The sequence below is a fragment of the Urocampus carinirostris genome, chromosome 11 (assembly GCF_059441175.1).
Source record: "Urocampus carinirostris isolate Australia breed hairy pipefish chromosome 11, RoL_Ucar_1.0, whole genome shotgun sequence".
NCBI classification, from domain to species: Eukaryota; Metazoa; Chordata; class Actinopteri; order Syngnathiformes; family Syngnathidae; genus Urocampus; species Urocampus carinirostris.
Window position 1 is genome coordinate 34,154,882 of NC_142359.1, and position 51,736 is coordinate 34,206,617.

Consider the following 51,736-nt stretch of genomic DNA (forward strand, 5'->3'; position numbering starts at 1 on the left):
ATATCTGTATCCATCTATACTGTTTTTGACAGTTGCAAAATGACAAATGACCGTTTCCCGTAGTATGATTGTGGCAGTAAAAACGGCAAAGTTGCTGATCTATTAAGGGCATGCAAAGGCAAACGTTTCCGCTCTCCTACAAAGAAGGACTTGGCTATTGCTCCTGAAACAAAAAGCTATTTCCGCTCGCTGACAGGCAAGGCAGGCAATCAAGCTTCCCGACCAGGGAGGCATACAGGAAGTCATAAAGACACAAAGACTTCCTGGAAGGTTGCCCTTACGGAGTGTGCGAGTGACAAAGTGTGCGGTGGAGCCCACCGAGTTAGTAAGCAGTAGCGGAGACCAGGTACAGTTGTAACACATTTTGCTTTTTACCTCCCCATGTTATGATCTTTTGGGCTAGTTCTTTCAAACTTTTATACATGGCACCTTAATTTGTCTTTTACAATTAGACATCAATGGTAGAGTGCTAAGTATTTCCAAAAGTCTGACAGTCTTTCAGAAAGATACAGTGTTACAACCATTTCCTGTGTTGAAACACTGCAAGTGGACAGTTGTAACAGTGTGATCATAATCCCCAAAAAGCTTTAGTCAAATCTTAGAAGTGATCTTTATTTATTAGAAATACAGGACAAGAAGAGCATGTAATAGAACAAAATACTTGTGTCATATCTATCCTTTTGTATGGGCAGCCTTGTTAGAGTCTGACAAGAAGTTGTGGTAAATGTATAAGCTAGCGCCTGGGGTGAAGCCTTCACCGGCAAATTGCTTACAATCAAAACACTGTACCCACTTTTGTTCACCATTGCATTTGTCCTTACAGACTAAACAGAAGCTGTCCCTGTACCTATCAGCCATCATTAATCTAACATTTTCTGTCACGGTTGCCCTTAGCCCTCACTTGGGTCCTCTGGTTTGGTGCCAGCTGCTGCTCGTTGCCTGCCCTCCTATTTAAACTCAGTGCTCTCATTCACTCCTTGTCAGTCCGTCAACGAACATCTGAACTTGCAAGACTTGTATTTTGATTCTGTCCGGTATCCTGCTTGTGTATCCAGTATCCGGTATTGATACCGTCTTTTCCGTCCTGTCCAGTATTTTGCTCCAGTATCCGGTATTGATCCTGTCTGTACGGTATCTTGCTTGTGTATCCGGTATCGATTCCGTCTGTCCTGCCCTGTCCGGTATCTTGCTCTAGTCTCTAGTATCTGGTATCGATCCCGTCCTGTCTGGTATCCTGCTCGTGTATCCAGTATCGATTCCGTCTGTCCTGCCCTGTCCGGTATCTTTCTCTAGTATCCAGGATCAATCCCGTCTGTCCCGTCCTGTACGGTATCTTGCTCCAGTCTCCGGTATCGATTCCTTGTGTCCTGCATCTTGCTCCAGTATCAATCCTGCCCGGTATCTTGCTGTTGTATCCCGTATCGATCTTGTCTGTTCAGTATCTGCTCATGTATCTGGTATCGATTTTGTCTGCCTCTGGCTTCCTGTTTTCCCACGCCTGTCATCTCTGTCTCACATCTTCCGCCCAGCGATCGCCGAATCACTGCCGTTTGTGTGCACGCGCATGACTGCCCCATTCCCGTAAAATAAAGCTTGTGTGAAAACGGTACACATCTGGGTCCTCCGTCTGTTTGGGTTCTGACATTTTCTTCATGTGATTGTTGGCCAGCATGAAAACCCCCCACATAGGATTGAAGGCAAAATCGTGGACATTACAACAAGGTACCATAAATGTGTCAATCTTTAGCCTATTTGACATGAAACAAAAAAACATTGAGCAAGAAAAAGTTTGAAATTTTACCAGAAAATTTGTCTTTTGATCATAAAATTGAGTCAATGTTACTCCGAGTCTTCAAACGTCTTGTTAGGTCAAAATTGAAAGGGGAGTATCCTATGTAAAACTGACTTACAATTGGTGAAACTTTCACTGTTAAAACTATCCCTGTGTTACATCTGTACCCGGTCTCCGTTACTCTTAACGCATTTAAGACAGTTTTAGGTCCCTCAACAAACTGAATTGGGGTAGGCCAGCTCTTGAAATGTGAACTCCCAAATGGAGTCAAGCAACGTTTGCAGGTGTCCAACAAAATGTAGTGTTTCTCTAAAAAAAAGGAGCATCCTGTACTAGGAGGCCATTGAAATGGAATTTGGTCTCCTTGTGTTTGGAGTGCCTCTTGCAAAACATAAACGTGGAATTATGCAAGATAAAGTTAACGTAATATGGGATATCTTAACCCAAATGTTGGCTTTCCACTACCCGTCGATTCTAGCAATATTAGCACTAATGCAAATCTTGTCTGGAATGTTCTGATGAATAAACAAAGGCAGTCACCTGTTTCACGGGAGGCCCCGTTCAGTGTCCCCGGGTCATTTGAAGTCCATCAGTTGGGTTCAGCTTGCAGCTTCGGGAGGGATGACAGTGCATTACCATAAAAACCAACGACAGCCATGCCTGTTCGCCGGCAATTTGCATACTCTTGCCACCAAAGTGTAATGTGGGTAATGCAATAACGGACAGTCTACCAATTACTGTAGTCTTGATTCCAGGAAAACGACTCATTAATACTTCTTTTTAAGAAATCCAAACATTTACATATCATCATTGTTTCAAGGGAGCACAACTAATGTACTTGAGTGCAGTGTTGGGAGTAACGTGTTACAACGGAACTCGTACCTGGAAAGCAAGAACTTTTCTCGCTATCTGGTACTGTAAAGTGTTAAAAAAAAAAAAAAAAAAAAAAAACTCAACTGTTGAAACAACCTAGTGCGTTACTCTGCTCCTATTAAAATCCAGATATTTCATAACCGTTTTCTGTTCTTTGACGGATTCTCCTTTACTCACAACGTGACATTCAACCCAGAAATACGACAGCAACATGATTTTGATTGCGGGTGATATATAGCTACAAGATACAACTGCATACAGTTATGGGGACGCCGTTTCAAGCAGAGAGTATGGGAATGTGTAACTTCTCCCTACTGATATTCTCCCTTTATATATATGTATATATATTATATATATATATATTCACATCTAAGCATTTACAATGATAAAATACTGAAATCACAGGGTCAGTTGTTACTCGCAAGTTTGGTTGTGAGTCACTAGTAGCAGCACTTGGCGAGAGGGCATGGCTTATACAGGAACAACAAAATCAATAGGGCAAAGAGCACAGAATCTATGTAAAAGACAGCTAAATTTGGGTCTTTTTATTTGTAAAATATTTATTGTAATACACCACGCCTCGAGAAAAAAAAATTCTTACACTTAACCCAGAAATGGAGATCTTTGAGTGGTTTGAAGACAAAATAGATCTGGAGTGTCTCGGCTGTGTTAGCTTGAAAGCTCTCAAGATTGCACAGGCCAAGAAAGATGAATGGTTTACCACTCTAACAGGTTGGTGTGCACATCTTCTTCAATTTCTTTAATTATGTGGCTATCTTGAGCAGTTTTAGGGGGTGTGGTTTCAATGTAAGTATATGCGGTAATTTGTAGGTAGTTATTTACTTTCAGAGTAACACACTACTGCGGCGTGTCAGTAATCTGGAGGTTACACGATTACCTTTTAAATGAAGTAACTATTCACCGGAACTAATACCTTTTTTTCACTAACCGCCCAACACTGCTTGAATGTTACATTAATGTGCCATTGTTCGTATACTTGTTTTCTTGATTTAATCAGTATTTTCTGAAGTCACAAAAGAAAACCATGAGACAATATGTTGTTTGAAGCCTTTAGTCTCGTTTTTGTTTGTGTTTCTCAAGCAACAAACCAACAGCAGAAGTTACACTTTCTTCCCACTTAAAATTGCGAGACTTTTGTAAAAGACGGATTAAGTGAACATTCAGTGAGCAGGATTGTCAAGGGCAGATGGACCAAATGCAAATACTGTAGTTGCCGGCCGCTTCGAAATCATGTTAAAAGAGGGTTATGCATTCTCCCAAAACAAAATCATATCAGTCGTATTTGTTAGGGTGGTTTGGCTTCAGATCGCAGTTGTTGAAGTACTTCTGGTGTTGCACATCTTAGTATTGCTATCACTGTCAACTACACATTTTATTTTTCAATGAGCTTAACAGAATTAATTGAAAATACATTTTAACCAACATACTTTTTACAGTTTGAGGGGCTTATATAGGGTTGGGAACATATGTCTCGCAAGCCAAAAATGGCCTTTCTTATCTGGTTCAGAGATCAAAATTGAACTGAGGCTCATTTCTCTATGGGGTTCCTAAGTTGGGTGTAAGACCCTGGTTTTGGTACATGCAAAACCAAAGAAACACTGAGATTAGAGTATATATAGGGCACATTCTCAACTACTTTACAGTCAAGGTGCCACACCAACATACCCCGTTTTGGTAGCAGGTCGCAAAATCTTTTTAAACGGAACCTCATTAAACTACGGTATGTATGTTCGCTGTTGAGATACTTGATAAAAACCCATAAAACAAACTAAACACCTCAAAAAACCCAGCAAACCACACATAACTTGATTTGGTGAGCGGCAGAGGTGGGCGGATCTCTGCAACCAGCACTCCTTTTGCTCTCGCTCAGCGCTGTCTGTGCTGTAGGTAAATACAATATCCTTCTCGTTTGCAGTATTTGCTTCGTACAAAATAACTTTGCTTGTACCTTGTTCTAAAACCATTGTTTAGGACGAAAATGGCAGTCAAAACGAGCCTCAATCGTCTTCATTAACTTCGGGACGGAGATACATTTTAAGTGGTATATGTATATTGATATGGAACACAGGTTCTGGCAATATTATTAATAGATTTGATCAAATGAAATTAATGAAATTGTGCTGAAGAATTTGCTTTTACCTGGAGAGCATGTATGGCGGTTTTATTGATTTTGACTTAAAATAAATGGGTGGATCTCTCACTCTCAAACAAAATAAATCTATATATTCTTGCTTTTATGGCTCTTTGGGTGAAAACGATTCCCAACTCCTAGGCTACCAGAATCCATTATTTTTTTTTGGTTGTAATCTGGGTGACACTGCTTACCCATGGCTTGGTGACAGCAAAATATCTTGTTTGCCAGCCGCTGTGACCTCATGGAACTACTTTGGTAGCTGCTACTACAGGGACCATCGCAAACTGCACATGCAAATCTGCTCCCAATCAAGTTCAGTTAAAAAAAAAATTGCAGACAAGCATATAAAAGCGATTTGCGACCATGAGGACGATGTCTGTGGTGTCTTTCTTCATGCATTTCTCAACTGTGTAATTGAGGTTACAACATCAAGTTGTCACAACAACAACTGGAACCCAAAAGTGTCACAAGAACTGTGAATCCAGATAGTAACCAGTCCTTCCATATTGCTGGCAAAAGCCACGCATGCAAGAGTGTATGGTCCAGTTTTGGCACAAGTGTCTCCTCATCAGCTCCCTGATAGATCCCTTTGTGTACAAGTTACAGTAATAACATCCAAACAGGTGCCGTAGAACAAGGGCGAACCGTGATGCATATTGTCAGCTGAAAAAAAAAATAGGCACTTTTCACAGAGATAACAGGTTAACATTAGCGCAGCTTCTCTCAAAACCCTTTTGCAGAGCCCCAAGTTAATAATACACGTTTATTCGCCTGAGAAGAAAAACATTGAGTTGCCGTGCAGTTCAAAATATAACATTTACCTCTCATACACGATAAAAAAATACTCTACCTCCCCAAAACAACTCGTTTACCTAAAAAGATCAAACAATTCAAAAGCCTAAGACACGTTTTAAAACAAATTGCACATTTAAGAGTGGGACGCATAGTTTGAGGTGTCTTCAGAGTTTAAAATTAAATATTTTCTCTATTAAATATGTGTTAACAAATGCCCAACTGAATTCGAAGAGCCTATCTGCTTTTATCTTACGTTTATCAGGCCTGTTCGGGACAGAATACACACCCAGAAAGATGCAAAAGGTGTTTTTTCGAACACGTCTAAGTTTCCATGTACTCGCATGCAAATCATGAGTTACTCTGCCGCCTTCTCCCGGCGTAAAGTCATGATTGCAGCCTTAAATGTACAATACCCCACCTTTAAACACCGTCACATTCACACCTTTGCACAAAAAGTAAAACTTAAAGGGACAGTGTGTAATATTTGTTGCCTCCCGTTGGCACAAAAAACTTTTCAGTTAAAAAAAACAGATTTTAATACTAGTTAGAATATTATAGAAATGTTAATTTCTATAAAAAAATATAGGTGGAGACATTTGTATTTCTCTTACATAGAGGAATTCATACCTTAAGTCCGCCCCATGTTTGCCTGGCGTCTTTCTGTGGCACTGCTTTTTGTTTGCATGAGACAACAGTGCCATCAAGTGGTCACATACTACACACTAGGACTTAAAAAGAAAAAAAAAACAAATCCCTTTCACGCTCCACCATGCAAATAACACAAGCACACCCCCATTAAAACAAACACTCAACCTAGAATTCAAACCAATTACTCCCCTCAATTTTGCTCCATGCATGTTCACAACAAATTATATCCCATTCGTCCACAAAGCATAGATGGAAGTCTAAGGGCCACAATCCTCTTTAACAAACATGGGTAGGGAAAATGAAAATGCTGCAAAGGCGAGCAACGAGGTTGCGACGCTGATCGCCAGGAACTCTTACGGAGGGTGGATATATTAAAGAGAGCCAAGCTGAATAGTTAGCCCTCACCCATTTTCCGCTTACCAAATCTGGTTTGCTTTCTGAAAAGGTTGAACACCCTTGTCTTAAGGGAATCGTTCACTTGCCCTCATCAAAGATGTGGACGGGGGGGAGAAACATAAACAAGACCAAGTGGGTAGGTCAAAGTGGAAGTATTGGGATTGGGCCCAAAACTCTGACTCACGCATCTCTGAAAAAAACTTGAAACACTCAAATCTTTTTTTTCTTTTAAATACTTGAAAGTACCACTTACACTGGGCAAAAACAAGTCACACACACACACACACACACACACACACACACACATCAAAAACGCTCACCAAGAACCACTCAAAGACATCAAACAATTTCACACTTGAGTTGGGAAAGTTTTAGAAAACGCAGAAATTACATGCCTGGCTTTTGGATTTACAAGGAGCTTTTAAAATAGTATTTGGGAAAATTTTGTTGTGTATAAGGGGTTTTTAAAGATCTTTTTTTGTGCATGGGAGGCGTAAGTAAGGGTTCTTTGAGAGGTAAACGGAATATTTGGCTTCAAAGCAACTAGTTTTGGGCTCCTGGTCAACTGTTGGGTGAGCGGTTGCTTTTCTTCTGTTGTTGCTTGTTGGCAAACGGCTCCATTTGTTCAGAGAAAAATAGATGCTGATAAATAGCCCTGAATAGTTTGTACGAGTTGCTAGCCACTGCAATTAAAAAAAGCCATAAACGTTCACTCACAGAGGAGCATAAATTCTAAAATCCGACATAGGCACTTTTTTTTGCTTAATTTCCACATCTGCAAAGATTTACTTGTCCCGTACACATCATTCTAATCCTTAAGATGTGAGTTGCTTTTTTGTGGAAGAACTTGAAGTCCTCCTGGGTTTGGCTCCCACTCGCGTGTTTTCTGAGAACGACATCCGTTGCTCAGCGCAACCGACCAAATAGAAAAAAAGAGAGAGAAGAAGGTGGGGGAAAAAAATAACGCAGCTTCTCTCCGGAGAAGTGTCTGAGACTCGAGCGCTACCAGGTAGTTCCTCCAAGGACGACGCAGCTGGCGTCAGCACTCTGCAGACACAGAACAGAAAAGTTGATAAGGTTCAGTCACTTGGTGAAGTTTGACTGTCAACCACTTGGCAGTTTCACATATATTTTTTAGCATGTGAAAGAAGGGCAAAAAAAACCCCCCAAAGATTTGAGCACAGCCTTGTAAGTTTCTGCTTTTATCCGATAAAATCCTGCCATTTTTACAGGTTCCGAAAGAGTCATTAAAAGCTTTATTTTGAATGTCATTCGAGGAGCAATTGTAGTTTTGATAACCAGTTAATATAGATTAGAGGTCGAGCGATTATAGGCACCGATCTTCGTGAATTTGACAGATATCAGTACCCGCATTTTAATGTATTTGACCAGCCGATTCTTTAGGGTCAGATGAAATGATCTGCATTTATATAGCGCTTTTCAAGTCAATGACTTCCCAAAGTGCTTTACATTGTGCTTCACATTTCCCAATAGCGACCGTGATCTGTGCAGCCATGTAAGGCGCTAACCTGCTTATTGGGGGTTCAGTGTCTTACCCAAGGATACTTCAACAAGCCGGGATTCGAACTGGAATCCCTTAATCCTAAAACGATCGCTCTACCTCCTGAGCTACTGCCGCCCGATACAGCCGAGCCTCTCTTTCCATCTATCCCTCTCCCAAGAGCCAAAAAGAGATCCGCAGGTTCAAGAGCGTTCTCCATTTTTGCCCCGGTGCTGTGGAATTGTCTTCCCCGTGATTCCATCTGCAACCTCAGTAGAAATGTTTAAATCTAAACTTAAAACACACTTCTATTCTGTAGCACATGAATAACCTATATTTTATGTTGACAATATCTGTGTATTATTTGCCCTCATGTAGGTTTTAGATCAGGGGATGGTGTCATAATCGTCTGTGGTTTGCAATAATCTGTGGTCTAAGCAGTCCTTTGAGACTCTTTGTGATTAAGGGTTATACATATAAACATGACTTGACCTGCCTTCTATCCCACACGCTACCCTCCCCACGCTTTCTGATTGATAAGCGGCTGGGGGCAGAGCCACTAAGGCAGGAAGAAAAACATTATAGCGGAATAAACAGTGGCAGTTCTGCTAACTCCTGAGTCCCAACATGGCAGTGAGTCAAGACCGCTGATAATATTGAGATTTTAAAAAGTCTGTTAAAAGTGTGTGTGTGTGATCAAGAAATGGCATACAAAGTGTAATTAAATTGTTTTAGGGAAGCACATTCAGGTTGAAACTGATATATTAGCTCTTATCATAACATTAGTTCGTCAATCAAGTGTGTGTTTGTGATTGAGAGAGAGCATAAAAAGCCGTCCTAAGTAAAAGGCTGACTGATTTGCTGTTACCATAACATTATTTCTTCATCTGGCTCTAACACAGGAGTCTCAGACTTTTCAATTCGCCAGCTCCGTTGACATTTGGATGCACTTTTTGCTTATAAGTTAATTTATGTCATGTTGGTTGTATAGACATCTTTATTAATGAATTGTTTAAAAAAAAAAAAAAAAAAAACAGCTATCTAAGTTTTTATGTACCCTTATAGGAGTTGCTGGTAAGCCCAATTTTAATTCCTAGTTTTTGCTTCATTTGAAAGATTACTCATGTAAGTTTTGATAAAATCTCATTTATCTACAGTAAAAGGTTTCAGAGAGCTATTCAAGTTATATTTGTATTCATAACAAATATTCTGTTTCTTTTTTTCATTATTAAAAATGTCTTACGTAATTTTTTAAGCTTTCACAGCAAGTGCATATCGGCTTGATATATCGGTTATCAGCCTCCTCTTGCTAGTGATAATCGGTATTGGTATCTGCCCTAAAAATCCCATATCTGTCAATCATTAATACAGATTGACCGAAAAGCAGTAAGTATGTTGCATTTTTATGCTTTCCATGGCTCTCTATACATGTAATATTCGCCTTACGACCAGGATTGGTTTCAACCAACTAGTTGCAAATCCATCTGCATCTAGATTGCTGTGCCGCCTGGCTGCATAAATTGTCAAACGCCTTGCCAGGCTTCTACACACTGCAGTGCCAGACAGTGAATTTAAAAAATGAACCTCTCTTTGCCGTGGTCATAAATATATGTGCACGTAACTCGAGCATGTTATTAGTCGGATGTTACATGTATTTGCTGAGTTTACTTTAAAAATGTGAAACAATCTAAATCATACATTTTGTGTGAAAGATTATTGTGTTTAACATTTTTTCCCCCAACTACTTTCCCGTAATCGAAACTGTCATTATGAAAATATTTGCACACAAACGTTTCGAAGTGTTTTTCTTTGACAACCACCAGTTTCAAACCACAATACTGAGATAGTGATAAATAAATATCTTGGTGTATATGCTGTGCTCCTTGTCTATCAGGACAAACAAAAAAAAACACTTGGCAGGAGAACACAGTGACCCGGAACTACATGAAGAGTGCTGGTAAACATGGCAAGCAAACACACTGAGAGGGGTAAAATGAAATGTAAAGGAAAGAGCGAAGGCACCTGACGCTTGTTTGTTTTAACAATCAGGTCATCACTGTAGCAAATGAGTGTGACCCAACTGAAATTCATGCTGATGTGAAAAAAACCCCGATCTGCATAAGCAGTTGTACTTTAGATTATATAATGCTTTTTGTTGGCATTAAAAAAACAGACTAGAGAGGAGGGACATTTACCATATTTTCCGGAATGTAAGTCGCACCGGAGTATACGTCGTATAATTTAGTAAGGAAATGACATATATAAGTAGCACCTGGAGTCGAAGGCGCAATTTTGGGGGATATTTGAGAAAATCCAACAGAGAAAAACATACGTCATTTTGGAAGGCAATTAAAAAAAAAAAAAAAAAAAAAAAAAAAAAAAGAATTGTGCTGCCAATGGATGCACTCAACTCCGTACCATAGAGTCCAGGAAAGCTGGAATAACCTTTCATTAGCTTCTAATAATTTCATCATTTAATCTTGTTGATAGCTTGAGTAGCTCGAGTCCCTAACGGTGCCTTCAATTATTTCAATGTTTTTTTTATAAATAAGGCTGCGCCTCGTTGTCATTCCCTTGATTTACAAAGAAATCTTGTAAAACGGTCTTCTCTCAGGGTTGCTAGAACTGTTTTACGGTTTTGACTTACCACGTAGCAAGTGACCATACACTATATGATCACTTAAGTAGCTATCAAAACTACATGAAACATTTCTTTTAACTGTGTTTTTTATTTTTTTTAGCCCAGACTGGCGAGTGATTATATATGGTGATGTGTGTAGCCCATATATGATTAATTTTTTACCCGGATTTGCAAAAAAAAAAAAAAAAAAAGTTTTTTTTTCCAATGAGTTTTAAATAAAATATAATTTTTTTTAAAGCAGTTGTTTTTAACTTGTATAATTGTTGCTTTTTTTAAAAAATAAATCGTTGTTTTTTTAATATCAAAAAGCCTTTTCCCAGTTTCATATTTTTTAATTAATTTTCCCATAACAGCACGTGCTGACGTTGACATTGCCTTAACACGGACATTGACCCAACCAATATGGCAGCCACGCTATAGCGCCAACTTCTATCTTGTGTGTGTATATTATCTGTGGGCATCCCGCTCAAAGGTTTTGTATCCATGGTCGTGTGATGCAAAATTTCCCTAAAACAACACACTACAACAATTGGAAAATGTATTTCAGCGTAACAAGCTTTATTGTAGAGCACATGACAGTTTTCAATACATGTGATATTCGGAAGATTACCCTTTTAAATTGCTGGTTAATGGCAATTAAAGTCAAGTCAAATCATGTTTATTTGTATAGCCCTTAATCACAAAGAGTCTCTAAGGGCTGCACAGACCACAGATTATTGCAAACCACAGACTATTTTGACACCATCCCCTGATCTAAAACCGACATGAGGGCAAATAATACTCAGATATTGTAAACATAAAATATAGGTTATTCATATGCTATAGAATAGAAGTGTGTTTTAAGCTTAGATTTAAACATTTCCACTTAGGTTGCAGCAATTCCTTTACTGAACATTTCCATCGATTGGTAAGACTTTAACTTTGCCATAGCAAAGTTACTCTGACATCAACAGCGAGTTAGAGACCGACTGTAACTCAAAGCTCCAACATAGTGCTGCGTTTTCGAAAACGGGGAAATCTGGATTTTCCGACCATCAAATTGCATTTATCGATCAGGAATCAATAAAGTCAGAAAAAACTATAATAAATTTACGAAACGAAGTTCCATACTTTTGTTAGAGCTAATAACTGTACAATAAGTAAACTTACACAGATAAGACAGGGAAAACGTAAGATGTTCGAGAGTTAAATTTAAATATTGCAGACAAAATGTAAGAGCTTTTTGTGCCTTCATCGGCGGTAATGACACTTAAGAGTTTTTCAAGTTTCTATGACCTTGGAAAAACCCTGTTGCAGTTTTGTAGCAGTTTAGAGCCAAGGATGTAATCTCACATTGTCAATGACAAAAGTAGTGGAAAATACCCAATGATGAGAATAAAGTGCATTTTGCGAAATCCCAAACGACTTTTCATATGGAAGAATTGGCCAAGTATTGTCGGAACAATTCCTTTCATCCATTGAGGACGCCACTTGCACTTTGTCGCTGGCTCAGGAAGCAATCATCTTGTGGCGGCGTGCCCAAACTATTTCTTTTCAGCCCGCCCTCTCGCTAGCACACCTCGCACAAACGCTCGTAAACGCCACACACGTGCTCCTTGTACGAGAGCCACGCTAATCAGCTTGGCGCTGAGCGGGAACGGAGCGAGAATCTTTTCAGACGCCCCCCGATCGCCGGTGGTCGTTTTGGCCAAGATTGGTGGAGGCCTGGGAAAAAAAGGCGTGAGTGTGGAAATAGGGAGAAGAGTCCCGCCTCCACAGCCCTCACCCCCTTTCTCTCCCTTCAATGCACTCAGTCACCTCAGCTGCTGCTGCACACAAAGCTTTTGCGGTGCCGGTGCGCACAGTCTGCGCTGTGTGGCCGAGATGGCGCTCGGGCCGCAGCTAGCACTGGGTTTGCAAACACAAATCTCAAATTGCACACTCGTCTACTTGTTGCGACTGCTAACGAAATGTAAAAACGATTGCACAGAAAGATTAGCAAGAGTAAAACAACGAGCTGCAAGTCCTCACTCCGTAAAAGGCCAAATGGTAGTGCAATTTTCAGCCTTTGTCTCAACTCAACTGATGCTGCATGAGTCACAACATTTCAATGCATTCATTAAGCCATTTTGCAACATCGTTTGGAGCTGTGTTTCTCAATTATTTTCTGCCTCGGGAGAAGAAATGTTCACGAGTCCCCACAATATCGATTTTTTTTCCTTTAGGTGAGCACATTGGTGGGGCAAAACATCAATTGCTCGATTCTGGTGGTAACGCGTACCTCAGTCCATGCCAAATCTACGCATTTCGGCACATTTTCGCTGAAAAAAAACCCACTCAAGCGTCTTATCAGCTGGATTGGGTTATGATGTCATTAATCGACAGCTTAATTTATTTGGCTTTGTGCTGTCTGCTTCCAACATTTTTAACATAGCAAACACACCTGTCTTTGCTCGTGAGGTGTTTCGTACACGTCGAAAAACTTTCTCGTCTTAGTTTTCCAGGAGACTTTTGTTTGATTCTTTATCCCATCTCTCTTCACCGAGCTCCGCATCTGTGTTAAATATCATTTTCATGGGGTCACTTGAGGCTCTGTTACACTCCCTGTCCTATACTCCATACCCAATGCATAAACTCTGTGCTTAATGCACTGCGTGGAGGCTAAATATAAACATTGCCACTGAGAACGCCACCGCGCCATAGTGGAGTAGAGGTTCACTTTGTTCTGGGAAAGTAAAAAAAGAAAAAGAAAAAGTTCTCCGAAGTAAAATTTGCCTGCCCCGTTATTTGAGAATCACTGATTTGGAGCCACAGAAGGCAAATCAAATCTGGCACTAGGAAAATGCGCTCTCAATTAACAAACTAGAATCAGTTTTTTGAACGGCTTATCCTTACTAGGGTGGCGGGTCAAACTAACAGTAAATAGGAAAAATCATACAAATGCAAAGAATTAAAAAACATTCTAACTACAAATATTGTCTATTTAGCATTTTTTACAAAATGCAATAATTAACGAGAGGTCGCTTTTAAGTGGGGTCGTTTGAGGTGTCCTTAAACTTGCAAGTCATATATTTTCTCTATTAAGTACGTATCAACAATACAAAACTAGTGCAGACTTTGAGCAAAGCTGTTCGGCCCGCAGAACAGATTAGGTAGGAGGAAAGGGGTGGATGGAGAGTGACTATGGTCAGTGGTTTGTTAATGTAGCATCATAATGGTGAAAGAAAAGGCCTGTTTCAAGTAAAGTCCAAACGCCAACCCAAACCTCAAAAGAAATGCACGTTCTTGCACTGAAACAGAGGCTGCAAAGCTAACACAAGCCAAAACATGTGTCAGGTGATAAAAAAAGTTCACAATTCCGTACAGCACCTTTAAAGCTTCCAAAAAGCTAGCCATACGCTGCAAAAAAGTGGCTATCATGAGCGAACAGGTAAAAAAAGGGTTGCTTTGCTTTTTTTCGGAAATCATTGTTTATCTTCTTTGCATAAACATAATTACAAAGCTCTAGCGCAGCTGTCGGGAACCTATGGCTTGCGAGGCCATGTATGGCTCTTTTCATGCGTATATCTGGCTCAGAGGTGAAATAGAACATGCACTATTATTTACCGTGTTGATACATGCAGAACCGATCGTGGCATGTGTGAAGCTGAGTGACACTGATTAGCCTTAGGTCTCGGTTTAGTATATATATAGAGCACAGTTTTGACAAAAGTTTTCAGTCAAGGTGTCAGACCAACAGACCCCCGTTTTGGCTGTAAATCACTCAATAATCCTTTTATATGGAAGTTCATTAAACAATCTACGTTCATTGTTTGGATACTTTATGATAAAAAGGCACAGAACACACTGTAAACACCCAAAAGCACTAAAAAAAACCCGGAGAGCAATTTAGTTAGGTGAAGGTTAGACTATACACAAAGCGGACACATCGATTTTCCTTGCCAAGCGCCGTCTGCACTGATGGTAAATACATTAGTACCCTCATTTGCAATATTTTGTAACATTTTTACTAAACAACTTTGCTTTCACCTTGTTTTGAAACCATTATTTAGGGCAAAAATTACCTCAACAATAAGTAACTGCAGGAGGGAAACAAATTATAAGTGGTATATTTATATTGTTATGGGACACATGCTCTGTCATTTTTATTATTTCATAGATTTGATCAAATCATCAAATGTCACACAGGGAAATAATATGCGTTGAATTTTGTCCTTTATATATATATATATATATATATATATATATATATATATATGGTGTGGTTCTCTCTCTTAAAAAAAGACAACAAAACAAAATAGTTTTGCTTTTATGGCTCCTTGGGTCAAAAAGGTTCCTGACCCCTGCTCTGGCGTGAATAATAATTCAAGATTGAATTTAACTCTTGTAACCATGAGGCCTTTTTGTCTGAGTCAGCACTATTGTTTTGTTTCCTGGGTAAGTGTGTTACTACACTCCTCCTTTCCAATGTTGTTGCAATGGAAAATGCCCGAAGACACGTGTTTGCCTATGACGGTCACATGCTGACATCACAGATTGGTGCAAATGACAAATGGCATCCATTCTTAAGGAGGGCTGGGCCTGATTGACAAGGGATCAAAGTTGAAGCCAAGCGCCACAATTCCAACAATACAAAAGAGGAATGTGCAACTACATCCCCCCCCAACACCCCCCCCCCCCCCCCCCCCCCAAAAAAAAGAGGTCGCAACTTTTTCATAGAAACGTTTTCCACTTAAGTTGCTCTTTTTCATTACATGTATAAAAACAAGAGGTCTGTGGAGACGACCACAAGCATGTTCAGGCTGGTTGTGCCTACTGTTTTTATAGAGGCTTGGTCCAATTGATGTAACAGAAGGGGTACGTTATTCAAGCTATTTATCCATGTATGTTTTTGTACGCAGATACAATCCTCCAGCATGGTTTAATTTAGGGGTCTCCAACCTTTTTCAAGCCAAGAGCTACTTTTTGTTAATAATTAGCACAAAGGGCACCCAGGTTGATATGTATTTCTAAAATAACATATCGTATAATTACTATGTTGTTACCAGGTTAATTATTGGATATAGGATTAAATAGACTTTTTTAGTGAATTTTACAAAAATAAAAAAATCACAATGACCCAGCACTGACGAGCTATTTTCAGAACAGGTCTGTAGGCACCTCAGCTGCCAGCGGGTACCACGTTGAAGACCCCTGGCTTAATTCATATATGTAAAACTCATGGCCCGCTACATTATTTTATGTGTCCTGTGAGAGCTTAACCTTTTCGAACGTCTAAAATAGGCATGTCCAAAGTCCAGGCTGGGTGCCAGTTACGGCATGTGATCAAATTTTTACTGGCCCATGGCTTCTGCCTCAAAATTAATAATATGTTGCCCGCCAGTAATGTTGACCACAGTATAAAATAAATTTGTACGAAAAAAACACCTAAAACAATAATTCAACATTTCACCAGATGATCGCAGTACCCCTTTGGCCACTTTCCCTTAGGGCTTTCTGTGAAAATATTAGCCGATCCCATTTCCAACATGGCAACTGTAAATAAAAAAAGTAAAGTTAACTGAGAGGGCTGCCGCTTCCAGGACAATTGGAAAAAAACTGTCTGTCCAAATTGCCAAGAGACTGTGGCTATTTCCAAATAATATAATATCAAGAGGCACTGCCAGACAAAACATGCCGACGACAAAAAGCTAATTGGAAATGAACGCTGTGAAAAGGTAAAGCAACTGGAAGCTACGTATATAATTTAACCGCTCTTAAGGGCCCCCCAAGCAGCCACTTAGCTTGCTGATGCCGTTTTTGGTAAAAATGAGTGTGACACCCTTAGCTTAAATGTACACGATGACATGACCGATGACGTTTTCCCTTGTGGTAAACACATAAAAAATAAAAGACCCTGACCACCTCATTATTTTGGGGGCGATGAGACACTCTTGAACGTGCTTAAAGCACCCGTTCAGCCTTCACAGCCTCCTATAACCCAAACAGAGACAGGCTTGCCCTTTTCACACCCAAGCAAAGCCGGAAGCAAACATTAGCCTACCGTTCTGGAGTATGATCTGCTTTGCCGATTGTAAAAAGTCATCAGGGTAGACTCGGCCATGCTAAATTAGCTTCAAAGACAGGGTTAGGCAGAATTTGGGAGTGGGGGCTGCATTTTGTTGAAAATCTTGGCCATTCCTGGAGACAGATCCGATTTTCTTTCATTTATGAATACCTGAAAATGTACATGTGGATATCTACATGTATATTCCTTTTGAAATTGATTAATCTCATCAAATTGGTTTTGAAACTATCACAATTAAAGAAAAAATATTTATTGGGTCCCGGCTCAAGCATTTCGTTTCATATTTAGTAGTATTGTTGAAGTTTTTTTTCTTTAGTAATTCTGTAGTATTTCCAGAATTGTTGTTGTATTTCTATGGTATAACTGCAGTATTTTCGTACTATTGCTATTATTTTATTTTTGGACAACTTTTACAGTATCTTCGTAGCATTTATGGGGTATTTTTTAAATATTTTGTTAATAGCATTTTGTAGTATTACTGCAGTTGTATTTTTTAAGTATTTCCTTTGAAATACTTCTGTAGACAAATTTTTGTAGTATCTCTCTAATAGGGGTTTTGTTTTACAGTATTGCAATAGTAGTATTTTTGGAATATTTCTGGGATATTTCTGTAGTAGTATTATTGAACTATGTCCAAAGTAGTATTTTTGTACAATTTTTGAAGTATTTCCATCATTTTCTAGTATTTTTGTCATATTTCTTTGGCATTTTTGTCATATTTCTTTGGCATTTTCTTAATATTAGTGTATTTTTGTAGAATTTCTTGTTATAGTATTATTGTAGTGTTTCTATCGTATTTATTGTATTTTATGATAGAAGCAAAATGAGATCTCTGTAAATTTGATATATATTTTTCGTATGTTTCTCTGTGTTTGTCCCCCTCTCCAAAATCTTTACATTTTTTCCATATTTTTCTTCATATTTCATCTGTTTTCATCTTTTCTATCATCTTCCTTTTTTCTTTAATTTTGTTAATTCCAGGCATTTTCTTTTTTTCTGGCATTTTATTCTTTTTTTGTTGCTTTTTCCTTCTCTTGAATTTTTGTGATCTGTGCAGACCTTTGAGACTCTTTGTGATTAGGGGCTATACAAATAAACATGACTTGACTTGTCATTATGCAGTATGTTTGTTATAGACATGCTAAGAGGCATTTTGGAAAAAGTTGCCCCAAAAAACCCTACATGTTTTTTATTAGTAGCACCTTATTTACTATTGGCCTGATATTTTGACTAGTATAGTTGGAGAGCCGGATTCGAAAGCTTGACAGGCAGCATATGGCCCACGGGCCGTAATTTACCCACGTCTGTTCCAAGACTCCTCTATCGAGCAGCTTTAAACCACTACGCGCCCATCCCATCGAAAGCCTGGTGGCGGGGAGGGTGAACACGGTTGATCACGTGTTTGCGCTTTACATAAGGCGCTGTCGCCATGACCTGGATTCCACATCCAGGGGGACCCACCTGCCATCGTAAAATACACGCGGCTCCGAATGTCTCGGTAACCGAGCCAGCCCACAGTTATGCAATATTCTTTCCTTCGTGGGCCACAAGTCCAACGGGTGCTTGTGAACCCCTTACACTTTCGACCTGCGGCCAGAAGCCAGGGATGTGATTTGACCAAAGTGAAATTATCTGAAAATTAGCGGGGGGGGGGGGGGGTGTGATTGCTAGCTGGGGGGGGGGGGGGGGGGAAACCAGGTACAATAAGTATAGGCCCTACAGTAAAGTGTTGGTGTAATGTACACATGAAAATCTATTATTGTAATTGTTAAATATTTATGGCCATTTTTATTACGTTATAATATTTTCGAAAAAAATGGGAAAACTGTCAAATAAATTTGAAAAGTTTACCACCTACCTCAAAATTCACGACTCTATCAGCAACTGGTACAGGTTGTTGGGGTGGATCACGTCTCTTTATTACCGCTTCCGATTGTGATGTCAATAAGGGATGGAGGCCGTAAAGTTTTGGAGTTTTCGTTTGGGCACCGAAACTTCCAGCGATGGAATAATTTGTCGTTCTTGACTGGAGTTCTTTCACGTGTTTTTTGCTCTTTGCGTGACTTTCAAGAGCTTTGAAACCTCTCCCACCATAGTCGATGGTATCATGACACCAAATGCAAAGTGCTTTCCCGGCACGATCGATCTTCCGAATAAAGTCATTGAACAAATTCGTCACAGTCTTCTTTCCAACATTCGTAGATAATTCCTTCTCCAACCAGTCCCATCGAAACTTGTTTTTTACAATCTTATCAATTTCTTTAGCTCGCGGAGCATCTTTGCGTTCGATCACGGACATCTTTCTTTAAACACCCGGCAAAAACGTGTGAGAAATGAACAATGGCACACTCCTATAACAAGCGCGTTTATTGGTCAACACGAGACTTCAACCAATCGCAAGTACGTTTCATTTCAGTTACGGAAACACTCAAATGGCATGCTGTCGAGACGAAATCGTTTTTTTTTACCAATTAAAACACCGGAAATTTTAAAATTTTATTTTTGGAGATAAAAAAAGCGGAATTCCGCGAATTAGCGGAAAAATCACATCCCTGAGAAGCTTACTATGCCCAATATTTTAAATGATCTATGATCAAAATCCCTCTTGTGTAAGCATTGACCCATATGAGTTTTTAAAGGCCAATACCAATTATTAGCATTAGGTCTCAGGGGGCTGATAACATATTTGGATCCAATATTGATTTGGTAAAAACGATTCAAAATTGTGGTAAGAAATTTGTAATAATGCAAAAAGAAACAAAGAATATTTGTTGTAAATTTAAAAAACTTGAATAGCTCTCTGAAACCTTTTACGGTGAATACATTTGAATTTCAACACAACTAACATGGCTAATCTTTCACAACTAACAGTGCAGGAAATTAAATTCGGCTTAGCAGCAACTTGAGTAAAGGTACACAAAACTTGAAAAAGTTCCGTGTTAAAAAAGAAAAGAAAAAAAGTCAATTCAACCAACATGACTTGAATTAACTTAAAACAAAATGCGCATTTAGTTTTCAACAGAGCTGGCGAATTGAAAAGTGTGGGTACTCCTGTTTTTGAGTCAGATTGACGAACTAATGTTATGGTAACAGCTAATCACTCAGCCTTCCACCTTAGCCTGCCTTTTTTGCTCTCTCTCAATCACAAACTCACACAGACAAACTCACTGACGAACTAATGTTACATTAAGGGCTAATATATTAGTCTCCGCACAAACTTGCTCTCCTTAAACAAGTTGACTAAACTTTTTATACCATCTCTTAATTTCTATACTATTAGCAGTCTTAACAGGCATGTCAGGACGAGTTAGCAGAGCTGCCGCTCAAACATTCTTTTTCCTGCTTCAGTGACTCTGCCCCCGGTCGCTTATCCAATCAGAAGTTGTGAGGTGGGTAGCGGCCGAGGAGAGAAAGCAACATGAGAGTGAGAGCGAGGCTCTGCTGCACCTGAGCCTGAATAAACAAGTTTGAACTATATTTAATCGGCCCGTAGAATACATAAAAATGCTGGTATGGATATCCGTCAAACTCCAAAATATTGGTGTCGATAATCGACCCGCTTGATAATACGTGGGCCTCTACTCTCGTGCTTGACTTTCTAAAAAAGAAGGCCAACGTGGCAGCTATGGTGGTGTTCACGCGCTACTTGTTTAAAAAATTCTGGATGGGCATCAAGCCCACAGTCAACTAGGTCTGCAACTGTTAGTCGATGTTGTAGACTAAATACGATAAGAAAGGAAGACGAGGAATTCTATTGTTGACTAGTGTCACCAGACACATTTTTTCAACATTGGAGGCATCTTACATGATAGTAATCTCAACTGAGAGTCGCTCATGTGCAGTATTGTCTCTCTCTCGAGCGGTATCATACATACATCACGGCATCAACATCAAGTTCACGTACCAAAACTTTTCAAGTAATGCAAGACTGCCTGACACACGTATTTGAAATTAAATTCATGCAGCCCAAAGAACAAGTCAGGTTTAAATCGTTAAAAATGTCAAAATGACAGTTGTAAAAAATGTTCAATTTCAAACTGTAAGCACATTTGTTTCAGACTTTGCAGTTGACCACTGAATGTACTTTACAAAATGCACATATTTGTCTTGTTCATTATTCTACTGCTTCTATTGCGCCTGTTTTATGGTTTACAGGGATAAAAAGATTTTAATCTGATTTTAATTCATTATTTATTTGCCAGTCGCCCAAAAATGGACAGAGGTTTATTCATGGATTTATGTCTTTCCTGACCAAGCACTGCACCTAATAAGTTATTTTTATTTATTTTTTTGTACAAATCCGCAGTGTGTTCAATAAAAGTGGTATTTTTCATTGTACCCAGTGTTCTGGTGTTTTATTAACAGATTCCACCTAATTAAACTAAGTTTAAGAAAAAATGAATAATCATCCGATTAGTTGACTAGATCGTTGACTAGTCGACTATTAAAATGGTTGTTAGTTGCAGCCCCTCTGTTACTGGTAAAAATATTCAAGCAATTTGTTTCCCGGAGTTGCAATCAGCTGCTAGGAACTAACTGGATACGCAGTTTTCAAGCAGAACCCAAATTAATTCGATTGATCATCAACAAGCAGTGTTAAGCTGTCCTTGACCAGCTGTGAGGAAGAGGCTAAATGCTATCGTCAGAAGATTTACGCACACAACAAAGGCATGATCATTTTTTACTTATTTGCCTGGTGTACATTTTTAGACAGCTTTCTTTCCAGATAAGATTCTTGTCGTAGAAGCAGTCCAAACATTTCAAACATAAGACGACCAAGATTATCCTTAAATTCCAAACATATACACTTGAAGATTGTTCCTTGTTCATTGACGTCATCTGGTCTGTCAGACCAGATGGGTGATTGAAAAGAAGAAAAAAAACCGCCTATGATGGACCTAGTTAGGGAACAGCGATATCAGGGTTTGTCGTCATTCCATAAAGTTGTCATAACAGCACAAGGCCGAAACCACGTAAAGAGCAAAAAAAAAACAAAAAACTCAAGAGAGGTCCTGGAAATTCAAACTAAACAATGATAATGATATTTATTTAAAACTATTGGGCAGCATACATAGCCACAGCTGCCCTGGGCCCCCACCCCATCCTGAGCCACAACCGACGCTACAAAACGAGCACTGACGAGCAAGGCGGGGGAAATGTTGCTGAGGCCAAAAGCTGGCATCATCTTGCCTTCACAGTGAAGGTGTCACCTCATTTCCCTGCCGTGGCGGTACCTAATGCGTACGAAGAGAGTGTGAGCTAGGATGCACTTCAAAGTAGGAGTAGCACAAAACGCCCCGCTGAGCTAGGCTGGAGTTAGACTGCCGAGTGGCAGCAATTCCAATATCCCTCCACCTGCTTAAGGCGGCTGGCACCAGGCTCCAGGCCACTTTTACCAGGGAGATGCATACACCTGATATACCTTTTCCAATGCCACTTTACTAGTAAGATTACAAATCTACAATGGGCAACTCATTGTGTTCAGTAGACATCTTTTGAATGCAGATGTGATTCTACTATTTGAATGGTGATTTTGCCGACTCAGCCCGGAGAGGATGGTTCCTTTTCAGGGACAACGGCACAGACACAAATTATTGACTTCCCTTACGTATGCTAGGACAAAACATTGAAGACAACAAAAAAATTACCTGTTCCGTCCTTGCTTGCATTCTGATGTGTCCGGAGCTCCTCAGACTTGCAGAAGTCGATGCTGGCATATGTATTTACACCAGTGTTGCTGCCGTTACCACCAACAACAACCCCCGCTGCAGCCGCAGTCCCTCCTCCAAGCCCAGAAGTTATGGCTAATGCTGAAAAGAGGCGGGCCGACGCCTGGCTCCCAATGGCTACCTCCGAATCTGATTGGGAGCCTTCCTTGTTGACCAGATCCAAGTCTATGTAGTTGAGGCCCTGCTCGGTGTTAGGAGCTGGGCCAGCTTGGAGCTGCTGCTGCTGTCCAGGCAAGCCAGGCTGAGCAGCCACCTCTGGGACGGCACAATGACGTCGCGGCGTGCTTTCAAAGCCCTGACGACGAGTCCCGGCCTGTTCCGGGAATAGTGAGCAGCTTGTACTTTGACTGGAGAGGGAGGATGAAGCAAGGAAGCTTTCGGAGCAATGTCGTCTCCGTCCCTGGGGGTCGGCGCGGATTACTTTTGCTCCGTGATCGGGGTTTAGGGCCGACTTGGCCAAAGGAAAGTCCAGACCCCGTGCAGCAATGCAAGGTTCGTTCCCTCTGGGTGGAGGAACTTTAGGAGTGACACTGGAGGACGACGCAGAAGCAGGGCCATTGTTCAGGCCGAACGCCATTACTGTGTAGTCCTCGCATGAGGTTGGGGATCCTGACCTGGCGGGAATTTCCGAGTTTACCCTCCGTGGTGGTTCAGCAACGGCTGAATCAACTTCATCTGGGCTACTCAATTTAGCTGCGTCGGATACATTGTGAGCTAGTGCCAGCAGGCTCGGAGGCGTAGGGGGTGTGTGAAACGGAGGGAAAACTAACGACGCATGGGTCGAGGGCGAAGGGGTAGGACCCAGGTCCATGTTGACATACTCAGAAGCAATAGGGGGGCTGGCGGGAGTGGACGGGCTACGACAGAGGGGGATGAAGCCCCCAAGGCAAGATGCGGGCCTGTGTTGAGGTTGCCGCTCCTTCGGACGTGCTGGGTTGGTGGAACCGTATCCGAGGCCCCGGACAGCAACTCCAGAGCCCCCTGGCGAGTTAATGCTATCTGCCTTGAATTCAATACTGACGTACTCGCCGGGGCTCTTGGGTTCAGGGTGCAAGGGGTTCTCACGGACCCTGGGAAGCGTGTTGGCTTTGGACACGTCAACAAACAAACTCACCGGTCTGTTTCGAGAACGAGCACCAGGTTTGGGAAGCCCGCCGGAGCTTCGGCCCCGCTGAGTATCAGGCCTGTCTTTGGACCCGCCACCTGCCCTCTCCTCACTTTCTCCAAGACTTTCGCTGCTGGCCGAACTGGACGAATATGAGGACGAGGAAAGCGACAAATGGTGTCCCACTGTCGAAGTCATTGGCTCCCGACGCCCGCTGAGCGCTCTTGTGCCTCCAATACCAGCGCTTCCGTTGGGCCTTGTGCCACGACCCGCACCATCCTCAAAGTGCCGAGAAGAGGGATTGTGTTTGTAAGAACGAGGGAGAGAATAGTAAGAGTACACCATTTTGGGGACTTGCTGTTGAGAGCTGGTTTCTGAGTGGCTGCGTTGTGAAGGAGGGGGGCTGCCACTGACAGAGCGGGCGCTGATGGGCGACATGTTCATGTAGTCACTGCCAGCCTTGCTGTCAGCACTGCCACTGCCTAACCAGGCCCCTGACGATAGGCCTCCGCGTTGATCAGGTGAGCAGCTGCTATTGGGGGACATGACCATATAGCCATCAGATGCGGGCCGAGCTAGGATCTGCTGTGGAGGGGACACGCTGCTGTTGGGGGTCATGGCCATATAATCATCCATAGGCCTTGGCACAGAGTCTGGAACGGAGACAGCGGCTGACTGGGTCGGGGTCGATTGAGGCTTTGTGACTCCAGGAGACATGGCCATGTAGCCGTTATCTGCGCCTAAGTGGACATTGGTGCCTGAACCTGGGACTGGTTCCTCTTTAAGGTCTCCGGCCACGTCAATATAAGAACCACCTCCCGCCACTCCTGATCCTACAGCCAGCAGGAATTCCCTCTGCGAAGCAGAAGATGAGGACAAAAAAGATTCCCGGCTAGTGCTCCTGGACATGATCGCATAATCTGCTGCCTGCTCGTCTTCTGGTTCTTCGGCTCGCCGCTGGCATGGCACTAGCCTCTCCAAGGCCATCGGAGGCAGGGACGCACGCTTGCTCAGCAGCCGACGCTCGGCTTCACATTCCCGGCTGGAGGAGCGGCGCAGCATTCTCCTGGACTGGGCTCCAGGCGCTGGCAAAGACCCGGAAGATGTGCTGCTGCCGCTACGTTGGCCCATCAGAATGTAATTGGCACCCTCTTCGCCCAGGGATCGGCTGCCCACACTACAATGCAAACTTCCCGGGAGGCTGGGGGAGACAAGTAGGGTATGCTCCCCAGGACTTGAGCCATATTCGTCTGAGGAGCCGTAGTCGCTGGCCGAGCCAGAGACAGAGGCGCAACGTGTCGGGACACGGCCGTAAGACCCCGTGCCTGCCCCAGGGCCCGCACAAGACGCACCTCCGCCAAATTCCGATCCATGGCCGGAGCTGGATGACAAGCTTGGGGCCGGGGAAGGTGCTGGCGTGGAAACAGAGCGCATCAGACCGACAGGTGTTTTAGGAGCAGAGTTGGGTGCCGAGCGAGCAGACTTGGACCGGAGGATGGGCGTGGCAGAGCGAGAGCTGTTTGCAATAGGGCTGCAGCCAGTGACTCCCGTTTGGCTCTCCTCGACTCTGCTTCCATCACTAGCCGCGCGAGACCTCGGGAAGCCGTGCCGAGGGGTGGGAGAGGCGCTGGACCCTGTGACCCCAGCTCCTCCTGGAGGCTCCGTCCGGGGGCGACGGGCGAAGCCCACCTGGCTGGGCGGAGGGTTGGAGTGGTGTCGGCGCGTGGGAACACTGATCGGGTTGGAGGCGGTGGCGCCTCCTCCTGGGCCAGAGTTGGACTGGGATTTACTCCTCTGGCGAAACTCCTCACTGAGCGCCTTCATGGCTTCCAGCAAGGTTTCGTGCATGTTCTGGGCCACCACTGTGTCATCAACCTGAACGTGAGCACAAAAATGTCACATGGGCTAACCTTGGATTCATTTGGCAAGGGAGACTTACTTACTTGCATCCAGAACTCGCCAGGGCCTGTCACAGCCGAGCGGCCCACCTCCACGAAAAAGAAATTTTCGGAATGGCCGCAGCGCCGAACGTTCATGAGCTGCAGCACCACAGCGGCGGCATCAGAGTTGAGCTTGACGAAGTTGATGGTCTTGTCCGTCAGGCACAGGCGGTAGATGCCCACCAGGTTTTTGGCTTGACCAAGACCTTTGGGCCAGACTTTCACCTGCCAGACCTCTTTGAAAGCTGGGCCGGGGTTAGGGATACCATAGTCACCCAAGGCGGCTCCTTTGTCAGAGTGGTTCTTGCCTAAAGAGGACACAAAACAAATGCCAGAAACCGTGAGAAGCCGCACAGCACTGAGATATGCCAGCGCAAGCGCTATTTACAACAGTGTTATGTGCTGCAGATTTTCAAGCAGATATGCGCTTAAAATGAGCATGCATGAGCTTGTGTGACCAGCTCTGTACCTGCGGGCTCCATACCGGTGGGAGTGGTGGGGTCTCGTTTGTCTACCACACATGTACAAATGCACGCATACCAGCGCAAAGACATTGCTTCTGTTTGGTGAAGGAGTATTTCCTCACAAAAGTCTTACAAGATCTCAATAGCTTCAAGGGCAGGATACAAAAGGTTCCCGCTGACGTTGCGCTATATAAATGCAGATTTGTTTACCATTTACCAATTTGAGTTATTTACAGCTCTGCATATTTGCCTCATGCAATTTAACTTTGCTTTCAAAATCCAATTCAGAAGGCATTGGGAGAAAGTCTTGTTTAAATTGATACAGAATTCTTTTGGTGAGGCTTTTTTTTACCCTCGTTTTTGCCTTTCAGACCATTTTGGACACAAATAGGCAAGCTATCATTTTTTCCTTTTATTTTTAGGTGGGGCTTCTTTTTAAAGATTTATGTTTGGACCACACAACACTCCCTGTCAACATCAACTATCCCTTCATTAAACTTATTTCTCAATGCTAAGTCTGGGTACTAATTAAGTTAAGAATCGCTTTCATTTTGCCAGGCCACACACAAAATTGTCGTTATTGTGGACGATAGTAAAGCCTTAAAGTTGTTTCCATCCGGAGGACACTGAAGAATTTAATGAAAACAAAATTTAAAATGCCTAAAGTGTAGGATTGCCAGCCTCTCTCACAGGGGTCTCCGACATAGTGCCCGTAGGCACCAAGGTGCCCCCTAAAGACAACTAAGGTGCTTGTGGACCTGTTCAGAAAACAATTCACCAGTTCTGACTCATTGTGATTTTCTAGGAAAATGTTTTTTTAGTGGTTGAGTGAGTCTATTTAATCCTACTTCCATTAATTAACCTACTACTAACATAGGCACAACATAGTAAAAACTTGATAACTTGTCGTTTTAGAAATGCATATCAAACTGGGTACCCTTTGCTCTAATTAGTAACAAAAATTAGCTCTCAGTTTGAAAAAGGTTGGAGACCTCTGCACTATCAGTTACGTAAAGCAACAATCAATCTAATAATGCAGATGGAGGGGAGCTTTTCCAATTCAAGGAGTCACCAGCAGAATGTAATTGATCCTAGGTTTTTGCTGACAGTTGTAACAAGTGCCAAACCCCTCCAGGAAGTATTTTGTAAACCCAGGAGGTTTGTGTATAACTGGCACTGAGATGCTAAAATTTCCTACGCGTGACCTTATAGCCGTAGCGTCCCGTGCACACCGTAGAGACGAAAAGCATTTTTCTTGGCATTTTTGCCTCATCCCCACAATATCTGCTTTGGACATGTATAGAGCAGCATGTCACACATAGCGGCTTTGGCACATGGCCGCCAAGCTGAGAGTCAAGCTCCAAATTGCAAACAATTGTTTTCCCTACCAGGTTAATAGAACAAGCTGAGAGTCAAGCTCCAAATTGCAAACAATTGTTTTCCCTACCAGGTTCATAGAACAACTTCATATATAGAGTGGAACGGTGTTGCGGTGCCAATGCTCACTTTGCCACTCAAACACTTATCTTGATTGTTTAACATGTGAGATGTCAGACATGACATTTTGTTTTTACGGAAACAAAGTTGCTTTAAAAAATTATTCAGCCAGGTCATAGGTCTGCATCATCTGTCTGTTTAAGATAGGAAGCTTCATCGTTGCCATCTGGGACCTTTTCACAATTTGATTATGTTCTTATTTTTACTGTAAATTTTGACTATGTTTTGTCTATTGGTGCGCACTCAACATCCATCGCAGCCTGGTTTCTTAGAAGGGGATTACCTCATGGGTGGTCCCTTCAAGGTTTTTCTTTTTTCCTAATGCTGGGTCTTTTTTTGCTTTCCTTGCTCTATTGTAGTTTTGAGATTAGAGGCTGTTGTAACTACCATAATTGTGGGCCTGTTCAGCCCTTTGAGACCCCATGTGATTAAGAGTTATGAAAATAAATGTGACATGACTTGTCACAAATAAAAACAATATTATATTACGATTGGTCCAAAAACTAATCTAATCTGTAGCTAAGTATTTATTGAATGTATACACGGCCATTATGTCACTCAGCGACATTTCAATTTCCTTTCAAAGGGCACTTTGCAACCGAAGACATGATGAGCAATAAAATATTCAAAGCATTCACGGAAGGAAGAGATTTGCTTGCATCCCATGAGAAGTGTGGGGAGTGAGAAGGGGTGGGGCCTGCCAATACCGTAAAGCTCTTGCCATGTTTGGAGCTACAAACATTGCAACCATTAATAGCTTTCAATGAGCGAGTGCTACCTAATGCTACAGACACGCCCAAAAATGTTTTCAGCGCCCGCCCGCATGAACCACATTGACTTAATTCAAACGCAACCATTCAGTCATCTGTGTGACCTTATCCTAACATTTGGCGCACCTTGGGTTGGAAACTCAGCTCTAGGGAACTTTGCAGGTTGCATTTCCTCAGATGTGCATTCTTATTTACTTACACAGGTAACCTTATACCTTTTACAAAATTGAGTGCAAAGTTACAGCAACGATGACGCATTAATAGGCAGACATAGCAAAATCTCCCTCATGCCAAGCCAAAACATAAGCGGAGATGCACAGCGCTTTTTGGAGTACATGGATTAGCCCACAGTGTTAGCGCCTGCTAAGCAGTGCTGGTCCGTTTGCACAAGCTTGTTGTGCAGCCAGTGATAGGCCGACTGCAATTAGCAGCCAATTAGAGGGATGAGCGGCGCTTAGTCGGGCTTATTTAGTGCTTGATCTAATATCGAGGCGGCGTGCACATCTCATTGGCCCGCCCCAAGCGCGCTGGCGCAGCCTCTATAGGAGCCTGATTGCTTGAGACACATTTCTCCTTTTGTTTTTGTTTTTTTCCTTCTGTCACTAGCATCCTTTGATCATCTTTTGTGATTGAGCCAAAGAAAACAAGGGGAGAAGAAAAAATGTTTTATGCTAATTATATCAGTCATAGCACATTAGCCATGTAGGATTTTTACTGTATCCACGAGCCGATCAAATCAGCCGATAAAATTATAGTAAATCTAGCGTATAATGTTTTTTCTCCACTTGGACTGGCCATGTCCTCATATTGAACTACATGCTGTGTGATCATTTCCAAGGCAAGGACTGGCACATAGATTGGCTAAGGGATTAAAAAAAAGATTTAAAATCCTAAATCCCTTATTTTCCACGGGGTCTTCCTCCGAATATTTTGGGAGATCAAAGTCAGGCATCAAATTACTGTGTATGACAATGTCCAAAAGATTGGTCCATGATCACAAATGAACAGAGGAATAATTTGCGGATGAAAGTTTTGACCGGCATACTGTGGCTGGTTCGCAGGGTTACTTTAAAATTCTAATCCAATACAGTTACTAGTTAACAGTTGAAAAAGGAATTTAGTAACGTATTCCGATTAAACTCACATCTACTCCATAGCATATGAATAACCTACTCTTCTCGTCGGCTGAAAAATAGTCTGTGTAATATAGTGTAATAATCTGTAAAGCCCTTTGAGACTCTACGTGATTTAGGGCTATACAAATAAAAATGACTTGACTTGACTAGTAATGTAACTTAATTACTTTACAATTACTAAAATACAAAATATGCTAAGACAAAATAAACACAATATAAATAAAATTACTACCTTTTGTTTACAGGGGCGCGCGTACGTCACTAGTGCAAACATCACTAAAATGACTTTGTATCCAATTTTTGGGGAATATAATAAAACAGTAAAGCACAGAGCATTTGCAACTTGTATAGAAATCCCTTTTGAGCAAGTACAAAATATTTATTTTGGCAAAATGACACCTTATCTTTTCAACATCCGTGTCCTGATTGGTAAGAAATGCTTGTGTCATTTCCTCTTAGTAAATATTTTCCACTTGCTCAAAATTGACGTTTATTCGCAATGCAAATTGTGCTTTACTGTTTTATTCCATTTACCCCAAAAAGATAGACAAGTCATTTTTGTGACGTAAGGTAGGCACGGCATTTTTCGAATCGGCACTGATCAACAAATGATCAACATGGGATTCGAGCATCCTCATGCAGGCGAGTGTGGAAATAACAGGTGAAATAATGTGTTGATAATTTCACAAATATATCTCACCGGGTTAATTGGCCGGTCCAAATTGTCCCTAGGTGTGTGAATGAGCGAGCGAATTGTCTGTCCCTGTGTGCCCTGTGACTGGCTGGCAACAGGTTCAGGGTATCCCCTGCCCACTGCCCGAAAATGGCTGGGATGGGCTCCAGCACCCCCCGCGACCCCACTGAGGAAAAGCGGTGCAGATAATGGATGGATATATCACCGGAGTATATGTCGCAACCCCAGCCAAAATGTGAAAAAAATGTGCGACTTTTATACCGGAAAATATGGTACGTCTTATTTTCTGTAACTGTAATTTTGTATCCTGATTACATAAAACATTTACATATATTCTATTACTCCCAACCCTGCCGGTTTGCTAGTAAACATCCACTCACAAATGTGTGTTTCTTCTTGCCTACGAAAGCACACCGAGGGCAAGTTTGAGAAGGAACAAACGGGACGTGAATGCAACACCAACGCTTGAAGAGCCTTCATATTTCTTTGATACCAACGAAAACCTGACGGCGTCTGCGTTCACGAGGCTACAATTCCCGTCTTGTTTATGGCCAGCGCTGGGGCTCCAAATTTGGATTGAGCTATTTGCTTTAGTGGAGGTCAACCATTCCTGAGGTGGCGCCGGAGCATAGGGGGGTCCTTTTCCCTGCTAAGCACGAGCCTGCTCAGGGGCCAAGGTGGAGCCTCCACCATCTCCCACACAAAGAGCCGAGGCATTCGGGGCCCGAAGGGCTCTACGATAAATAAGTGTCGTAGGTGTCCGGCAGCTAACTAACATCTAAGGCAGTCTGAATCTACTTATTTCCTAGGTCTCGTTTCTGGTAGTTAAAAACATTTGCAGTTTTTTTCTTCATTTATTTTAAATTGTTTTAATACAGAGTTTTCAGTTAAATCAATTTCCAACAGTGAATTTCATCAACATTTTTGATGCCAGGGCAAGCGATCGTTTTAAATGACGTTGGTTTAATGTGTTATATTTTCTTTATTATCTGCAAAAAACAACAGGTTACTGCTGATGAACATGGAGAATACAATCATACCTCTTTATACGAGACACAGGAATTCCGTTATATTTGCAGCAAATACCTTGCTTGACATACATCAGATAATCCATGTTACGAGTATTCCCAGAGGCTACCACTAGAGACCACTCAACACCAGCATCAGCTCGTCCCAGTCAGCGCATACGCTTCCTGCAATCAGACACCTGATCTTGCGCACTTGGGTATACCTGAATTCAAATTGCATCACTAAAAAAGACATTCAAGGGTTCGATCCCCAACTCGAGTCCGATGCAGTGTTCGACAAGATTGTTTCTCTCGGATAATCTATGGTTTGGGATTTATATGAGGAGGATATCAACAAAACAAGTAAAAAAGAAAAGAAAAAAAGTGCTGTTTGTCTGCATGTTCATTTAAATTTAGGTGTACGGTAAGTGTTCATGTATAACATCAACAGTCTCTTGTGCTCCTCACTCCTCCCTCAAGCCTTTTCCCTACTTTCCCCGCGCCATGCACACAACCGTTGTGGGGACTCCCTCCATGGTAAGTGCTCATAAGAAACTTGCAGTTTATTTCACTAATATCTTTTCTATTTTACCACTATATTTGTAGGTTTGATTAATATTTGAATGTATCTTCAGTGATCAAGAAGAAGTGTTTTTATAGCTATTTAGGGTTGACTCAGTTGCTTTTGGGAGGTCAAAAACAGATCAATTAGGTATCGGGAAAATTTGCTTGTTACACAAAACAATTCAAAATAAAAGCACGATCCTGGAAATAATTAAGCTTGTATGTAAAGGTACCACTGCATAAACGTTTTATTGAACTAAGATCTACAATAAGGCTTTCAAGCTCCCTCAGTAGCGCTAATTACAAATGATGACTGGCAAATAACAGCACACAGTCAACATTGTAGGCAGTGAGTGAGCTGAGAGCATTTCGGCTGCGTACTGCTCTCAGCTCCTGGTTAGCCAGCTGGGAATGTTTCATGTAGGGGACAAGTTTCTCACTGTGCTGACTGTTGCTCAGATCAGCAGTGTTTGCCACTGCAGCTTTCAGGTGTGACCTCGCATACTCTCATTTTGCCGCTGACCATTTGCTCATGCATTCTTTAAAACGGCATGTCCAAAGTCAGGCTCAGGGGCCAGTTACGGGCTGTGCTAAAGAAAATTCCTGGCCCGCAGCCTCGGTCACAAAATAATAATAATGTGGCCCGCCAGTAATGTTGACCACAGTATAACAAAAACACGGCAGTGCTTTTTACAGGACCCTTCGAGTGAAATGAAAATGCTTTAAAGGCAAACTACAAGGTTGCAACGCTGATCACTGAGAGTTAATTTATTAAAGACTGTTCAAATAATGCCAGGCTGAATAGTTGACCGTCACACATTTTCAACTTACTAAATCTGGCCTGCTTTTTGAAAGGTTTGGACACCCCTGCTTTGCCATGAGTTACAAAAAGAGAATCCATGGCCAGACACAGGGAGAAGTCTGCTATTTTGCTTGTCAACAATGACCTAGGTTTAAGGCAGCGCTCCAGCAACACACCTGATTCATGTGAGCAGTTCATCAGCAGATGCCTTCCAATTATCGCAACAGTTTGAAGCAATTGCATCCGAAGAGGGGAACATTTAACAGAGGACAGGAGCTGGTGACCCCTGGCCTACACACGCGCATGCAGTCAAGCACATTCCCAAAAGGCTGGCGGAAAGGCGTCAAAGGCCACTAGCTCATAAACATACCCACGTTGAGACAAAGTGTCCACGCTTGGAAATTGCTGAATAGTCGGCTAGATCGAACCGCTGTTCGCTACAAAGGAAGCCACCTCAAAAAAACTGGGATCCTGTTTGACCGGTTTGAATCACCAAGGAGAAGGCCGGACTGGTGGCGCTTGTGAGGAATGCTTAGCGGACAGTGCTACCAAAGTTCTTGCTTTGCGCAAGTGCTTTCTTGAGCTTAAAGAAACTGTGAAACTGAAGTGTCATGCTCAATTTCGTTGTCACAATATGTTAACCCATTTTGTAACAATGACAATAAAGGTATATTCTATTCTATTAAAGTATGCACATGGATTCATTTTGGGGGTACCCATCAATTTGTCATTCCTGTTCGTGCCATCACGTTCATATTTCCTTACCTGTCAAAGGATGTTTTCCCTAAATTTTACACGTTTTATGATCATTTTAAGTTTTATATGGCGTTGTTTTTTTTATATTTTGGGAAAATTGATAAACCGATCTTGTATTGCCCTTTCGGCTATAATCGCAATTGTCTCGATCACTGTTAGCAGACAAAGTCATCGAGTGTAGCAGGACAACTTATTGTCTGACATCCAAAATAACTATAAGGAAATACATGAAACTTTGTACCGATTTATTTGTATAAGGTTGTCAGTGATAGGAGAGAGAGGGGTAGAAAGGAAGGAGAGGGAAGCTAGAGCCCTGGAGAACACAGGTACCACACTCACAGAGAAGAAAAATATGAAAAGTGGTTGATGTTAAAAACATCCCATCCAGAATAAAATTTAACATGTATTATGAAAATTATGTATTTTCTCCTCACCAGTTGACTACATTAGCATCACATTTTGATGGATTATCTATAAACAATTTATATTGAAAAAGGTTTATGAATTTATACTAAATTTTATGATACTGAATTCTTATCTTCTTGGTAATAAAACAGCTTGTGTTTGAGAACACGGAAGTAGATTAAATAAGTAATGAATAATAAATAAATAAACTAAATTAGGGCTACACAATAAACCAAAATCGAATCGATATCGCGACGTTACGTAGTGGAATAGTGTAACCGCAAACCAATGTGTTTTTTTTTTCATGGATTAAATGTTCCTGTTGTTTATTTGATTGACAGTGTTTGGCCAACAAAAATGGTCACATTTAGTGGTTTAACAGCGCCAGGCCCATCAGAAGCTGGTTTTTAATAACAACAACCCATAAACGAGGCAAAGTTTGCAAGACGTGTGTGCATGACTTTAATAGGCTGGTGTAAACTGCCAGTCAGTCTAACAGGCCTTGCACAAATGACCACCAAAACAAACGCCACAGCTCCTAGCTTTAGTGGCTCGTTACATTGAAAATCAATCTCATCTCATCTCATTAGCCGTACCGCTTATCCTCAGTAGGGTCGCGGGGGGCTGGAGCCCATCCCAGCAATCATCGGGCAGTGGGCAGGGGACACCCTGAACTGGTTGCCAGCCAATCGCAGGGCACACAGGGACAGACAACTCATTCGCTCATTCACACCTAGGGACAATTTGGACCGGCCAATTCACCTGAAATGCATGTCTTTGGAATGTGGGAGGAAACCGGAGTGCCCGGAGGAAACCCACGCAAGCACGGGGAGAACATACAAACTCCGCACAGAAAGTCTGGAGCTGGATTTGAACCCACGACAGGTTCCCATGACATGAACTGTGCCGCACAAGCGCTAAACACTGCGCCGCCGTGCTGCCCTGAAAATCAATTAATTAATTAAATCGAACTCCGAGGAACGTCAGAAAAAGGCAAGGAAAAGCTGATTACCATCGGGTGCTCCCTGATTTTTATCGCGTCCGGGAATTGACTGAGGCAGGGACAGAAGGGAAAGCTAATAGCTAGGCTAACAACTCTTAAGCCACCACTGCCGAACGTGGCTCGTCACAAACACCAGATCTGTTACCAATAAAGCGGACGACTTGAAGATACTACTCGTGAAAAAACGCTACATTTGTGACTCTTGTATTTTAGTCATCACAAAGACATTTCAGAAGTCGCAGCGATCAGACTCTAGCGTGAAGCTTTCCAGCCTTTTTAATAGTTTTATTACACTAAAAGGAATAGCCCACCAATTTTGCAGTACTGTTGTATAATGAAAATAAAGACCATTTGTTAAACTGCTGGGGTTTTTCGTACATCTATAGTCGATATTTTGTTGCAGTCGTATACCCTCTGTCTCCAAGTATGTCATCTCAAGTTATGTTTGAAAGTCACTATGTTATGTTCTCCCCGGTAAAAAAATAGCACAGAAAATGCACTTTTCTTTTAAAATCTTAAATCGCACCGAAATTGCAATTTGGGTCTGAAAGATCGCAATTGGGCTTTTCATAATTCGTGCAGCAATATTCCTAAAGAACGCTTGTATGTGGTTGTTAGTGAAAAGGGAGAGAGATAAGACACTCTGTGTGCTCAACATCCTCAAAGCTCTAAACCAGGGCTCAGGAGCATGTTTGAACCAAAGAGACATAATAGCAAAATATTTTGATTGTTTTAATTTGAGGGAGAAGACCATACCATACATTTCAAAACAAATCTTAGCAGACCACCAAACAGGCTCTCCCGACAAAATCTAATTTTTCAGCACTTTTTATTTCACTGTGTGATGTTAGATGATTTGATCATATTTATGAAATGAAAATAATACCAGAGCCTGTGTCTCATATCAACAAACATACTTTAAACTTGTCTACCTCCCGCAATTACTTAAGCTCGTTGGGGCGCATTTCCACAATGATTTATTCATAAGATATGGTTTCAAGACAAGGTGCACATAAAATTATTTCTAAAAATGTCACAAAATACGGCAAAAGAGGACTCTGACGCATTTACCTTCTAGATAGATAGATAGATATATGCAGCTGGCGCTGGACAGAGAGATGTGTGCTGTGTGCATAGCTCCACCCACCCCTGCCGCTCACCCAATCAAATTGGTCTGTGGACTTGGCTGGCATTTTTGGCCGTTTATAGTTTTTCTGTGGGCTTTCATCATTAAGCGTTTCAACAGTGAGCCATAATAGTTTGAAGAGTTTCCATCTAAAGGATTCATCTACAAAAGGGTCTGTCGGTGTGAAACCTTGACTGCAACTCATGTGGAGAGTGTGCTCTTAATATACTGGATGGAACCATTTTGATTAATAGCGCTACGTCAACTGTGTGTGCACTAGACTCGACTCTGCGCTTATCAGAATTGGAACGCTATAAAAGGAGATTTGCATGAGTATAGTTTTACCTCTGAGCCATATGAAGTCATTAAGAGTCATAGGATCCTGACCCCAGCCCTAAACCAAAAAAAAAATCACCCCTGGGTGGACTGACACAAAAACAGACAAACATACACACATTATATAATATATATGTACATATTTGGATTCCAAACTAAAACATCACCACCCTCGCTTTGCTTGGAGGTGATAAAAACGACCACGATAAAGCACAGTGGCAGCCTCCGACGCAAACAAGTTCAAAATATCACCCCACTGTTCCCAAACTCGCCCAGATGTGGGAACCCGCAGGCACACTCACAGAAAATAACACGTTTCCAAACCATGCAGTAATGTGTGACGGTGATTCACAGGCCCGGGCATTAAAAAAAAGTTAAATACACATGGAAGCGCTCGGCCCTCGCCTGCCACGTTTGCCGTAGTGCATATGCGTGTGTAGGGTGCGCGTACTGACTTTTGCACTGCAGGTCGACCATGGCCTGGAACCATTCGTCCTGGTCGTCTTGGCTTTCTGCAGCTATGGCAAAGCTCTCGGCGCGCGTGTAGAGCACAATCATGTGCTTGTTCTTGGAGTCGGCGCGTTTGTTGATGTTGAAGCAAGTCTCAAGCGCCAGCGCCTTCTTCGGCACGGGGGCCTTGGCGCGGAACTTCTTCTCGCTCTCGTAGTACTCCAGGCGGGCCGCGCCGCGCTCCGAGCTGGCGCGCAGGACGAAGAAGCGCCTGTGCATGGACTTGTGCTTGCGGAGGTAGCCGCTCTTGCGGACGTCGTCTCCGCCGCCGCCGTCCCCCTCTGTCGCGGTCATGGTCGCCACCCGCTCGGGCGACGACGTCCCGAGTGCTATCGGCGAGCTCATTCAAACAAACATCTCCGGGCTTCCCCCACTCGGCCACGTGAGGTGGAGTGGCCTGCCTGCCTGTCGCCCCCCGCCTGCCTGCCCGACCGCTCGCGACTCTTGTTTACGTCGTCCTCCGCGCGCAACTTCCCTCCCTCGCTCAGCTCCAAGTTGTTCGGAGCTACTTTTGGGGCGACTGGAAGGGCTTTTCGGGGTGAGTTCGTCCGCCAGACAGCGGGACCGCCTCGGCTCAGTGTCCGCGACGGACTGGAATGGGCTGGGCTGGACCGTCTGTCACTCAACTCGATTCGACGTCCGAGTACTGTAGTACTCCGGAGCGCGATGCGTTCACGGACTTGGCTGCTAGCTCGGATAACATATGTATGTGGCACAAAATGCAGCTCAAATCGTTTTACTGCCAGTTACGTAAGACCCATATCTGTCAACCTCCACGGCTCCATGTCTCCACGTCCTTACAAACTGTCGTATTTTCCCTTACAAAATACAAAATAATCTCACACCATATTTTTTTCCAAACGTGTTTATTTATGTAGTTTAACATGTTATATTGTACATGTGTTTCGTTATATCATATATATTGTTAATTAACATTTTGTTGTGAGATACTGAGTTGCCCGACATGAATGAGATTTATTATCAAAAAAAAGTTCAAAAATGAAGTAGCTTGGACGTTCACTGTAGAAGGAAAAAACACATGCAAATATAATTAAGTATAATAATACATTTTCTTATTCAAATTATTACCTCATTTTCTGCATTAAATTATTGTTGGTAATATATTGATTAAAGGGATAACCACAAACCTCTTTTTTCATTTTCTTTTTTTATACCTTCTTTTTTTCTTAACTTCTTTATACAACACAGGGCACACAGGAAAACTCACTTGCTCATTCACATCTCGGGACAATTTGGACCAGCCAATTAACCTGACAATGTGGGAGGAAACCCACGCAAGCACGGGGAGAACATGCAAACTCCACACAGGAGGATTCGATCCTATGACCTCAGAACTGTGCCACACACGGGCTAACCACTGAAACGGAAGAGCCATCATTTTATAATCATTATTGAGTAACCAAATTGGGCGCCAATTATCTAATACTAGTCTATTCTTGTTAGGTTTGGGGAGCAAAACTGTTATCCTTGAGTAAGAGTAGTAGGGAGGGATTCCTTTGTAATACCTTTGCTTGTCACAGATCCCTCTGTCTACTACATTGATACTTTTTGTCGAGAGGGAATTGATTATATTTTTGGCTGCCGTATGATTATATTTAGTTCTTTGTAGCAAAAACTTGCAGTTCTCCCATTGATTGTCTGTGATTGTATCATTAAGATTTAGTTCATGGACATAATTTATAGCTCTTGTGTTTTTTTCAAGGCTGAAGAAATATTGAAATTTTGAGTCCCCCTTTTCAAGCCCCTTTTGATTTTTGGCGATACAATTCATCTCGTCGAATCTGTGAAAGGGACAATTCTTCTTTTTCTTCTGTTGTCAAGGAGTTGGAATCTTTACTGGATAAGTTGGTTATTCTAGATGTGAACTTTAACTCCCCCTCTTTTCTAGCTTTGGCAGATTCTGCTCCGTCTTTTCTTAGAAATCTTGCTATCTCGTTTTTTAATAAATCCCAGTTAATCCCAAAATGGCTTTTTTATTTGCTTTATTCCGGTAAAATGAAATCAGCTCATTTATTTTAATTTGAATGTTCTTATTTTGTAACAAGGAGTAGTTGAGTTTCCGGTAGCTTGAATGTGGTTTGTGTTTTGTGTCAGCTCCCTCTGGGTGAGGCTAATGTTATGTAAAAGAAACGCAAACTTCTCAACTTACAAGTAGTTTCAACAATATATGTTAATATGAAGGGCAGCACGGCGGGACAGTGGTTAGCGCATGTGCGGCACAGTTCTGAGGTCATGAGATCGAACCTCCTGTGTGGAGTTTGCATGTTCCCCCCGTGGTTGCATGGGTTTCCTCCGGGCACTCCGGTTCCCTCCCACATTCCAAAAACATGCATGTCAGGTTAATCGGCCGGTCCAAATTGTCCCTAGGTGTGAATGAGCGAGCAAATTGTTTGTCTCTGTGTGCCCTGCGACTGACTGGCAAACAGTTCAGGGTGTCCCCTGCCCACTGCCCAAAGATAGCTGGGATGGGCTCAAGCACCCCCGCGGCCCTACTGAGGATAAGCGGTGCATATAATGGATGGATGGAAATATGATAATTCATGTATTTTGTTTATTGCTTGAATAAAATAATGTTTTTAGATTAAGTTGTATTCTATGACAAGTTTGCTTTTCCAATTTAGGAATTGCTGCAAAATGTTACTGCATTTCATTTCGTTACATTGCAATGCACGAAAAATTTTTTCATTTACAAACATTGCACTATTATTATTACTTAGGACAGTCTCTAAGCACCACATTGTAACTATATTTTCTGCCTTTCATCATACATTTATTTATGTATATTTTTTATTGTCTATTTTTTCCTTTTCAATCATGTTAAAACAAATCTCATATCACAGAATGACCAAATCTCCTGAAAAGTAAAAAGGAATTTCAAGTTAAAGACAAATGCTTAAGAGGCCCGTCCCCCAAATATAATTTGGACGCTTCTTCTATCAATTATATAAATAAATGATCATTTCTTACATCATTTTAACAATCATTTGTTAATCCATATAAAAATGAACACATTTTTGAATCCCGAATTATACTGTATTTTACCATTTCTGAGAATTATTTTCTTTTCCTATCCTCAAAGAAGAGATGCTTACTCTTACAACAATGCAATGTGTAAAACCTTAGGCATTTTCTCGTAAAAATAAAATACATATTTAAGCATATTATTCTTTTTTTCTCTCTTTAAAGTCTTATTACATGTTTACCCTGGAGTGCCATGTCTACGTTGTTAAGGGTTGTTGTGACAATTTCATTCAATTAAACAAGCTATCTTAATTTCTCAAAATTGACATTTTATTCCCATTATTTTTATACTTCTAATCATAAGCATCGGCGGAACGGCAGCTGGGTGGTTAGCATGCAGTCCCGCTGTGCAGAGATCCAGTCCAGCTACCACAGCCTCCCTGTGTGGAGTTTGCATGTTCTCTCCATGCTTGCGTGGGTTCTCCTCCAGCATTCCAAAAACATGCATGTCAGGTTATTGGCAGGCCCAAATTGTCCCTAGGTGTGAGTGAGCGTGTGAAAGGATGGGCTGCCGCGACCCTAACGAGGATAATTGGCGTAGAACATGGATGGATGAATCATGGGCATAACCAGGGTGCTCTAGCACCCTCCAAAATTATAGCAGTTACAAAACTCTCTTTTCCTAAATATAGGACAAGATAAGCGTGAATATAATTAAAAACCTTAGCTAAGATATAAAAAATAAAATTCTAAAAAAAGTGTAGTGTCAAATACTACACTGCCTTGAAATGGCAATCTGCTTATCCTCAGTAGGGCCGCGGGGGTGCTTGAGCCCATCCCAGCTATCTTTGGGCAGTGGGCAGGGGACACCCTGAACTGTTTGCCTGGCCAGTGTCATTTCCAGCATAGTGGCAGTCTGTGGAGGCTCCGTTGTATTATGGTGAGAGCATCTTATCACGGAGTGTCATTCTTACTTTGACTTCGTGTCTAAACTTTGGTGCAGTCCCTTCTCAAGGTTTCTTAGTTTCCTCATGCTGAGGTTTTCAGTTTTATTTGCCGTAAAGTAGGGTTTAGATCAGGGGATGGTGCAATAGTACAGCCCTTTGAGACTTCTTGCTATTAAGGGCTATACAAATAAACATGACTTGAACTGCCACAATTCAATTTAAAAAAATTCCTTTTAGAATACAAAGCCTTTCACAAAATAGTTTAATTAAAATGTTGTCCTAATTGAATTGTGATATCATTTAAGTGAAATTAAAAAAAGAAAGGTTTTAAGCACACAGAGTGCCTGGCTGGTTAACACCCTCAAAGATATGAACACTAAAATCGCCCCTGCTTCTGATTCTGGAATTGACATCCTAATTCTTAGAACTGCAATATTATTTTTTAGGTGGGCGCCCTCAAGCGGTACGTTAAACAGAACTCTGACTGACTGCAGTTTTGAAAAGGATTATTTGACGTTTAAATATTTGGGCCGGAAGGAATTCATAATTTGGAGGAAAAGACACAGCCACGTTTTTCTGTATTGCATTTGTCACATATTGAAGATGAGTACTGCGAAAGCAATATATCCCATAATCTTGGTGAGCCTCCCAAAATAGGAACACATTAAGCAAACTGCGTGTTACGCAATGAACATCCCAAAGGAACCGCGATGCCTTGTGAACATTGGCCCAGGCGCGCCCCCTAGTGGAAAACGTTAGTTGTTGCAAAATAGTGTCAACTTAATTTATTTATGGAAAACCAGCACATATGCAACAAACGCCTTTTAGACATACTTTCCATGTTATGAACAAAGATAAGGAAATACTAATTCTATGCCAGATGTTTTCCCACACCGCTAGCCATTTTGACTCATTTTTAAAGGCCTACAGGATTTTTTTGTTCTGTAGCTGAATAGGCATTGGACAGGCATGTCCAAAGTCCAGCCCAGGGGCCAGTTACGGCCTGTGATGAAGATTTACTGTCCTGCAACCTCTGACATAATACACGTGGCACGCCAGTTGACCGCAGTAGAAGATACATATGTACAAAAATAAATAAAAAGATCACAATTTCACCAGATGATGGCAGAAGCCCTACGGCCACCTTGCCCTTGGCTTCCCGTCAGAATTTTAGCCCACCCTAGTTCCGAAATGGCGACTGTAAAAAGAAACAGGAAACTTGACTGTCAGGGCGTAGCTTCCAGGAGAAGTGGGGAATTGGAGTCTACCTAATTTGCCTCAAAGAATATATTGTCAAGAGGCTCTGCCAGAAAAAACATCCTGACCACAAAAAGCTGACTTGAAAAAACGCTGTGAAAAGGTGATGCAACTGGAAGCTGTTTTAATGGCACAGCAGCGCTTTTTCACGAGACCCAGCACTACAAATGAAAATACAGTACTACAATGGCGGGCTTCAAAGTGGCAACGCGGATCTGTGAACGCTGAAAACCTTTCACAGAGGGTAATTTCATTATAGACTGTTCAAAGAATGCCAGGTTAAATGGTCGACCATCACTCGTTTTCTGCTTACCGAATCTGGTCTGCTTTCTAAAAAGTTTGGACACCCATGGTACAAGACAAATCAAAAGAAAGCTTGAACCCTCATCTTTCATTAGAAAAAAATATGTATCTAGCTTTTACCATTGATTAGTACATTTGGCCCCTCTCTTTGATTTGATTTCCCCCTATGCTCATAAACGGATCCTCCACTCAGAAAATTCTGGTCAACTTGTGTCTCCAAGAACCAAGAAGAAATCTGCAGGCTTGAGAGCGTTCTCCAACTTAGCAAAGCCGTTCAGGATGTGGAATACTTTAGGTACGGGGAAAGGGTGTGGTCGGAGAGTGCTGTGGAATGCTCAGCCCCCAGGAATAAGATCTGCAACCTCAGTGGAAGTGTTTAAATCTAGACTTAAGAAAGACTTCTATCCTATAGCTTATGATTAATGCTGACCTCCGACTTTACTTTTCTTTTCCTGCTGCCTGGCTGGTAGCTGAGTGAGGGAGAAGGACAAACCTAGATGAGTCAGCAGACCAGCACTTGGACCTATGACATGTCATCCCCTTCATTGACCAGTTGTCTGAGATGGGAAGCTCCATCATTGCAGTCTTGGACTTTTTGAACAATTTCAGTTATTACGGAACTTATGTTTATTGTTATTGTTTTGTGTATTGGTGACCAACCAACACCCATTGCAGTCTGGTCATTCTGGAAGGGGTATTACATCTTGTGGGCCCCCTTCCAAAGGTTTCAGAATTTTCTCAAGCTGAGATCTCAATGGGGAAAAACTAAATACATATAGACAAATATGGGTCCAGAAAAAAAAAGAGTATGAAACATGATTGTTTTATACAGTATTGGGAGGTTATACTGTATTTTTTATTTAACATTCAGTAGCATTTTTAGCCCTCAAAGCTCATGCAACCCGGCAGTGGTTAACTTCCAAAAGATATACGGGCTTTAAGGCGGAAAACCTTCCTAAATCTTCCGAACTAACATTTGGGCTGATTTCCCATTTGGCAAAAACAAATGTCTTTTTGAAGAAAGGTTATGAAAGCAAAGTAGCAGCACTAGGAGTGTACACTCTTGCCACCCCCTATCCCCCATTAAAAATGCTATAGGCGTTAAAACAGGTCTTCATCCTTACATTCAGACATTTTTTTTTTCAATATATAACACACAAACACACACCCACAATTAAACACGCATAAATAAGAGAAGGAAAACACTCCAGAGGCATTGAGAGGGTGGCAGCGACGACTAGAGTTCCATTTTCCCAGATGGGTGAGGGGAAAACAGGGGAAGGGGGCAGCTTAGTCAAATGAAAGGGTTTCTTGATGTGCCCTGACTGGGATAAACATTCCCCTGGAAGAAAGCAAGACAAAAAGCAACACATTGACACTGATGCCATTTGGCAAGACGGAGGAGTACTCACCGTAAAAGGGTTAACCGACATAGGCCGAGGGACTTTGGGCTGAGAGTCGCACGTGGTGAAGGCGGCAAAGCCTGAAAAAAATGATCAATCACAATAACAAAACCTTACTAGACCCGCACAATTTATCCTCTGCAAAGATTCGAAACACTATAATCTTTACCCCACCCAGCCTATCTGCTTTTATCTTACTTTTAGCAAAGCCGTTCAGGATGTGGAATACTTTAGGTAGGAGGAAAGGGTGAGGTTGGAGAGTGACTTAATGCACGTCACAGCAGTTTTTTTGTTAGAATAGCATGAAAATTGTCTAGGTAAGAAAAGGCCAATTATCAATTATAGTCTAAGCGCCAAAGCAAACCCCCAAAAAATGAAAAAAAAAAAAAGTTTATCTGCAAGATAAGAAGCTTTACAGAGGCTCCAATGATAAGAAAAGCAAAAAAGATGGCATCAGCGAGTAGAAAAGTTCCAAATTTCGTACAGCACCTTGAAGTTTAGTTTAGCCAAAATGGCTCGTCTATATCACACCTGTGCCATTGTTTTTATGTGCAAACTGCATCGGGCGGTCTAATCCAACTTTCTTATTGTTTTGTACAAAAACAACCCAACCTTTGGGGTTTTCCATGACAAAATGGGGTTCATTGTTAAAAGGCAACCCACGTTTTACAAATATTTTCACACAAATTGTTTGGCGACAACATAAAAGAAGGAAAAAAGACCTACACATTTTACGCAGTTCCTTATAAAAAAAAAACAATTTGTGTGTGAACTTTCAAAGGACCAACCCATCTTTGGATAACCTATACAGCTATTGTGTTTGTCTTGTAAAATATGACCCATATTGAGTTAAAAAAATACCTTGTTTTATTTATACAAATATTGTAATCCCTTGATGTACTTTTGACGGTTTTGCTACTTCAAGGAGTTGCATCGTGCATTGTTTTCCCGCTTATTACAATATGACGGTACAATAATTATTCTTAAAAATACTTTTAAAAAAATCGTTTATGCAGTACTTTTGTTTGTTGAACAAATACATAAGCCTGTAATAAGGGTTTGTCCTTTGCTTTCAGTGTATACTAGCGTATTTAATTGTATACTAATTGTTGAAAAATAAAGGTTTGTGCCTTACAGATTTCACCTTGCAAGGATACTTTCTAGATCTTAGCCCCTGTGAAAAACAAGGAATTACTGTATTCACCCGTTGCATTTCCTGGAGGTATGAGTGCCATGACAGACGGCAGAAACACCCTAGTCGACACCAGTTGAATAAACAGTTTGGTTGAAACAAATATCAATAACCACGACAGAAGAATATTACCACCACTTTTTACCATGGTAATTTTTTGCTGTGCAGTCATTTGTAATTACAAATAGGCAAATTTTTATACATGTTTAACTTTTTTTTTAATAGTGGTCTCAACATGTTATTTTTATTCTTAATTATTTAACTTAGTAACTTTGTATTCTATCAAGCTTGTTTATTTATATATTATGTTGAATTACTTACAGCAGGCCGGTTTTTAGTATGACAAAAAATAAATGGGAAGCACTTAATTAGGCTAAGTAATGGATTGGATAAGCTTGACACAGATTGGGTTATTTTTGATCCGATTGAGTGTACTGTTGGCTTCCTGTTTTTTTGGGGGTCTCATACAAGGGATAGTGGAAACCCTTAGGGGAGTTGGACGGAGTTTGGAGCCTTTTTACCCGTTGCCGCCATCTCCTGGCTTGTGTCATTATTGCAGTCTTAGTCGGCTCGTTCATGATGCGCGTGCAAGGACATGCATTTCTTAGAAGCACTTGAATAAATTTCTTTTTTCATCTTTCTTACAAATAGAGAAAAAAAACCTGCGAGGACAAGCATGACATCAGTCTTCAGCAATCTCCCCAGCCCCCATACCTCCTACGTAATGTGTCCCACCACGAACAGCCTTACTAAAATAAAATAAAAGCAGATAGGTGCAGCATAATGGCTCTTTAACTCAGTTGGGCATTGGTCACACATACATAATTTAGAGAAAATATTTTCTTCAACTATTTTAAGGACCACTCAAATGACGCACCCCACCTTTAATGTTCTCTTTTATAAATAACTTCCAATGTCTTTTTTTATTCGAGGTTGGGTCAAAGTATTCTAAGTAATGGTTGGGTCCCCGCTTGACACAGATTGGGTTATTTTTGACCCAATTGAGTGTACCGTTGGCCTCCTGTTTGTTGGGGGCCTCTTGGGGGAAGGAAACGGCCGGCGGGAAGACCGAAGTGGGTGAGCTGACAAAGGCGCCATCGCCTGCACAGGGAGAAGAACACTTTCATTGGTTACTTCAGTGGACAAAGATTCCCCCCTCTTTAACTCACCTCCCAGGGAGCTGCTGAAAGGGTTACTGGGGGAGAGCTCGGTGGGCCGCTGCTGAGAAGCGAAGCTGCAGCTGAAGGGGTTGGGGAAATCTAGAGCACACAGAAACAGGGGGAAGGGATTTGGTAGGGTGGATTGAAGGGGATGAGGTCAGTGGGGCAAAGTGCAGGAGACTAGTTCGCGGCAAAATGACCACGTTGGTGTGGTGCTTTTCGATACCCATTTAACAATCCTGTAAAATTTGCCAAGAATCCTAATTCAAGATGTGCCCGAAGTAAATTGAACTCTGTTGTTGAACCATTAGGAGAATCTGGACAGTTTTGGTCTCTTTTGAAAGGTAACACTCTGAATCAACACGAAATTGGGTGGGAATGTATAAGTGGCCAAATAATCTAATAAGCTTCAAGTATCGCAGCAGATAGATGTCCTGCCATTCGGGACATGTGTGTACTAACACTAACCGCAATCACATTCAATTCTTATTCACAAATGCCAAACTCAAAAGTTATCATCTTACTTGCAAACGTTTGGGATTCGGACGCAGTTTCAACACCTGGAGAGCTGAAGGGAGAAAAAATAAACAATTGATCTCAATACCTGCAAAAAAGAAGCGCTACAAGACAAAATGTACCTGACAGGAGTGGAGCCAGAAGAGAGTTGGCCGCCAAACAGCGTGCTATACTGTGGAGGCCCAGCGGGTGGTGCTGCAGATAAATATATCACAAAAGGGTTTTCACCATGTCCAAATTGAGAAGCACCCGCTTTAGATTCCACACTGGGAAAAAAATCCCGTTTTTAAATGTTTAAAAAAAGCGATATTGGACGCCGAAAAAAACTAAAAAATTAATGTATGAGCCACATAAAAAGTATGGGTCTTATATAAACCTTATAGGTGATGCAATACATGCTGTATGGATCTACATCAGCCTATCGAAATCTGCTGTCAAAATGACTAAATTGGATGCAGTGCATCCTCTGGATAACGATGCATCACGTTACCTCTCTGTTGTAGGATAACACCTTTAGTTTAACTTCATTACAATATAAATGAATTATAGTAGGTTTCATTGATTTGACAAAATTAAGAAATACAATAAAGTAATCCATCACATCACACAACTCATCACAGGCAATTGAGTATTCTGGCACTGAATGTCCTTGATTTGCTCTTGGGTGGTGTTGCTTGCCATTTCAACGGCCTTTTACTTCACTGTCTTAGTGGAGTGAGGCATGTCATAACTTTTCTGCATCAATTCCCTTTTTTTCTTGAAGGTTGCAAATAGGTGTTCTGATATCTTGATGAATGACTCCTTCATTTAGTCACCATCTGTTTTATGTAGGTTGTGTGTCTTTAGTTATGTTTTTGGGCATGTTTACATACGTTTTCCTGTGAGTATTCATATACTTCTTTTTGCGTGTGTTGCGTACATTTTTCTGCGTGTCTATGTACATGCTGATTGTTATTTTATGATGTTGTTTACTGTTTACTTTTGTTGCCCTTCAATTGTACGATAAATTTGTTGCTGGTGAGGTGCAATAATAAAATGACAAGATTCCACACAACTACCGGGCTGTTTTTTCTCTATTTTGCTTTCCGAATACTGCTCAAGCAATTTCAAAAATTTTGACATACAACAACGTTTTTTAAAGTCACGGATATAGTTACTTTGCCTGGTAACTATTTACTTTGACTATAGAATAATTCAAATACTAACAGTTACCTTTTGGAAGAAGAAGTGAGTAACTATACCTAACTACTTTTTAAAGTAACTTACTCATCACTGTTGTTAACACATATTTATTTGAGAAAATATTTAACTTTCAACCTTTTAAGGACACCTCAAACGATGCACCCCACCTTTAATGTGGATAGAGAACAGAAGGTGAAATTGGCATTTGATTTATGAACAAACATGAATCAGACACATCAATCTAAAAACATGCAAAAAGTTCAAAAGCTTTTGAGGTAAAAATTTAGAGTAAAAAATGTATACCTGTGTCTGAGAAGACGCTGTCCAGGTGGGACACTGCAGCGTACCTGTCCTGTGTATTGGCGGCAGTTGACTGCTGTGTTTGGGACCGGGAGTGAGGGGCTGGTGGCTGTGGCGGTTTCAGCCCTCCCAAGTCCAAGCTGAGAGATTTGGGGAAAGCTCTAAAGGGCCCCGCGGCCCCCGAGGCTGACGTGCTACGACCTGACACACAAAAAAAATCTCAAACGTTGAACCGAGCCCTCCAACAAAAATCAATATTACACAATTAATGCAAAAATGTTTTTTAAAAAAAAAGCTACGTGGCAAGGCTGGCCCAAGCCTTCTGGGGCACAGACCAAAATTAGATCTTGGGACCCCTTAATACTTGATAGTTTGCATCCCTACAGTATTTTGACTCATCCCATGTTTTACTATTGTCATTACGAATACACTTAAAAGACTAGAGGTGACATGTTTTTGTTATAGTTAGATTGTGACAGTGAATACGGTCACGGAAGCAGAAAAAACAGATTTGCAAATTTGCAGAAAAAAAATCGAATTAAAATTTGGCAGTGAGCAACTTTTCCTTTTGGCCTCACAGAAATCAATACACAAAACCTCAAAGGAAAGCCAGGCATGTTTTACCTAGAGTTTATAATCTGGAATTGTTCAAAATTCAACTAAAAGAGCAAGCTGGGGTTGATTTACACGAAATATTAAAAGTGGCATAGTACAAATTAGGATACTGAAAGTCATCTGGGCCATTTGAAAGTAACCAAATAACCCAATTATTGACTGCACAACCTGCTTAATTATGTGTGTTTTAAATCAACAGCAACAAGAAATGTACAAAAACTGAAATTAAAGTAAAAAAAAAAAGCCAACAAATACTTAAATAATTATGTAATTGTACAGAGGTACCTGGAACAAGATAACACATTTTATTTATAAACAGAATATAAAGTTGAACATACTATTGAAAACTAAGTAAAATGTCCAAAAGCTTTTGAGGTAAAAATGGAGAGTAAAAAATATGAATTAACTACAGTGGGACCTCGGTACTTGGCGGTTCGACGTTCGCGGATTCAGAGCTTCGCGGTCTGTAATGGTTAAAAAAAAAAAAGTACATATTTTTTTTTCTTTTTTTTGAAGGGGCGTCGCTACTTTGCAGATTTTCACTTTTTGCGGGAATCCCCCTTGGCCGACGACCCTAGCACGGCGCGCCGTTCTCGTTTCCCGGCGCGCAGTTTCGGTGCGGCTTCAGCTTCACCCCCCCCCCCCTAACCGCACAGGTCCCCACAGCTACCACTTTCCCCCGCGGCCGCCCGTCCGTCGGCCGGAGCCATCGAGGGCCGTGTAGCGCCATGTAGAGCCATCGCAGCCCGGGCGGGAGACGCCGGCCTACGCACTGAGCGCCCGACCCGCTCGGCTTGTCGCAGTGTTGTGCGTATCGCGCTCGAAAGTACCCGCGGGTTAGGGGCTGGCCCGCGGGAGCGACCGAACGGCACCCGCGGTGCGGCGCAAGTATAAACCCTGTTGTGAATTTGTCTCAGATCGTCCAGGGTGGACGTAAAATCGCCCAGCTGTACGACTCTTAGCGGTGGATTACTCAGCTCGTGTGTCGATGAAGAACGCAGCTAGCTGCGAGAACTAATGTGATTTGCAGCTGCGATTGGCTGGTAACCAGTTCAGGGTGTCCCCTGCCCACTACCCGATGATTGCTGAGATGGGCTCCAGACCCCCCGCGACCCTAATAAGGATAAGCGGAGCAGATAATGAGATGAGATTTTTCTTTTCTTTCTTTTTGAAGGGGCGTTTTATATGTTTTTTCCTTCTTAATAATGCATTTTTTTGGAATGGTGCCCAGTATGACATACTATACGATTTATAGACTAAAAATTACAGCATGTTGATTTGTAAAACACCTTGTGTTGGGTTTTAAAAATCACTCAAAATAAAATATCTGGCAGTTACTGAGTTAAAGCTTAGAGTGAAACAAAAACATGCAAAAAGCATCTTGGTGTAAAAGCAAGCATGAGCCTCAGTGCCTGGAAAAGTTGTTGCTCTTTTTTGGATGTCTTACCCAACGTGAGGTTTTTGGGGAAAGCGCCACCAGCTAGGTCAACAAAAACACAGGCACAAGTCAGCATCAGATGCTGTAAATCTGGAATACTTAAAAGAACGTCCAGAAAGTGAGCAGAAAGCACACCTGAAGGCCGGGGAAGTGCTGGGAAAGGAGTGTCCCCCCAAGAAGTAGAGCCCGGCCGCTGTCTTTCGGTTGCGCGCCCGCTCAGCTCTACAGAACATAAAAAAGGTGAAGGCGAACCACCAGGGCCAGATCGGGGCCAACCAGCGGTCGTACCTTTCATGGACGGGTCCCGCAAACTTTGGGAGCGCGAGGGACGAGCGGTGAATGGGTCAGGGCGGGCGTCTGCAGGCGAGGGGGCCGGCGGGGCTCGATCCCACTGCTGTTACCCAAAAACACGAGACGTGTAATCTCTGGTGTGATGGCCCGTGGCTAGCAGTGATCACCTGCGTCCACGCCGTGGTCCGGGCACCGGGCACCAGCTTGGAAGGGGCCTGGCCCGCCAGCGGTCCGTGGACGAGGAGCGTCTGGACGGCAGGGCTCCAAGGCCCTTCCGCATCCCTCCGGTTCTTACTTTTGGAAAAATGCCTGAAAGTAAAAAGGTGCAGCTTAGAGAAACCGACCATTGGCCTAAACGGAAATCTGCCCCTTTCTTCCAATTTAGGCACCACTTGTGCTACAGCAGAGGTAGAACACATGGTCCTTGTGCATGTCCTCCATGTTTTGGAGCAGGGCATCAAGGACAAATCGACATTCAATACAAAAATAGATATTAAAAATAGTCAACAATGAATTCTGTTACGACTATAGTGGCCATTTTCTAAGAGAGAAAGGCATCTCTACATGAATATAACATATGATGGCATCAACATCAAGTCCAGTGGTTTGCGAAACTATTTGGCCTCCTTGAACTTTGTGACCTTTTGCCACATTTCAGACTTCAAACAACAAGATATAAAACTGTAATTTCTTGTGAAGTATCAACAATAAGCGGGACACAATCATGAAGTGGAACACACTTTTATTGGATATTTTAAACTTTTTTAACAAAAAAAAAAAGAAAAAGTGGGTGTGCAAAATTATTCAGCCCCTTTACTTTCAGTGCAGCAAACTGTCCAGAAGTTCAGTGAGGATTTCTGAATAATTCAATGCTGGTCTAAATGACTAACGATGATAAATGAAATCCACCTGTGTCTCTGTATAAATGCACCTGCACTGTGATAGTCTGAGAAGTCTGTTTAAAGCGCAGAGAGCATCATGAAGAACGAGGAACACACCAGGCAGATCAGAGATACTGTTGTGAAGACGTTTAAAGTTGGATTTGGGTACAAAAAGATTTCCCAAGCTTTAAAAATCCCAAGGAGCACTGTGAAAGCAATAATATTGAAATGGAAGGAGTATCAGACCACTGCAAATCTACCAAAATCGGGCTGTCCCCCTAAACTTTCAGCTCATACAAGGAGAAAACTGATCAGAGATGCAGCCAAGAGGCCCATGATCACTCCGGATGAACTGCAGAGGTCTACAGCTGAGGTGGGAGAATCTGTCCATAGGACAACATTTAGTCGTATACTGCAAAAATCTGGCCTTTATGGAAGAGTGGCAAGAAGGATGCAATTTCTTAAAGATATCCATAAAAAGTGTAATTTATAGTTTGCCACAAACCACCTGGGAGACACACCAAACATGTGGAAGGTGCTCTGGTCAGATGAGACCAAAATTGATTTTTTTGGCAACG

General features: G+C 41.8%; 2 protein-coding genes across 4 annotated transcripts in view; both read right to left on the reverse strand.

Annotated features, from left to right (window-relative positions):
- Window positions 1–3,721: 3,721 nt before the first annotated feature.
- On the reverse strand, window positions 3,722–37,514 carry LOC148357151 (insulin receptor substrate 1-B). Of its 2 annotated transcripts, none has more exons than XM_088347067.1 (4): window positions 36,637–37,514; window positions 25,625–25,929; window positions 22,496–25,556; window positions 3,722–7,706 (listed from the first exon to the last, which is right to left on the reverse strand). In XM_088347067.1, the coding sequence occupies exons 1-4, from the start codon at window positions 37,034–37,036 to the stop codon at window positions 7,699–7,701; spliced, it is 3,774 nt and encodes a 1,257-aa protein (XP_088203193.1). In that variant the 5' UTR covers window positions 37,037–37,514; the 3' UTR covers window positions 3,722–7,698. The 2 variants fall into 2 exon arrangements, with proteins under 2 accessions (XP_088203193.1, XP_088203192.1); XM_088347066.1 differs by lacking the exon at window positions 3,722–7,706 and adding an exon at window positions 21,822–22,409.
- A 5,485-nt stretch (window positions 37,515–42,999) lies between these two features.
- agfg2 (ArfGAP with FG repeats 2) overlaps window positions 43,000–51,736 on the reverse strand; it is a 21,999-nt gene continuing 13,262 nt past the window's right edge. For both annotated transcript variants that reach the window (XM_088348726.1, XM_088348727.1), the window contains exons 4-14: window positions 50,445–50,586; window positions 50,275–50,380; window positions 50,122–50,208; window positions 49,996–50,028; window positions 47,937–48,134; window positions 46,574–46,646; window positions 46,460–46,503; window positions 45,945–46,034; window positions 45,787–45,876; window positions 43,593–43,663; window positions 43,000–43,522 (exon numbers count right to left, since the gene is read on the reverse strand). In XM_088348726.1, the coding sequence (XP_088204852.1) occupies window positions 43,475–43,522; window positions 43,593–43,663; window positions 45,787–45,876; window positions 45,945–46,034; window positions 46,460–46,503; window positions 46,574–46,646; window positions 47,937–48,134; window positions 49,996–50,028; window positions 50,122–50,208; window positions 50,275–50,380; window positions 50,445–50,586 (982 nt within the window). In that variant the 3' untranslated portion in view covers window positions 43,000–43,474. The remainder of the gene's footprint in view (window positions 43,523–43,592; window positions 43,664–45,786; window positions 45,877–45,944; window positions 46,035–46,459; window positions 46,504–46,573; window positions 46,647–47,936; window positions 48,135–49,995; window positions 50,029–50,121; window positions 50,209–50,274; window positions 50,381–50,444; window positions 50,587–51,736) is intronic.

Excerpts from the sequence above, each read along its gene's own strand:
- LOC148357151 (XM_088347066.1), bottom strand. The coding sequence starts at position 37,036 with ATGAGCTCGCCGATAGCACTCGGGACGTCGTCGCCCGAGCGGGTGGCG. Across the intron at positions 25,557-25,624 it reads CTGGCGAGTTCTGGATGCAA|GTTGATGACACAGTGGTGGC; the intron begins GTAAGTAAGTCT and ends GCTCACGTTCAG. Across the intron at positions 22,410-22,495 it reads TGCAAGCAAGGACGGAACAG|GAACCATCCTCTCCGGGCTG; the intron begins GTAATTTTTTTG and ends GTCCCTGAAAAG.